The 72,089-nt window shown below is 39.7% G+C and overlaps 1 protein-coding gene and 2 long non-coding RNA genes across 7 annotated transcripts; 2 read left to right on the forward strand and 1 right to left on the reverse strand.

Annotated features, from left to right (window-relative positions):
- Positions 1 to 2,201: 2,201 nt before the first annotated feature.
- GRAMD2B (GRAM domain containing 2B) lies at positions 2,202 to 35,656 on the reverse strand. Of its 5 annotated transcripts, none has more exons than XM_042873835.1 (14): positions 35,522 to 35,656; positions 20,363 to 20,485; positions 18,665 to 18,752; positions 18,307 to 18,373; positions 17,533 to 17,636; positions 13,416 to 13,511; positions 12,246 to 12,317; positions 12,045 to 12,125; positions 10,501 to 10,612; positions 9,254 to 9,376; positions 8,977 to 9,064; positions 8,473 to 8,574; positions 6,621 to 6,714; positions 2,202 to 3,419 (listed from the first exon to the last, which is right to left on the reverse strand). In XM_042873835.1, the coding sequence occupies exons 1-14, from the start codon at positions 35,611 to 35,613 to the stop codon at positions 3,378 to 3,380; spliced, it is 1,284 nt and encodes a 427-aa protein (XP_042729769.1). In that variant the 5' UTR covers positions 35,614 to 35,656; the 3' UTR covers positions 2,202 to 3,377. The 5 variants fall into 5 exon arrangements, with proteins under 5 accessions (XP_042729769.1, XP_042729760.1, XP_042729775.1 ...); XM_042873826.1 differs by having other exon boundaries at positions 8,977 to 9,067; XM_042873841.1 differs by having other exon boundaries at positions 2,202 to 3,732; positions 8,977 to 9,067.
- A 102-nt stretch (positions 35,657 to 35,758) lies between these two features.
- On the forward strand, positions 35,759 to 42,475 carry LOC122181388. Its single transcript, XR_006179413.1, has 3 exons — positions 35,759 to 37,577; positions 40,130 to 41,380; positions 42,275 to 42,475. It is a non-coding gene; the product is annotated as an uncharacterized LOC122181388 (long non-coding RNA).
- A 922-nt stretch (positions 42,476 to 43,397) lies between these two features.
- On the forward strand, positions 43,398 to 45,028 carry LOC122181394. Its single transcript, XR_006179415.1, has 3 exons — positions 43,398 to 43,569; positions 44,249 to 44,317; positions 44,994 to 45,028. It is a non-coding gene; the product is annotated as an uncharacterized LOC122181394 (long non-coding RNA).
- Positions 45,029 to 72,089: the final 27,061 nt, after the last annotated feature.

A 72,089-nucleotide genomic window follows, 5' to 3' on the forward strand; every position in this document is an offset into this window, starting at 1 on the left:
GTTCCGCTGAGAAGGGCAACATTTGTTTTTCTTGGAGAGCAAACTTCACATGAGCAGTAGCATACATGTGATATCCCTCAGTCCTAGCAGTTCAGGCAAGTAACGTGGCAGAAAATGAATTCTACAACCCCTCAACCACCCAGCCTCTCCAAACGCACACTACTTCACTTTCCCATTCCTATTCCTTTCTGCGAAAATGAACAATAGCTGGGAGTATGGCAGAGGGAATAAAGGAAAGACTCTTCCTCTTGGCAGCAGTCTGCAGTTAGATGAATTCAGAAATACCAAAAGACCATGTTGATAACATATTCCATTCCTCAGTTATTTGGTCCAAGTCCATACCCGTAAAGTGGAGAAAACCATGCTGCAAGGGCTTTTATTTGCTGGATATTGCCAGAATGAACCGTGGAAAAGTCAGGTCTTGTCTAGCTCTCCCACCCACAATCACCGAAGTGCTTTGGCACTTTCTTCAAACACCATTTCTGAGAAAGAAAGCAATGTTTTTTTCCCCCCTTACAGTAAGAACTCACAAGAACTGAAGCAGGTTGGGCTGGGACTAGTAGGGAAAAATAATTGGCTCAGCAACTACAAGTAGGAAATACTAATGCACCCTTGTTGCCTTCCACACATCTCCAGTTTCCTAGCAGCTTGACAGAGCCCAGCACTACCTATAACTACACGCCTCACAGCTACTGGGACTTTGTCCTCATTTTTTTCTGCCTCTAAGTTGTGAATTATTTCATAATTGAAATAACAAGAAAAAAGAAAGTAGGAAGGAAGATAAAAAGGATGATTTTTTAAAATCAACCTATTTATTATCGCCATTAACAATCCGTGCTGAATATTTATTGATTTCTGACTTTCCCCAGCAAGCTCATTTCCTGCTTATTTCTGCACAACCAGTACATCCTATTTGCAGACCAGCATGAAATCCTTGAGGCATCCTCATCCTACCTCTGGAAAAATAAGGAGTGAGGTTACAAACCGAAGAGCTGAGGGAAGGCTACCACATATAAAGACCTGCTGAGCTGAAGTGACCACAGTCAAAAACTCTAACTGCTGCTTCTTCCCCCTATGAGAAAATGCTGCACACCTCTGTCCAGACTCACCTCCCCTGGCATGCAGCCATACAGGCTAAAGGACACCCTCTACCCTGGATTACTCTTTCACCTCTACAGTTATTCCGTTTGCTTATGGCTGGTGATAAGCCTGCCTACAGGTTTAGCCTGTCTGCTTTATGTAATACTCTCCCTTGTTTTTATATAGCAAAGCACATCTTTGCTGATCTAAAGGAGTAATAAACTAATTCAGACCAGCTGATGGATATAATTAAACTACCCAGATGCTCCTTTGACAAAAGTAACTTGTGACCTCAATTTTAAAGCATCACAAATAGAACTACAGCCTTTATACTGAAACAGACAGAAAAGGTAAGTAAATAGAAAAGTGAAAATGTGAGGAAAGAGCACAAAACTGCATAAACAATGGAACTGTGGAAGAAGAGGAAAGTAGGGAAAAGGAAGGATGGAAGGATAGAAAAAATAGCTTTTTCAACAGTTTTCTTGCAAAAACAGGTTTTCCAATAATCCTGTGCTGGCTGAGAAAGGAAAGATAGGGATTGTAATAGGGAGACAGTCGATCTCACAGATTTCTAACCAAACACACTTAGATGAAAACTTGTGCTAAGCAGCCATCTTACAAAGCATGAATGTATCTCTCAGCTGCCTCAACATCCCTTATCCCTCAAGGAGGAAACATCTGAGAAAAGATGGCCAAATGGAGGCCAAAAAGATGAAATTTGATTGCATTGTTTTGCCTTTCTCCTCTGAGTATTAATGAGCAAGTGGAAACACACAGGCAGGATGCAGTTCCTTTGCACTGTGTAGAATAAGCCTATTCAAGATCATGAGTATCATGTTTGATTAAAATCGATGGATGGGAGCAGGATGATCCAAATCATAGAATCACAGAATCATGGGATCATAGAATGGCCTGGGTTGAAAAGAACCACAATGATCACCCAGTTTCAACCTCCCTGCTATGTGCAGGTCACCAACCACCAGACCAGGCTGCCCAAAGCCACATCCAGCCTGGCCTTGAATGCCTGCAGGGATGGGGCATCCACAGCCTCGTTGGGCAACCTGTTCCAGTGCCTCACCACCCTCCAAGTGAAAAACTTCCTCATAAATCATAGCACTGAGTTGCTTGTTTCAAAAAAGTTTATTTAAACAAAGTAAGGTGCATTTCACAGAAATGGTTATAAAATGCAGAGCATATATAAACAGTAATATTGCATACACAAGTTGTCATTATCCTAAATATTGCTTTTTCAGATGAACCAGTCTGCTCTGTGAATCAGAAAGCTAAAAAAAATCCAAAACAGTTATCCTACTAGGTAAGGTGAAAAAATATTGTGATGTAACAAAGCAGATGTCCACCTTTTCTTTCAGTTAAGAACGTGGCAATAAAAATAATTTCAGTAATTTGTCAGTTTCTATTATTTGGAAATATCTGTTCCATATCAGGACTAGACTTATATAAATTGGAATATGAAATGTACTTGCTTGGCTAACCAAGGCTCTATGCAGCTCTAAGGAAAGCTAGCTGAGATCTTCACACTGATGAATTAACTTAAAGGACAGAGACAGAGCAGATAGAAAAAACGGTTTTCCAGACAGACATGTCATACCCATAATGCTATTCACAAGCAATTTAATGGTGAGTTGGCAAGTTCACACATATTTCAAGCTCGACTTTGACGTAAAATGAATCCCCAGTAGAAATGGACTTCATGCTCAGCAGTGATCCAGTGCCACAGAATATGGAATCGAGACTTTTTACAGCACCTGAGAGCTTAAGCACACATTAAACATTCAGTACTCCACAGAATCAAACACAGAGGTGTTTGGTTTTAATCTTTGGGATGATAGGACAGAAAGTAAAAAGCACAGCCCTGATCCATAGCCACAGCTGTGAGACACACACCAGCTCATTCACACAACATGTCAGCATATGAATCGTGTCTGAAATGCTTACTTACAAGTACATGAAGAGAGGCAGAAAAGGAAGGCTGAGGTAAAAGGAGTTGCTTCAGGTTTGCACTGGTGTAAGGAAAGCTAAAATCAAACAAACTGTAAAATCCATTAACTACTTCACACACCATAAAGAAGGAAAAAAAAAAACCTTATTTTCAAAACATGCAGACAAACACAGTTAAACAATAACATGACTTTCTGAGTTGTGACATGAGCATCACCAGTTTAACCTTGGCTTGGACTGAAAATAAAGAAGCTTGAACTCCGTCCAGCAGAGCTCCTTTGAATCTGTTTGTCAAGCAAGATGAATGAAGTCTGAAGCAGTCCAAGAACATAAACATTTCATTCACCATCTTCAAGCAGTTCCTGTAAGTTATTCTGTATCTTAGAAAAAGAGATAAAAATGATTGGGAAACAGAAAGTGTTGTACTACATTTTTAAGAAAATCAAGACATTCTTCAATATATTCTCTGTGTGCTTCTTAATTCTGTCACAGCTATTTATACCAGTGGTATTCGTACTAAGTGAGAGTATTCACATTAAATGACAAGAGTCAAAGAAGCATCCAGATATGATCAGTCAGCAGAATGCTTAGCTGAGCAACTGAAACCAAGCCGATATCGCTTACAGGTGTCTCCTGCAACCTCCCATGGGTTCTTTTCTTCATCAGATAGGAGACAGGAGAACGAAACTAGAGCTAGAAAGAAATTTTCAATAAATCCAAAATTTGTAACTCAATCAAAACAAAATACAAGCTCTGGACGTAAAAGTCACAGCTCCTAGGTTTCAGTAATTCAAATAGTTTTAGAACAGCTTCAACTACAGAGGCTTCTGATGTATGCAGCAAAATAAGCTCATCTAACCACAAGCAGGTATGTGTCCCTATGCCCATGTATTGATTATATTACTGTATACTGTAATTCCTGCTCAGGGACATCACCTCTCAAACCCTCCTCACTGAATTGCTGTCCCGGATGTCTTTTTCAAGAACAGTGAAAAACAGTTTTGTAAGACCCTTACACATGTGTTTCCATTTAACAAGCTACGTTAGAATAAAGAAATGAGTAAAATCAGGCCACAATTTTTTTCAGCCACTTGTAACACTTTGTCTTAATACACAGTGCGTTCTGATGGCATGTTAAAAATATTTAAAAGCCAAAGCACAATTCTGCTAGGTCATGGGAATTTCTGGACTCCAAGTATGAAGTAGGTCACTTGAAAAATCATGGCAGAATACTTCTGCGCTAAACATTTACTAACTGAAGAGTAATTTTCCATTTTTAACCTAGACAGTTTCTGTGAAGCAGTTTATAGCGCTGCAGCCTCACAAGAAGGGAGGAAGAGATGACAGTTTGCACTGAAACTTCTGCATTAGTTTTGCTGTTGAAGCCAGCTGAAGTCAATTACTAGCACTTTTCACTAAGACATATAAAGCAGTTAAACAACTGCAGTAACTTGAGCATATAACTTATAGATTTCTGCCAATTTTGCAGCAGTCAAACAACGTTCTAACTACTGGTTGTGGCAGCTACATGCAGTTCTCATTTAACTTGAGAAGCAGCTGACAGAGTTGTGACTGTTTTGCAATGACAAGTGTTCAATTCTGTAGACGCTAAATGAGAGAAGTACATGACTTAAGACTCTAATTCAGAACCAAGGGTCACTTCTTGGGAACAGCTCCAACATCCAGCTGCCTTTTACTGTATTTCTTGGCAGAGACAATGAAAGACACTGTGCCTGCCTAGTCCTGTTGTTTTGCAGGTTTCCCACTGAAACAAAGTGAGGTCTTCCAATCTTGCCATTTGAAGACCCCAGACAGCTGGAAGGTAATAACTTCTTAGATGGACTAATTTGGCTAAAGATTGTAACTTAGTAATCATCTGGTAAGATTTCTTCTCTGGTGTTCATATGTTATCATCAAGAGCATGCAGAGGCAAGTACTGAGGGAAATATTTTTGGAAGAGACTCTCTTGATCCGGTGTCACATGGGTAACAGTAATATTACATAACCTTCATGCCAATTGAGAAACCTACTTTGAGGGGATAGAAAAAGTCACTGAATAACCTTGGCAAAAAAGCCAGTTTTAGAAACAGGCAAAAAACCCCATCTGATTTAATCACACAGGAATGTCAGTAACTCCTGTTTTCACTCCACTAATTTATTTATTTATTTATTTTCCCCATGCTTAGCCAGTTGATTCTGACATCTCCCCAACACACCCGTTCCATTTGCTTAGTAGCAGGTAGAGGTGTCAAAGATTTGGTGGTGGGGTGGGCTGTGAGCTGATGCTGGGGCTGCCCAGTGCCAAGCACAGCTTGTTCCAGCAGGCTTCAATGGATCCACCTCATACACAGCAGAGCCCAGCAGCCATGGCAGTGGCACATCTGGGAAGGTGCACTAAATACAAAGCAAAAACATCAGATGGAGAGAGATGAGAAAAACAGAAACTGCATAGGGAACATCAAGGCCAAGGAGGAGACAGGAGAAGAGGAGGGGTGAAGGTGTGCCATGGAGGCTACGGAGAGGCCATGCATGCCAGAACAGGTGGAGGTTTCCTGAAGTACTTCTGCCTTTGCAGGAGCCCACATCAGTGCAGGATAAAATGCAACTGGAGCAGAAGAGAAATGAAAGGAAGCAGTGGCAGATTGAAAACTGATATTTAGTGACAATAATCCTTACACTGAACCCCAAGAGAATAGCTTGGTGCCAGGAAAGGAAAAGTCAGGAGAGAAGATGAGCCTGGGAGAAAGGCAAGGAAAAGTGTTGTTCTAACATTTGTCTTTGTTTCTCATCACCAAATAAAAATATACTGATTTTTCCCAAGCTGAGTCTGTTTTGCTTCTAATAGTAACTGATAAGCAATTTCTTTGCATTTATCTTGATCCACAGTCCTTTTCATCCTATTTTCTTCCCCTGTTCTGCTGAGCTGGTAGGTCTGACTGTAGGCCAAGGCAAACTCACCACAGTTCATAAAGTGGAAATCAGTTCCCCCCATCCGCTCACGTTCTGCACAGATTTCCTATTCCAGCAAGTGCATTTAGGCTTGCAATTATTGGATAGTGAAGAGCAAAGACATAGGTAAAGCTCAGGTACAGTGACTTAGACAGCTGGTGCAGCAGCAGCATTTGTGTTACAGAAGAGAGATGGATTCCAGACATTTTGTATGAAGAGGATGACTCCATATGAATGCCAGCACAGCTTTTCTTAACCAGAAAACCAAAACCCAAACAAAGGCCCCAGACAAGGAATTCCTGCTAAGGAAATTTCCTGTTAACTTTAGAATCCTTAACTCTGATGGACAGAATTAAAAAAAAATCAAGATAATTAAATATAATTATCACCTCTGGCCTGATTGGTCTAGTAATATTTTTGGTGTTGAGCTCAAGGCAAAGCAGCTACACAGACCAATGCTTATGCACTGGCTAACTTACAGCCCAAGAAAACAGTGCATCCTCTAGTAAAACATGCTAGTTTGTACCATGAAATCTGTGAGTGCCTTCGTACCTTCAAAAAAACAGACCAAAGAAATTCAAGAAGAACCTAATGAGCGTTACTGGCATGTGCATCATATCATACAAAGTTACCTTTTCCAATTTCATAAGATTAGTGGTTAACTCATCGCAGAAGGCATCAGCATTAACTTGCAAGTGAGATTCCAAACGTTGGGGCGCTGGATGTCTGTCAAACAGAATGAAGAAATTCGTGTGATGGGAATGAGAAAATGGAAAGCAGAGCTGAAAGCCACATTCTGATATGAATTATTTGAATGGCAGCATTGTGAACTGTACTTGTTTACAGAAACAAAGCCCTAAGTCACTTCTGTACTTCTGACTACATTCCTTACGTTATTTCACTCTCCAGATGTAGAGTAGAAATAGCTGTGAAGTTTTCCATCTAGAAATAAGCTGGAGAGCTGCATAAGTTCTGCGTCTTGTGACTTGGAGAAAACCAAAAAGCACAGCCCCTTGGCACAGTACAAGTGCACATAAGGCCATCCTGTACCCATGCTTTAGTATCAGAACAACAGAAAATAGGACCTTTCTGTGTAAGAGTGCTTCAGATGATCCTGTTAGTCAAAATATGCAAAAAGTGGGAAAATGGCTTTCCATATTGCCTACTACTATGTAAGTTTACGCTTCTTCCCATACTACTGATAAAACATAAATGCAAGCCTGTTTAAGATAAATCACCATTTCCTTCCTCTTAAGAACCTAGCTTTGTCATATACGCAACTCAGCTTTCAGCTGTGCTCTGTGGATCCTAAGCAGCACAGCCATTGTTCAGAATGACAATATGACTAAGTCTGAAACACTTTGCAGAAAGCTCCATTCCACCTGGGTACAGCTGTCTGGAATTTTGTTTTCTCCTGTTTTTCAGGTGGTGCTTCTTTAGCTGCCAGGATTGCTAACTGCACCATGTCACAGCAGACTTTGCAGTGAGGTTTAGAAATGACTGAGTCACGTTTTTCAGAGAAGCTCAGAAAAATTAAGTCGTGAGAGGGAGAGAAGAGTTAATGCAAAATTTGATACTAAATAAAGTCATCGTATTTTCAGTATCCAGCTGAACTCCCTTCTGTCCTAAGTTCACTGAGGATGCCCATATGACACACTGCTGCATCTCCCTTTGAATTTGCAGATTTTCTGTTCATGCAACAGAGGGACTGAAAAAAAGGAGGGGAAGATCATATCCATGACTTAAGCTCTTCCACAGTTATAGAATGAAACTACTAAATAATTGCTAGGAGACTTAAAAGATCTGCAGTCCTACACCTCTTCACTGGACTTGACACAAACTAATGGCATGTTTTCTAATTTTATATAGTTTGAATACTCCGTAAGTGCAACCAGGAAATATGACTCCATAACAGTATATAACTCCATACTGAGAGCAGTCATAGACACCTTTTCTTATGATGCATTTTTTGCCAGTTCTCTTCAAAGACATGAAGAACTAGTTGTAGTTTCTATTTTGTTGTTGTTGTTATTATTTATTTTTGCAAGACATGATGTCAGTCTCTAAAGATGAGTTGGGCAGCTCGAGGCTCTTAAAAACATCCTTAAAGTAAGTCAGGTGCATTAGCCTAAAGATTACAAAATACTTTCTGTCATGGCAGGTTAATCAATTGACACTAAGACGGAAGGCATGACTTTTTTCACAGAATCATTATCTGGAAAGAAGCTCATTTCAGCAGTTTACACTACCATTATTTACAGTTATCTGAAACATCCTGAAAGCAATACTACATCATGCCATTTGCTTGCATTAAAAGTCTTGAAAGGGAAACCATGAGATGAGGCTTGTGCAGACACAAGAACTACATTAAGTTTCATGAGGGCACAACAGTAACACAGGAGTTTCTGAAAAAACTGGATTAGCATGAGATACTGGAGAAGTATTTTTTATTTTTAATTGAAATAGTTATAGAGTTCATCTTACTCCTTAAAATGTGAATCAAAAGATGCAATGGAGATAAGACGTTCTTCCAGGACATTGATTTTGTATCTCATGTAGAAGGTAGAAAATATTAAAACACAGACACTGTAAGAGAAAAAAGTAAGATATATCAGTTATGTTTATATGGACATGGGAATGTCAGAGACATCTCACAAATGCAACATTAAAAGAAATTTAAATCAGTATTTGCACATGCTGTACAGGTACTGGTAGCATTCAGATAGTTTTGAAAGTCTGAACCTTGAGTATGGCTCTGCTAAGTGCAAGTAGTTTAAACTCTCCAACAATTCCTGAGCCAAAAAATCCTTGGCTTTTAGAAGTAAAAGGCCTGTTAAATAGGTCTATCCTGGCATTTCTAGTTCTGAAAAGATATAAAGGCCAAAGTTTTCATCAATTTCCTCTTTTTCAAGCAAAGCTGAGATAATATTAATCTACATTAAAAAGAACAGAGTTGCTCAACAATCTTGATATCAATTGTTTACTTACAGAACTGCATAAAATATAAGTATGTGGTTCAGAGATAAGAGCTTCTGTAACTTATCCTTGTGAAAGAATCTGAAAGGTTCAGAATGACCTGCTAGGGAAAGAACACATGTTGTTTTGATCAGGAAACACCAAAGACACAATGGTGTTTTAAAGCATGCAACAGATAATACAAACAGAGAGATGAACAGGAAGAAATCTTACATATTACATGAACTGACGTAACTACATGAGTTGGACTCAACTAACTTCAGCTGAGGATTTGCCCTTAATTTCCTACCATTTCGAAGGCAGTTCCTGGCTTTTCCTTCAGATGCCCATTTACTGCGTGCATCAGAACGGACAGACTTTGTTTCAGTCTTTGAAACTTTCAAGTGAGTCTGTGTCTCAACAACGCGATAATCTGTCAAAAGCAAGATTTTTAATAGAGCTGAAATATGAGGTCAAAGGAAACCATTTGTAGCTTAAGTTAGCCAAGGAATATGGTAACAGAAGGGTTTTAAGAGACGTACTTTGAACATAGATAGAAAGCAGCTGTTATTTTACAGGACTTAAAATAATCCATGTAATAACTGCACATAATGACAAAGGAGAAGAAAAGCATGTGGAATGAAAGGGATTGTGTATGGTACGTTTATACTTCCAGGTTATTCAAGAGAAGGCAACCCATTCAAGTTCCACAGATTATCACTGAATTTCCAGACTGAAGATTAAACAGACAAAAAAGCAATCTCTCAAAAGGACTGAATATGCTACAGAGATGATGGGGCCCTGGGCAGCCTGGTCTAGTACTAAATGGGGAGGCTGGTGGCCCTGCTCACCTCCCTGCTGGTGGCAGGGAAGTTGGAGATTCATGATCCTCGACATCCCTTCCAACCCAGGCCATTCTGTGATTCTGTGACACCTACACAGCATTCTTGCTAACAAGGTGAAAAACTTGAAGTAAGAATGAACAATGGATGATATCTTCGGGAGCTTCGATGACCACAAAGAACAGAATTAAGGTTCATAAAACAGAAACATAAAATCATACGAAATAGTTTTGATTACTAAAATCTACCACAGTACATAATATTTATTTGCACTGATTAGAAGACAGTTTTTTATAACTTCAGCTATTTTATAATAGTTTTTTTAAATTAAAAATGAAAAAGAAAGGGGAAAGTGTCAAGGAAAGAGAAAGAGAAAAAGAGAGAGAAAGAGGAAGAGAAAGGAAGCATGAATGTTTGCTAAGCTATATCTGTGACAGCATAATTGATAAGGGGCATATGAAACAGATGGTGAATGCAATTGGAGTCAGTAGTGATAAATCAAGCCTGATGGTGATGAAGTCATTATTTAATTCTGGATTACAAAGCGCAACATAACAGGGAAAATTCAGCTCTCGCAACCTGGAGGAAGACTGTACCTAACTAGTCTGCAGGCCTGTGGAGAACACAGATCCACTTCTACATCAGAAGGAATTACAGAAGCAAAACCTAGATCTAATCTGTTCCCATCTTCTTGGAGCTTCATGATCCTACTCACCTTGGAAGCGTTCCAGCTCCGGGGTCTGTGAGCCTGTGCTGCTGGACTCCTCCATCTCTTGTCTCTGCTCCTGTACTATTCCATCCAGATCAGAATAGTCTTCATTGAAATCCTGGTGGGGAAACAGTCATAGCAAGTCTAATTAACCTTATTTCCTCTGACTTCCATGTAGAAACTGAACTAACAATTACATATTTAAAACTGCCTGAACAGAAGTAATTTTTGATAACACAAGATGTTGAAATCTGGTTAGCAAAATAAGCAGACCTCTTATAACCACCAGAATTTAACCATCATTCCCTGCCGTAGTTCAACTGAGAAGATTAAGTATGCCTGCAAAAGAAAGATTGCTAGATGAACAAGTCCAGAGCAGGCATTTCTAGAGTCAGAATCCGGTCTTCACATGTGGAGACACAGCTCTTTCAGCTTTCTGAACTGGCTCACAATGGAAGGACTGTAAAAGAAATACTCTGAAAATAGCCAATGTCAGAGGAAGCAGCGACTGTTAAGTAAGTACACAGAGCAGTGATATCTGACAGCAAGAGAAATATGTAGGGCATACACACCCTGTAATATTTCTAAGACATACACACAGAATCACACAGAATCACACAGAATCACACAGAATCACACAGAATCACACAGAATCACACAGAATCACACAGAATCAGAATCACACAGAATCACACAGAATCACCCGGGTTGGAAGGGACCCCAAGGATCATGTAGTTCCAACCCCCCTGCCTAGCAGGGCCACCAAACATAGACATTCAGATCAGGTTGCCCAGGACCCCGTCCAACCTGGCCTTAAACACGTCCAAGGACGGGGCATCCACAACCTCCCTGGGCAGCCCGTTCCAGGGCCTAACCACTCTCCTAGTAAAGAATTTCCCCCTAACATCCAACCTAAATCTTCCCTCCTTCAACTTCAAACCATTTCCCCTAGTCCTGCTGTTATCAGCCCTTTTGAAGAGTTTACTCCCCTCCTGGGTGTAGGTTCCCTTCAGGTATTGATAGGCTGCAATGAGGTCACCCCGCAGCCTTCTCTTCTCCAGGCTGAACAAGCCCAACTCCCTCAGCCTGTCCTCATAGGGGAGGTGCTCCAGCCCCCTGATCATCTTAGTCGCCCTCCTCTGGACCCTTTCCAAAATCTCTATGTCTTTCTTGTACTGAGGGCTCCACACCTGGACACAGTACTCCAGACGGGGCCTCACAAGAGCAGAGTAGAGAGGGACAATCACCTCCCTGTCCCTGCTGACCACCCCTCTCCTGATGGAGCCCAGGATCCCATTTGCCTTTCGAGCTGCCAGAGCGCACTGCTGGCTCATATTCAGTCTCTCGTCCATCATATGATGAGGCATACACAATATATATCTAATTAATCAAGCTAGACCTATGCTATCACTGCTTCTTAATGTTAAAAAGTTTATGGAATTTTTACAAACACATGTCATAATTTTCTTTGCTCTCCTTCCTTCAGACATTACAAGGATTTGCAATGAACAGAGCAGTGCGACTAAAGAACAAACATCGAAGCCATTTACCAGGGACAGAGTTGTAGGACGATCAGCCCTGAAGCTATTTTCAACAGAAGATGGACTGGGACTGTTGCCCATACTCGTATCCTGAAAAAAAAGGCAGCAGCTTTAACAAGAAACACTCCTAGCAATTGCCCAGCAGTTAAAAGTGGTAAAGCAGTAATAACAAACATAAATCTGCATTTCTTCATTCCCTTTAGTACTTACCTCAAGATGTCTACATATAGATTTTAATAGCTTGTAGGTTGTATCTCTGGAGAGTAAGGAGACAAACATATACTGAAAAACAAAAGTTCCAAAATCATTTGAGAAAAGACACACAGCACAAGCTTCCTTTCATCTTACTTAAACTGACAGCTATCTAATCAGCAAAACCACCTATTTTCAAGAACCTTCATGAAGCAAGGAAAACCTCCACTCCTTCTGAGATTAAGAACTGATGTTAATCGCAGGGAACACAGAACAGGCACATAAAATTTGCCATGTTCTACTGCAGAAAACAGCAAAGTCCAGATCTATAATTTTAATTTCTTGGTTTGTTTGTCTTAAAAACTTTGCATGCTATGTTTTCATAGAATCCTAGAATGGTCTGGGTTGAAAAGGACTACAATGATCATCTGGTTTCAGCCCCCCTGCTGTGTGCAGGGTCACCAATCACCAGACCAGGCTGCCCAGAGCCACATCCAGCCTGGCCTTGAATGCCTCCAGGAATGGAGTATCTACAACCTCCTTGGACAACCTGTTCCAGTGCCTCACCACCCTCTGAGTGGAAAAAAAAAAAATTTCCTACTCTTAAAAAAAAATGCCCAAGTTCAAAAACATTTCTGCAGAGAAAATGGTTTTGTTTTTGTTTTTTCTTAGGATAATCACATTTTCTACTAATTGATGCAATTACTACTGAGATTGTAGGGAGAAACTGCATTTTGCTGCATCTAAGGTATCGCTGATCGGATGAGAGACCCAAAAAAAATGCCTGAACATTGTGAAGAGCTGCCAGCAAGGCAGAGAACACTCCCTGCACACACTTCCTGGGGTGTCACTGCACAGAAGTCTTGGAGAACGAGGAATGATAGCTTACAGGCAACAGCTGACAACAAGAGGTTGCATTTCTTATTTTCTCATCAAGTTCTACATAGCCCTTGTCTGACACTTGAGGAGGCAGAAGTAGCTCAAATTATCTGCTAAGAAACCAGACCCAGTGGGATTCTAAATCTAAATGACTACACGTGACCAATTTCTCTACCTGCTTAAATGACCAGCTGGCACCTTCAAGAATCTCTCATGATATGAGTGCCAGTAAGTAGAGAGGACAAAAGATGTTGAGAAATGAAAAGGAGAACAGGCAGGGTACAATAGCATTGTCCTCTATGTACTTACTCTGTCTGTGACTGTTGCTATGATCAGAGCATTTGGCACAAGAAGGGCAGTCTTGGTTTTCTTCAGAAGTGTCACTGAGAGCACAGGTATGCTGATCTACAACAAGACCATTGCAGTATTAGTCTCAGTACATGCATACAAACCTGCATGCTGTTCCACAAGTAGCCAGCCTACCAACTGTGATAAGCCAGACTTTCAATGCCCTCCACGTAAGGATTTCTCCTCTATGTCCTTGATTACTAACAATTCATGTGGAACAGGTGTGGTTTCAGATTAATATTATTTCTTAAATATTTTTAGTTCTATTTTCAACAGATGCTCTTAAAAGACTGGAAGCTTTGTTCACTGTAGATCTCCAGAAGCAAGTAGTCTTAAAGCTAGGTGTTTTGCTGAGGAACAAAACAAATCAGACAACAGGGTATCGAAGAATAAACAGATAGCTCTTTTCACAACTTACAGATCCTTTCATTTGCACTTAACAGCTGAGTAAACAGCTTGTCCATGAGTACCACTGAAAGATCCAGTAACCACACGCCCTCTGACTTATTTATACCCATTCCTGTGTGCCACCCAAACTGGCTACATTTACACTGAAACGTTCCCAAATTTCCCTCCTGCTTATTGTTTTTATCCAACCCCTTCAGTAATATGCGTGGTGCTATATTTCAGAGTATTTCAGTTAAAATGTTATGCGTGGGTTCTTTCTGTAAACCTTGTATTACAAAGGACTGAATAGCTGGTTTGACTTGCAGTTGAAAAGCTTTGGGCTTAGAAAGTTAGGCAAATAAAATAATCCAAGATAAACATGGATAGGCTACAGCTACTGTTGAGAACACCTGCCTCAATAGTTTGAGAAATTTCAAACTAAGATTAAAAGTGTCCAGAGATTGAGCACCGAGCGATCAGAGCACAGAATTAAAAACACATTAATGCAGGAGAACAAGGTTTCTCTGTGCAATTTCATAAACCTTCATTAACTTTTGTTCAGAGCAATAAGTGCAAAGTAACACCAAGCCATTAAAAATATATATATTTTTTGGAACTAACAAGAAGTGTGCTTCATCTGGATGCAAGATAACCAGCCACTGCTTAAGCATGGCTAGCTATTCCTCTGTCATCTGCAGGCTAGAAAGTCATTTGTTCATTCATTCATTCAGTACTCAGTTTTATTAAAAATATGTGAAAGAAGAAAAAAAAAAAAAAAAAAGGAAAGAAAAAGAAGAAAGAAAAAAGAAAAGAGAAAAAAGCACAACCACAACAACAGCCAATGCCTGTAACTATATACTATTGTTAGGCCTATGCCTGAGTCTAAGAATCTCTAAGTCTGAACACAATTTTTAATCTGGACACTGATTATTCTATCTAATTCTATTTTATATCAATTATTTATCTTATCTAAACACGCCAATTCTATTTGTTGGCTTCAGACACCAAGTCTTCTGCAAACAGGCTAATTAAATAGATTCTCCATTATATTTTTCCTGAACTGAATGTTTTCTTGATCCAAAAAGATTCTGCAACACTTCTGTTCAAAAAAGGCTGTTTCTGGAGTGGAAAGAAGGGAGTAGATATGATGCTTGTTTGACAGGAAGACAGAACAGAATTGTCATGTAGTCAGAATACAGTTTGTGTTGCTGAAAAAAACCAACAACAACCATAACAACCACCACCACCGAGAAAATAAATGAAACCTACCACTCCCAAAGATTTACCAGCAGAAAATCTGCAAATAGCAGTGATAAAAAAAACGCAGCTTAGAAGTTCTCTAGTTGGTTCAGTCCACCTCAAGGCACTTTAAGTAAGAGATGTTAATGGCATTCTGCTGCATGCAATTTTGATGGATAACATTACTGTAATCAAGACTAAAGAATACTTAAGTGGGATTAAGTACTTGCTTATTGCATTCTTACTTAAGCATTAGATTAAAATGGGAAAATCACTGCTAGTATTTTATTTCTATCTGGAGTAATAATTATTTCTGGAAACAAGTTTACGTGCAGGCATCTTGAAAAGCAACTAGGATGATGCTTAGCTCCAGAGAAGACTGGAGGTCAATACATACAGCCAAAACAGAAGAACCTGGAAAGACAGCAAAGTCTTTCAAAGCCTGTTAAATCCTGCAGAAGGATTCTTTTATTTCTGAACACACAAAGTGTTTACATTGCAGGTTCAAATCTCCTTATTTTCATGACTATTTCACCCACCAAAGATTTTAAAAGTAGAAAACCTGTAGGTAGAAGAACTTGTCCTGATAAATGTAATAGAACATGTAGACCTGCTACTTCTCTCAGCAGATGGGTTACGGCTAAGTTTAAACTGTTTCAAGCAATAGAGGTTTTGCATCTTGGCAACTCTGTCAATATATGTGGCATCTATGAAAACGGTTCTTCTTGTCAAGCCTGATTTCCTCCTCCCTTACTACACGATTCTTCATTATACGGCCAATTTCCCTGTTGTTTTGTTGATGATATGTCTAAAAATCTATGCCTGCTATATGTGACTGAATCAAGTGTGTGTGTTGTGGAGGCAGGGAAGACAACTGGAACTACATGACCAGGCCTCTCTCTTTTTTCATTCTCATTTTCGTTTTTCTCCCCTCTCAATGTTTTCTAAAACAGGGACCCAGGACTGATTGCTTGGAATATCACTACAGACACATTCTGAAAACTTATCTACTTTATCTCCTGTTTCCCTTTGCATCATTTATATGAATATATACATACACTCACACTGCTGACATTTTACTAATATCATTTGCCAGTTCTAAATGATTATCATTTAGCAGCTTTTATTCCACGTCTTTCTCTTCAACTTGACAGGTTTTTTATTAGATTTTAATCATGTATTAATCATGTAAAATTCAAGCTAAGCTTGAATTTTAGAAAGCTGCCCCACAGTTTGGAGTAGGTCAAGGCACATTCATTTGTGCTGTGCAGGACACAGACAGCAACTTCAATTTTAATGAAACTACCTGACAAGATAGATGCTATGACCTTAAGTGATGGCATCCAATCCTTCATTAATTTTGATTTCTTTGTCTGGCTTTCAGTGACATGCACACCAACATCATACATATTAACATATTACTTACACTTAATTAATATAATGCATCAACTAGGAAACAATTGTCCAGTTTCTTGGCCCAAGCAATAACATGTATTAAGTTATTAAGAAACATATTCTACCTTCTTAAAGTCCCTGTCAAAGATATACTGTGTTCCAGCACAACAGCTGACAGAACAGAAATAATATATTGTGAACTCCCTAAACTGGTGTCAGCACCACTGAGAAAGGGTCTTGATGTAAAAAGCAAGTAATTCAATGAAGTACTTGTGAAAGAAAGAAGCCAAAAAAATCCTTACTGCAAATAATGCTTCTTCCCAATAAAAGATCAAAGACAGAGAAGAGTTTATTTTAACAAAGACCCCAAAACTTCCAAATCAACAAAACAGAACATGCATATTTTTGGGTGCAGTGTAATTTTAACTATATGCATAATGTTCATCAAAGGGGGATAAAACGTTATGCAGGTCATATCTGTACTGAGAAAAGAGTAATTAAGATCGTCCCAGCTGTTCAAGTCTGTTCTGCTCTTTACACTAGGCTCACAAGTAAAAGTGAAGTGCCTACTAGACTTTCTCTGTTCACGTAGAACAGAAGGAACAGGTAGAAGAATCCCCTCAGGCCTTTGCAAGTTCACTCTGGAGCCAGTTTTAGTGTTATTTTTTTTTTAATTTATTTAACTGTTAATGAGTGTGCTTGATCCTTCCCACCATTTCCCCAACTAGCCCTTATACTTTGCACCCTGCCTCCTCCTTCTCTTTTCCAAAGTTAACCCAAGAGAGCCAATTTCGTACAATTACAGCTGTGTGAGTTTGGCAGCCTTTGTAATTCCATGTCAAGTTATTTTCTTATGTATTTTTTCAGACAGGAAATCCTTAAAGCGATGACTGGTTCTTTAATAGTAATAGTACTCCTGTTTTAAAGAGACTTTTGGGCATAGTCATTCTTTTCAGTAACACTTGAAGGTATTAGAAGTTTTCTAGCCTTGCATAATAAAGCAAATTTCAAGTGATGACAAGATTTCTAAGGAACTGTACTACCATTTAGTACTAACCTTAGTGTCTTTACCAAAAACCTTGGAATGGAAGCAAATCCAGTTTTCAGAAAGGAACAGCTTTCCTTGATAAAGAATTTCTTTCTGGAGAGCACAGGTAAAACCTAAAGTATAAAGATATTCTGTAACTTTTAGTGTACACACAACACACACTGGCTTTTTTTTTTGCTCTTTTTTATTTATTTTATTTTTTTTACCCGTTACCTGTTTGGGTTTATATCTTTTAACAAACAATGTCAAACCATCCCTGATCATTGCAGGGGATTTGAACTAGGCAATCTTTGAAGGCCTCTCCCAACTCAAACGATTCTGTCACTCTAAACCCTGATACACTGAAAAAGTTTTACAAGTATAGAAAAGCTCAGAAGATTTCACAAGCTTTACTTTAATTCAAAATAGATGAAGAATAAAGATTGAAATGTGTAATATGCAACAGGCTCTCAGATGCCAAGACACTTTTTTGACAGAGTACCACCTAGATTCCTACAAAGCTTTAGACCAGTTTTCAAAACATTGCTCAAGGTTACTCTGTTAAGAAGTACAAAGTGAGCTACAACACCAAAAGATGCTAAACACACGAAGAACAAAGAAATATACATTTTACAAGACTGTAACTGAAACACCCCTGCATGCAAATGAAGCCTTGCAGCTCCAGGCAGCTGGAGTTAAAAGTTTTTTAAAACTGGGGTAGTGGTTTTTTTTATGTCACCAGAGTTGGCAGATATTAACAGTATTTTGATCCACAGCCAGCAATATAAGGGTCTTAATACTCACTTTGTTTTAGTGGCTCATCAATGGAAACATCCAGAAACAGCTTATGAAAGTGTGCATTTGCCTTCAGCTAAAAAACAAAAAGGCCCACCACGAAAGACACATGCCTTATTAGATATTCTTACAATTAAGTGACTCATATCACTTCCTATACTCCCATTTTCTTCTCCTTCTGCCTATTTGTTTTACAGCAAATCATCATTTTTGCTATATGCCTATTAACTTGTTCTGATCTAAGATGAAAAAAGGGACCTACATCCTTACACAATCAGGAAATAGAACACTATAAAACAAGGGTGCTCTTCCAGTTCTGTATTTGCTCTTACCAGTTATCAACAAAAAAAGTCCATCTTCTCCCTACCTGATTTGAGATATGTTTTTTCCTTTCAATTTTGGAATCATTCTTGCTTTCCACTGTCAGGAGTGGACTTTCTGTACTGCTCTTTGTCCTGAAAATAATAATTAAAAAAAAAGCATGCCATGTAAGATTATTGACCTCATTTAATTTGCCTTTTAAGTTATCAACAGGACATTTTTTTTTTCTGTGAGACACATTAATCTTTCAACTGCTACAACCTGATTTTTGAAGTAGTACATAGCAATGTATAGAGTCTGTCTTAATCTTGAATTAGGCCAGTCCTCCAAGAGGTCTATTTTTAACTTAGAAGGAATATTTTAGACCACTAGTTGTAAGGAAAAAAAATGTTCAAAGCATTTTTATAGGTTTAATGGATGATCATTGTGCCTTGCTCCATGTTTGTTTCCAAGCAACATAAGAAACATTAAGCAATTCACTTGGTAATGTAATAAAAGTCAAACCTTAGTAGCAGGGAGTTCAAGCTAGTGCAGTCGAAGCTATGAAGTTATACTAGAAGAAGGGAGGTTGTTTGGAAAGTGCAACAGAGAAAACAAGGATGTACATTCAGAGAATGGCTACAAACACCAGTGTATGGAAATCAATGAGACAACCAGCAATTCTGGAAGTAAAGTTTCCAATAAATCAAAAAGGACTATAAATGCTCTTTTTATAGGAAGCTGTTGTACCTGTACACCCTTAGCAATTCATACTGAAAGAAAAAAGCAACAACAACATAAAAAAGCCAAACAGCTCAGAAGTAGAAAGAGCACAGAGGAAAATCTCTGAGGATGACAGGAAAATAAATTCTGCTTATTTCAGGGCTAAGAGTGAGAGGAACCTTAAATTAGGGGTATAAATAAATTTAGGAAAGAGATTATACAGCTGGGGGACTGGCTGTGTTTCTCAGGTGGTCCCTCACAGAAGAAGCCTCCAATATACATCTGTAGGCATATTCACGTTTCTGTGCAATGTACCAGTCAAACTGAATAGCTAGCTTTGCCTTATGCCAATCCTTCCATATAGCATAGAGTCAAACTGTATGAGAGGGATTAAACTGGAAAGAAGTTTTACATAAAAAATTATCACGTATTTCTCTCAAAGATGCTTCAAAAATTTAAGTGCTGCTTTGTAACTACCTGCCCTGTGACCACAACCACTCTGTCAGGTTGACCACTGACTTCTGCATTAGCTGCCCAGTTGAAAGTGAAAGGAATGCAAAATTTGCCCTTCAGAAGTTGTTTGTTTTTTTTTTTTTTTTAAAAATTATTACTTCAGTTTCTTTAAGAGAGACTGCAGTCATCTGATACAATATAAAGTGCAGAGTCCAAAAATATTTTTTTTTTGTTATAGCTTTATAGTGGATAAGCACACTACCAAGAAAGTATTCTACGAATAACCCAGGACTCAAACTGCAGCTCAGTTAGACTGTGTCAACCTGGCTGTGAACAGGACGTAACCAGCAGTGGTTACAGTGCAGTGCATTCTTCCCTACAAGAGGAAAGCTAATCCAACCCAAGAGTTCATACTACCACTCTTCTGACTGCTGCTGCCATGGCAGCCTCAGGATGTAGGCTCCCTGCTTACCTGCTTAGGGTGCAAGCTAACCCACAAATGGGGTATCTGATAAATCTCATTTCTCAGCTCAGCTTCCCATTCTGATTTTTTAATTAGCAGAAACCTGACAATATTCCTGACCATTACCTAGCAAAATCAACTTTCTTTCCATCATCAAAATGTTCCACTTCACTGGTAGGAGTTTGCAGCGAAACAGGAGGTGATTTTCCTGGCTTTCTTCTTTCACTCGTTCCATTTTCTACATCAGAACTGCAGGGGGGAAAAAAAAAAAAAGCAATGTGTATTGCAGGATTCATACCAATGCCAAATGCCACTTTGCCATATTGTCACTATTGAACAAAATGAAAAACAAAATTATGACATCCTTTGCACTGATGTCCTGAAAAGTCTGCATCTATTAACTTGTCAGTATTACATCAGGACTTTATATTCATTAGAAAGATGTTGAAGTGTTCAGAAGCACAAGTAGTGTTCTCCTGGTTCTTCTTGACTGGAGACTGGGACCCAGGCAGAAAAAGAGCAACAGACCAGTAGAAGAAACTGGATATATGGATGATGTAGCACTCAGGAAGAGCGAGGAAAAGTAACTGTTCCCCTCCACTCTGCCATTTTAAGGCCCCATCTGGAGTAGTGCATCCAGGCTGAGGCCCCAGCACAAGAAAGATATGGAGCTGTTGGAGCATGTACAGAGAAGAGCCATGAAGACCACAGAACTGGAGCACCTCTCTTATGACAATTGAGGGAGCTGTGCTTGTTTAGCCTGAAGAAGAGGTTTCAGTGAGGCCTAATTGTGGCATTCCAGTCCTTGAAGGGAGCTTACAAGCAGGAGGGGGATAGACTTTTTACGTGATCTGATAGTGACAGGACAAGGGACAACGGCTTTAAACTAAAAGAGAGGAGATTTAGCTTAGATCATAGGAAAAAATGTTTTACTCAGAGAATGGTCAAGCCCTGGAATAGGCTGCCCAGAGAAGTTGTGGACGCCCCATCCATGGAAGCATTCAAAGCCAGGTTGGACGGATGCTCCAGGCAGCACATCTAGTTGGATGATAACACTACTCATGGCAAGGGGGTTGAAATAGGTGGTTTTAAGGTCCCTTCCAACCTAAGCCATTCTATGATTTTATGATTATACATCTCAACAGTTAAGAGTGTTGGAATTTCAGTAATGAGGAGAGGTAAACTGCAATCTTGCCACAGATGTTACAGTGCTTATGACATTTGCAGCTCTGGTTTCCTTTCCAAATGTAAAGTCTCATTTTGGAAAAATGCATTTCACTTTTAGCACTTAGATATGATGACTAACGGAAGTTACTTTGATTGGCAGGTTGAGAGATAAACATTATGCATGGTAACACCTAACTCTTAACAGAGTATTTGTTGCTCACTGTTGCATGAGGACATTGGATTGTATTTTGCCTCACTTACCTTTTCCACAAGACTTGATCTGCACAAAACTAACAAATGAAGGGCCCACTCCATGCGTCGAAAGTGCTATTTCTTTCTGCAGAACTGTCACAGTGCACTGTCCTTTCATAGCACATAGCACTGTTTCAGAAATGCACACTGAGGAATCAGCAATAAGCGATATGTTAAAGCCCTTCCCTCATCATCTTCTCACCTCAGAAAACTTAGAGGAAAATGCCATTACAAATAGCAAGGTCTGAAGAATGTTAATGCTTTAAAATAAGACATGACAAGTAGATACAACATATAAACACACCCTTTTATGGAAGACTAAAGTTGCCACATGAAAGAAAAACAAATTATGCTGCCTGTAATCTAAATGCCTGAACACAGATGAGAGTATTTACAGAAATTTTTCTTTACGATGTTTAATTTTTACAATTCTATGATGACAACTTAGCCACTGCCATCAAGTGAGACTTTTGTATCAATAGGAAGTTTATTTTTCCTACTAAGGTAACAGCTCTGCTGACAGAGATTCCCAGACTAATCCCACTTGCTTTTAGTAAGAGCATAATATTTTCAGCTTTGATTATGCTTTGGTAAATAAGATCAGAAGATACAGCTCACAATGTCTTACTGAAGATATAATGAATTTAATAGTGTTCTAATTCACAGCTAAATTAGGGTTAAAGCCATGAAGTTTTGCCTTGCTGATTCTGAGATTTGTTCTCAAAAAGTCTTATGTTTCCATACGGCAATTATCCCCCTTTGTAATTCTTCCCCATCACTTAACAGTCTTCACCACAGGGGCACTGAGTTGACACTTGCTAAATCAGTTCACACTTTGCATGAAAGGGTCACAGCACTAAAGAAGTTTATAAGGAAAAAATAAATTGTTTCCGAGTTGTTTTGTTCTTGGACTGGCTCTGCCTGACCACAAGGCTCTGGCTTTTACTTTCGGCCTACATACATTAGAATGAAATGATCTGATTTAGCTGGAGCTCAATCTTTTGAATGAAAAACCCAAATAAGCAATTTTATATTGTTAAACATTTTATGAGGACAGAACTGTCAAACTAAGGTGCTCCCCACAGTTACAGGAGCGCCTTTATTCTCAAAGCCTGCAAATCCTGCAAGTATGAAGCTGGACAGCCTGCTTATTCTGACAAGGCAATACTACTGGCAGATCAAAGCAGCCCGAGTCAACAACCACACTTACTACAAAAAGCTTGTTGTGAAAAAGAACATATCCCCTGGGGTTTAGTATTCCCTTATGCTCACAAGTATAGTAAGAGTATAAGAGTAAGAGTAAGAGTATAAGTAGTAAGAGTAAGAGTATAGTGTTTTGTTACTCCTGAACACATTATTACTTACCACTCATACTCCCTTTTCCCCACCCATAAATTATTCCCTGTTCCTTTCCCTGGTTGCCTCTCCAAAGAGGGGTTGGATGGGACTTCAGGGGATCATCAAGTACAAGCTTCCCTTGCTAATGCATGCTACCTACAGCAGGTTGCACAGGAAAGTATCCAGGCTGGTGCTGAATATCCATGATTGTCTCCTTCAGTTGAGAACAGAAGGGATGTGCCTAGGCAATAACTGGTTTCAAAACATCTCGAGAGAGGAAATGTCCTCATAAGCGTGTCCTACTGAAAGCAGTGATAGGGTATGCTCCTCCCAGCCACCACAGTCTTGCTTACTTACACCCCCTTCACATTGACCTTTCACATAATTAAACACTACACAAGAATTTGTCCTTGTACTTCTGGTATTTGTAGCTCTGTATAGTGGCTAATTTCCTAATAATTATCTTCAAAATGTCAGAAGGAATCTTATTTTAGTTGACCTTCCAGAGAAGGAAAGATCATGGCATGACCTAAAAACAGCATTTATCAGGTCAAAAGTAAATTAAAGTGCTCCTTACATTTTCAAGTCTAAGTCAGGATTCATAAATACTTTGTAAAAAGATCACAAGACTCAGCAACCCATGCAAAACAAACAAAAGATCAAGAGCATCACAGAAACAATATTATCCTTACTACTGCTGTTAACAACAGTTGCATTTAAATGAATGATGTTTGCAAGCATTAGAGCAAAGAATGTAAACTTTGAAACAGCACCTTGTTGATTGGAAAATAAACATTTTTTACACTGAACATAGTGCACTTGGTACTATTACTAAGCTGATATAAAATAACCGCTAAGAGAAAAAAAAAGTCTCTAAAATCCATGAATAAATAAACCGTAGTTACAAGCAGTATAGGTAAAACTTCTTGTAAAAATGTTTGTTTTTAAAATATGCACAAATAACAAGATGTGAGTACTGTAAGATTAAATCACAGAAAAGGAAAAACGAAAGGAATACATTAATAACAGCAAATAGACAAAGTTTCACTGTAATGAAGAATTCAGAGTTGTATTATCAGTATATCAAAAGTCAGAGGAACTTCATCTCTTCTGATTTGAATGGTTTCTGTGACATAAATGCTTTCTGACAGACACCTTTGTTGAGCTGCTTGTATGGCACAAAGCTTTTGGACTTTCAACAGTTTTCCTGTTCGAAGCTAATCTTCTGCAGCACCTGGAAAATGCAGACTGCCTGTGAAAATAAGTTGTGTCCTACTAACTCAGTGGGATCCTTTCATAGAAAAAAGCATTCTAAAACGTATATTTTTTTCCCAGTTCCCTTCCAAACTTGTTTGAATGAGAAACGCTGAACAAAAGTAATATACCAGAGATGTGCTAACAGGCCACAGTTTATAAACAAGCCATGAAGAATGGCCAGCTTGTAATAGATACAGTCTTGCAGACACAAACACGTCTCAGATAAGAACTTCAGAACCAGGCAAGGTTTGCTGTCTTCCGACAGCACACACAGACTTTCCTACAAAGCTTCGTAAAGACATTCAAAGGAAACCCAGGCTACTTGTTCTGTGTCAGTAATCAAAGGTGCTAGTTGCAACTTTAGCTGTTTGCCAAGCACAGTGAAAATAAAATTTTCTTAGGGTTTAACAGGGGTCAGCATTGCTATAACATACCCTTTGTGGACAAAGGATTATTGTGTTATATTAGAAGTCCTGCAGCCCTGCTTTATCACTTCTATCCAACAAGGATTAATTTTGCAGCTGCAGTTAGAAAGATTCTTTATTGGAAAAGATCAACCAAAGTAGTGAGGAATATCACAGGAACAGGATGGCCTAGGTTGGAAAGCATCTTAAAGACCATCAAGTTTCAAGCCCCCTGCTGGGGACTGGTTGCCAACCACAAGGTCAGATTGCCTGGGCCCCATCCAACCTGGCCTTGAATGTCTTCAGCGATGGGGCACCTACAACTTCTCCAGGCAAGCTGTTCCAGTGCCTCACCACCCTGTGAGTAAAGAATTTCTTCTTAACATCTCACCTAAATCTCCCTTTTTATTTTAAAAGACATTCTCCCTTGTCCTATCACTATCAGACTGTGTAAAAAGTCACCTCCACTCCTACTGAAGTATTGGAATGCTGCAGTGAGGTTTTCCTGAAATCTCTCTTCTCCAGCCCAGTAACTTCTTTACTGTCCTCAAGTGGGCTTGGTACAACTTATATGGACGTATTTATCACAAATATAATAACATCTTGTATCTTTCAGCTCATTTATTGCATTTACTTGACAGCTACAAGCAGACCAAAGGGATTTGTCAAAGAAACTGAACCTGTGCACAAGGCCAAAACATTAGTAGATCGTGTTAGTTAAGCTATTCTTACTTGCAGATGAGAATAAATTCAGATGAACTGTTTATTCTTTCAAAAGCTAAAAATGAAAGGGAGAGGCTCAAAAAGTAGCAGAGACAGCCTTCAGGCAAAGATGACTGCAAGGCTGTATGATGAAATATGCTAATGTTTGAAAGGACACTGCAAAGTGTGCTGCAGTCAGGGGCTACTTCCTTAGCACAGATATCCCTTGACTTACCATTCCCCTATGGAACAATCTTCTCAGCATTCCTTTCACTCGGCCTAAACTTGCTTGAGCTGTAAATCTTCTTTCAGAAGGTATGTCCTGTCATTCCATTAAAACTCTTTTCTACCCCAAGCCAGCCTGAACAAACCTTTTTTGGTCATGTAACTGCACTCTGAAGTATTTCATCTCATAGGTTTGCATTCATACCTTATATAGTTGAATTATTTCTCCCAAGGACTGAATAAAATACTTTCTTTTCTTTGTAAACTATCCTACTGTCCTCTTCATAGCAAATTAAAGCAGTACTGGATAAATCATCAACAGTGCTCAAGGATTTTAGAGCTGTATGTTTCTACACAGATTGGTCACTTGAGGGCAAAATGCCCACAGACTCTAGTATCTGTACAGTCACAGCAGTGCCATGTGGCACAAGCACTGCTAATGGGGGAAAGTGCATCCCCTAAAGAAATATGCCACTGAATACTGTTATAGAATCATAGAATCACTCTGGTTGGAAAACACCTTAAAGATCATCAAGTCCAACCACTATCTAACTATACTACCCTAACTCTAAATGTTATGTTCTTACCTATTTCTAAGACCAAGTACTTCTACTGTGCAACTGGAAAGATAAGCATTGATTGTCTTTGAGACTCCTGAACTATCAAAAAAGACAGAAAATGAATGTGAGTCCCCCTAATCACAAAGCAACAACGAATTCATTAACAGCTGCTATATTAAGAACAGACATAATGTATCCCAGCAGAACGTATTCGATATTTGCGTGTTTTGACATACTCAGCAAGTATCCCACACTTAAAGCAGAAAAGTAAATGGGTAAAGCCACGGGTGTCCAACCTTTCGGCTTGTCTGGGCTGTGTTGAGTCAATAGAAATTGTCTTGGGCTGCATATATGTAGGGAGTTCTGAAAGAAATGCCTCCTATTTACTACCTGTTTATTACCATGGAAACCATAACCACAGAGACACATGACCAATTTTTCTTTGAGTTGAACACCTGACTGCAACTCAGTACATTCCATATCAGCAGGTAATTTATTTATGTTGGCTGAAAATAGAGTTGCAAATTGTCAAAAAAGATAATTTTTTTTTGTTTGTTTATCTTGAAACTAGTTCTCAACTTCCTTTATCAGAAAATAAAGAAAGGATGCATGTTCTTCCCTATTCACAGGACTGTGTTTAGGCAACGTATGAATGCACGTGACTATATGCCATAACTTTATTAAGCACTGCACCCTTCCTGTGTCCTAGTTTCAGGACAGACAGTGCAAACTGCACACTAATGTGTCCTTGTTGGTGTGCAATGGGTGCATGCACAGGGCTGGGCTGAACTGCTCAGTGGGGAAGGGCTTTGCCATGATGGTGTGGGGTAGGGGATGGCCACAGCACAGATTCAGCTGGGCCAGGTGCAGCCTGCAGGCCATGGGTTGGACGTGCTTGGTGTAAACCCAGCTGAGTTCCAACTATTTCAAGTTGTTCAAGGAGCAGACTAATTGTATTCTTAATAAACTATAGTCAAATATGGAATAACAGAGACAACATTATATAGTGGTATGCTAACTGAATATCATACAGACATTGATGGGTGCATAATAACATATGACACATGTTATACTCTAGGCATGTCTTTGATGTAATACATCTGTAGGCATACGTGGGAACCTGCTATCAGTTAAAACCGATTATTAGTAGTCGAAGACATTTTTATAGTGTTCTATATGTCAAGCTATTTCATTTCAGATTTATTTAATGTGCTGTATTTCACAGCTATCTCTAGGAACACAACTACATGTGTTTCAAGTGTCCGTATTTCTGTGTATTTATTAAAAGGATGAATGAAATTTGTGAGTTAGTCTTGAAAAGAAACCCCTCCAACTTTGTTAACAAAGAGCAGGAGTCAGTTTTTTTCTCACCTGAACAGACATTTCACATAATAACCAGATCAACTTTCACACTTGGACATCAGAAAGATCACTGTGACACCGCAGACGTCATCAGCAAGTATGTAAATTCTCTGCTCCAAATACCATCTATTATTAACTGGCAGTATTCTCTGTCTAATCAAAACCAGACTGCTATCAAGTTCCATGGGGGGGAAAAAAAAAAAAAAAAAAAAAAAAGAAACAACACAGAAGAATTCCCAGTGCTCTGAAACGTGAAACACTATAACAAGATATTTTATTAGGTTAACATTAGAACAGGAACATAAGCCATTTAGCTTTCTTGTCTTGTCAAGAGTTTCCATTTCAGATATGGACTTCAAAAAGAAAAAGCCTTCTTGCACATGTGTTTGCTCAACTCCACAAGATTTTTGAGATGCAATTTTCAAAGAAGTCACAGCAGGGTGCCCACCAACTATTCATCTGAATACAGAGATGGCCAAGACCAACACATGACACAGATCTCACTGATAGGCATATTTATGAGGAAAAAAAAAAAAAGAAAAATGCAGAAGCCCTTGAGGCAGGCATGCAACTTGCGGACAAGCACCACAGATACAACGTGTCCAAATTAAACAAAAACAGGGTTTAATCATTACCAGTTCCAGGAGCTTCTTAAGTATGTGCCAGCATTTGAAGATTAAAAATGGCTCACAGATTTAGCATTTCTGGTGGATTTGGCTACTCTTTTTTGTGAATCAAACATGCATCTTCAAAGTGAAAGTCAACTTTGCTGTACCACACTTCAAACCACAACATTGTTTGAAGTAAAATTACGGAAAGCTTACAGTACAGCAAAAAATTTTATGCATTTTGACGTGCTGGCTAAACACAGACCTGCGTATTTAGTGAGAAATATGCAGCCTTGCTTTCCATTTTGATAAAGGAATTTGAGAATAACTTTGAAGATTGTCAAAAAAATTCATCAATTTTTTTGGTATATTTGTGTCTCCATTTTCAGTTGACATAAATATATTATCATCAAAACTTCAAATTGAATGTAAAGAGTTGCAATCAGACATCCAACTGAAGGAAAAAATTGATCATGTCTCTTTAATGGACTTTCACATGACCTATCTTATGAGAAAAAAGTATTCCTTGTGTCACAATTACATTTTATTCATGTCATCGCTTTTTGGACATATGTACATTTGTGAACAACTGTTTTCAAGGATGATGCACAGGAAGAGTAAAATTTAATCAAAAACCTCTGATGAACACTTGAGAACTTAAAAGAAGCACAACCACTTCTACTAAACCAAACAGTGATGCACTAGTTTCACAAATATATGGCCACACGCTGGTTTTATCTTTTTGTTGCTATTTTTTGTTTTATTAAAAATATCTGTATTAGAAAAACATTTTGTTACTTATATATTTTAATTATATTGTATATTATATGCAGCCCAAGACAATTCCTCTTCACTCAGTGCTGCCCAGACAAGCAGAAAGGTTGGCCACTCATGCCTTAGGGAAAGATGTTCCTTCATATTTGGACTGGAGCATGCATTCTTTTCCTTCCCCACTTGGCTGGCAGCCTTAAGGTGGGAAGTTTTTTCTGATTACTAGCTCTGCCCTACCTAGCACAAGAGAGAATCCTAGAATCATAGTTTCTATTGAAGAAAAAGTATGCAGCCTTAGATTATGCCACATTGTTATCCTTAGCTTCCAGAGGTCATAGGAAGAAGGGATCAGAAAGTAGAATTTTTTTACCTATGATTTGTTCAGGATGTAGAAAACAGGATAAAGGCGCTTACGTGTCTACCAGTTCAATCTGCTGTATAATTCAGGCAGAAACAGCATAAATTTCTCTCTAGAACAGCACGAACATCCTTATAAATGAGACATGATCACCAGAGCAGAAGTGCAAAGGTTTGGCCTCACTCTCCGAAGCTACATCTTTGCCTTGGAGAAAAAGCACAAACATGCCTCTACACGATATGAGACTTGGCTGCCAGCATTAACCATGTTTTTGGAAAAAGAAAATGTCTACAGTTATATCAGACTGCATCAGGATTTAAATAAACAAATAGTCAAGCAAACAAAACCCAAGGCATAAGCAACTATATTAGTGACTGCTATTAAGAAGGCAAAAGTGTAATGGATTGCATAAGTTTGGAAGCAAACCTACGTATACCTTATTTCCTTCCCCTGTCCTCACAGGTATAAACAAAGGCTGCCAGGAATCACTTGATCACTTCTGGTTCTTCACTCTTTTTACATAATAACGCTATATGCTGCACACAAACTACTTTAATAAATGCAAAGCCAAAAAAAAAAAAAAAAAAACAAAAAACCAACCAAAAATAATTGGTTCTTTGGTTTTTCAATCAGGATATTCACAAATAGAAGTATGATGGGGGTTTATCATGTAGCAGTTTCTTTGATTGCTGGTGTTGACAGCAGGTAATCTACAAGCATTAACGAGGTTTCTCTGCACAAAAGGCAACTAGTTGTGCACAAAAAACTTAAAGGAGTTACTTAAAGGAGTGTCCAACTACAACATCTGGTTTTGTAGGTTTTCCAACAAGAAATGTACACAACAAAGACTAATGTCCAATTGAAATGAAAATAATTATCTAATTGTGTCCATGTACCCTGTTTTATCATACTTTACATTAAGGATGGAAACTGATTAAAGTGAAGTAACTACTGGAGGCTCCCCGCTCTCCAAGGGTCTAACAATGTATATTTTCTCATAATTATCTCTGCAATCTATAATTCATGTATTCACAGAAAAGGACAATATAAATTTATCTAATACAAAAGTCACTGTTTCTTAGTAGGAAATACTGTTAACAATGGTTCTACCCAGCATTAATCACAGCAGCAACTTTGACTGTAACACAGCATATAAAGAATCATTTTTCTTTCACAGTCTTGAAAAATATATTATTAGAATCAAATGTAACAAATAGCGACCAGATCTCTGTTGTGCTAGGCTGTCTTTCTATTTTCTGCATCACAGGACACTGAGTCTGTAAATCTTCATTTTACTGAGCTTTTTCATGGTCTACATGCCATTCTGGAGGGCAATAATCAGTCCTTCCTATGCTGGGCTTAGCAAATTTACATGGACTCAAAGATTTCTGAAGATCTAAAGGACAAATATAAAATTTCATTACACTTTAGACTTTTGTACTATAACATTGCTTCTTGTCCAGAAGAAAGCCAAACAAAACTTCAACTAGTGCAGAATAAGTTGTAATTACAAAATTGTCCTCAAGAACTACAGGTGGTCTGTTTAATAGATAGGCTAAACTAAAAAAAAAAATAACGAGAAGTAAGGCAAAAGAATGTATTAGTAAACTAGGAAGGAGGAAGGAAGCAGAAACTAGGCCTCTAAACAAGTCTAATGAGGCACGCATTAATGGCTTGCAAGATTTCCTTTCCAATTGTGTTAAAAATCACACTTTAAGGAAAAAGGGTGCCAGAGCAGCTTTCCCAAGAAGAGACTATGTGGGTTTACCAAGGTATAACTGTACCAATTTGTCTGCCAATATTTGCACCAGTTGTCTCAAACTTAGCATTTCTTCCATGCCAAGATTGCCAGACAGCTCAATCACTGAACTGCCCATAGGAATGGATGTCTACAGTATACCTAGGAAGGACTGACTCTTGGGGGTTATCAGGAACTACTGTTTCACAGTGAAATATCCAGACATTTTCTACCTGAGAGGAGGAACGCTTCATTCTATCTGTACATCCTCTGTCCTGCTGAGTTTCCCTGCTGCCCACCTGTAACTTCCACATTATTTCCTGCTAGTTTTTCTGGAAGCTTACTAACCGTCCTCACCTTAGCATGTTATTTTTCAAGGACAGAGGCTGAAGAACGTCTGTTCCAGGTAAAATTTTACTTGAGGGCTGAAGGTTTTATCATCTGCTTCAAGACACAGTGAAAACACAGAACTAGCTCTAACACTGCAAGTTTACTTCTTTTATCCCAGTCTAGTTGAGATGATGTGGGTATAAGTTTTCCAGTTAACCAGTGTAGTATACAGTTGTGGCAACTACCATGTACAGAACATGAAGACTATTGGTCCCAGCAGTGGTATCAGTAAGCATGGTATCACCTGTCAAACACCAGCAATCAATCCCAGTGCCTAATGCTTATCTGCAAAGAGTATTAAGTGGCCAAGAAGCAGTTCTCATAGACCACAAATAAAGAGTAAAGGGCAGCACATTTGGGAGCATTTCAGGCTGATCAGTGATGCACTTTGGTACAAAGAAAACATCAGTTCAGATTCATGAGATACTTAAACATGCACACAAGTTAAATGCACTTAAACATGGCACTTGTTTGTTGTTTGTTTGTTTTTTTAAAGAAAAGTTGCCTTGTAACTTTAGCATGTATATACATGAACAAAATAATAATAGGGAAAAAAAAAGGACCAATTAAAAACAATTATGAACAAAAAAATAATGTCCAGACCAGAAAACTCTATTATGTCACATCTGAAATTGAAATGTTTCCCTTTACAGTCGTAACCTTATTTTCAGGTCATACAATGCAAATGATAGTACAAAGAATAAGAAAGAACTAACAGGGAAGAATTAAAAAAATAAGATGCATTGTGCCATTTAGTGTAGAACATGTATGTAGGCACACACCTACAGTGCCCTGCAGTCCTTGAAAAACAAACAACCAATAATAATAATAAAAAGACCACATGTAACAAACACATAGTAGGAGTTTAACTGCTGGAAAGGATCTGGATCAGAGCTTACAACTTCTAATGAGTACTGAACAATCATCACTTACCTCTGTCCTTTTTATACTTGAAGTAATGTAGTTAAAGGTTAATGAGTTGTGTTTATGCACAGGTCAACCAATAAAAAAACTTTTCACTTATCAGTTGGTAAGTAGTTTTGAGCTAACATCTGTTATTGCAGCACAATACAGAGAAAAGCACCATAAAAATCACATTCTCTCTTTTCTGAGAAGTACATAATTTGAGTATAAGCATTTTCCACTGCTTTCAGTAGTACATGTTCCTCAGGACCCTATTCTGTTCAAAGAAAAAAAAAAAGGAAAAGTTTCCAAATCTTTCAGTGTTGTAAGTCTCAGCTCCTCATTTGCTTAAGTTATACTCAGTAGCCGGATGCCACCTTGTGCCTGCAACATCGCTCCATTTAACGTTAGCAACACCTTACCATTCAGTAATTCAGTGCACTGCCTTAAGTGCAGACAGATTTAATGGTCTCAGGATAAATACTGCTTGTGGAATCCAAAAATTTCTGTCCTGACACAACATAAACAAATACATGTGAAAAAACAAAGATGCTGACACTGAATATGCACCACATGTCAGTACATCGCTGCCATTTCTCCGTCATGCATGGCCCCGTTTCCTGTGACACAACTTCTGTTTCAACAGCAGTCCATGCAGTGAGGCTTCCAGCCTCTTAGAGCAACATCACAAGTGTCCCAAGAATACACCCCACCTGCAAGTCAGAGAAACAAACCTCTATCCTATACAATGCAACAGTTAATTCCTTTCTGGTGCTGGACCACACACCAGCTATCCATGTTAGGATACAACAGGTACTGGTGACTGCTTGGAAGTGTTTTCTGCCCAGCAACTTACAGTTCACTTGCAAAGATTTCCACTTAACAACAAAGTTTTGGCACAACACTACTCTGTGTGTGAATAACAGCACACATCTTCTGTCCAGTGAAACCACTGGGGTATTTTATCCGGCAAGTGTCATGCAAGCTTTGTAGAGACTATGAGCCTATTTCTAGATATGCCAGAGAATCCCATTTCCTAAATCAGTTGAAACATGTTCAAATTTTCCTGTGCAAGTTTCCTGAATCATGGAGCAGATTAATATAATCTCAGATTAAATCTTTAAATCAATTAACTACAATAAAAACTTCTACAGCTTCAATCCAACAGGAGTACCCGGGAAACCACTAAGGCTGCAGAAGCATTTTGAGCTATAAAGTCCATCTCTAAACAGAACAATATTTCAAGCATATCTTCAGGAAGTACAGGAATCCATGCACATAAATCTCTTGTGCTTTGGAAAATGTTAAGATTCCGTGGTCCTCAGCCACTCCAATGGAATTTTTTTCAAGAAGCCAGCACAAGCCCTGCTGGTAGTACACTGTTCCCTGGCTTTACATGAAGTGAAAGAACACTCCCTCCATCCCAACATGCATGTGCTTATTTTTGGTGTTTTTTTTGTTGTTGTTTGTTTTTTTAAAGAAACAAACCTTCAGCAATTCAATTTTCTGCTAGCTCACCTCTGAGAGAATCAAGACCAAGATTCTGTCTTTGTTCTTCAGCTGAACAATTGCCTCATAGTTGCACTTCAGTCAAACCAATGTTACTTTGCTTTTGACATTAACTCAGAGCCAAACTAACACAGCACTTCTTTGGGGATTCACTTATCAGTTAAAATAGGATTGGTAAATACATTCCAACTTTGATTCCAGTCACTACATACTAACACAATTTTCTAATTTAGTATTTCAACATTTTCTGCTACCTCAATACTTTCATTCTCCTGTTGCCCAGGCCAGCATTACTCAACATTCTGTAGCCTGCAGAACAAAAAACAAAGATGCTACTTTCTAGGTGTAGGTACAAAAACTGATGGCTAGGAATCACAGAATTTCAGGGGTTGGAAGGGACCTCAAGAGATCACTGAATCCAACCTCCCTGCTAAAGCAGGTTCCCTACAATAGGTTGCACAGGAGCTTCAGAGAGCTCTTAAATATCTCCATAGAAGGAGACTCCACAACCTCTCTGGGCAGCCCGTTCCAGTGCTCTGTCACCCTTACTGTAAAAAAAGCTCCTCTGCACGTTAGTATGGAAAACCCTATGTTCAAGTTTTAGGCCATTGTTCCTCCTCCTATTGCTGGGGACCACAGAGAAGAGCCTGACCTTATCCAATTGCCTCTGGCCTCCCTTTAGATATTTATAAACATCAATCAGATCCTCTCTTTTTTTTTCCCCAGAACCATATCCAGGTTACTCGATCTTTCCTCATACCAGAGATGTTAAACAGGAGTTTTCAACATTTATCACGCTGGTTAAGACTTACCTCTAAAACTACACTAGATTCACCTCTCAAAGATGGGACAAAACAGAGCATCGTGTAGCAGCTCTGACATTACCTTTTTTTCTATGCTGTCTGGTGCACCTGGCCCTAAGTGCAGAATCAGACACAAATTTTGAACGCCTGAATAACTTCATGAGGTTGCCATATTTCCATGTGGGGATAAGGACACAAGACTGGAAGTCAAAAGGTTCTAGAGGCCATGGAGCTACACCTCCCATGTGAAGTCACTAATGTGGCCACACAGGACATTGGACACTTAGAATAAGCTTTGAATATTGCTGCTCTCTGACAGGCAAGTTATTTTTTGCAACTGCGATAGAAACTTTGGGAATACAACTACTCAAAGAGTGGGGATACAGCTGCCAACAAAAAAAAAAACACAGAACTTTGCAGACTTTCCCTCTAGAAAGGGAACTTGTTGCTAGTAGTTTGTTCTCCTTTTTCTTTCTTTTTTTTCTTTTTTCTTTATTTTTTTTCCAGGAGATTACAACTGTTTGAAGAAAAATACTTAGGGGGGAAGAATATTAGGAGCAAGTAATGATTTCTTCCCTCATTCTCTCACTCTTCCTCTTGAAAAAGCTTCCTCTTTTACGAAAAAGCTACGGCCCCTGGACTCCCCGCCTCGCGCTGCTCGGTGCCCTTTGACAGCCAGCCCGTTCTCCCTCCCCCCGGAGCACTTTTACTGGGTTCAAGCCCGGCCCCGCTCGCCACGAGCACTTTTTGGCACAGTTGAAGGCTTCCGGAGGAGCGGAGCACAACTCCGCGATCTGCCGGAAACCGCCGCGGATAGCGGCCGCGCTTCGGCGCGACGCTCTTCACCACTTTCCCCTCAACTTCGCACCACAGCCAACGCGCACGGACCCCCAGCCCCCCGGCCGCCCCTCCGGGTCCGCGCGCCTGGCCCTACTCACAGATGCAGAGCGCTCCTGTGCTCCCGGCGGCCGGCCTGCCGCCCAGCCTTCCACTCCTCCGCATCGCAGCGCTGCTCCGGCATGAGCACCATCGGCACCGCACTGCGCGACCCTCCGCCGCCGCGGCGGGACGGGACGGACCGCGCCGCTGCTGCTCCCGCCCCGGGGCGGGCCCCGCCGCCGTGGAGCCGGAGCGCGGAGCCGGGGGCGGAGCGCGAAGGAAGCTTTGCTTAAAACGGTTCCCCCTGCGCCTAGTGGTGAAGCTGGTCGCGGAGCCTCTGTGGCCTCGGTTTTGCGGCGGGACGCTGCAGCGCGAGGTGCTGTTCGGGCAAAAGAGCGCCTTTATGCGAGGGCAGCAGAGAAGCGTCTTTGCACGCAGCGGAGGTTGGAAGCTCTCGTACGTGGGCTCTGTCATCCACTTGCCATCCCCGCCACCCCAATGGGGGCTTCGCTGGCCGTGAGCCCCGTCCACCTTTCCGGGGCTTTGGAGGATTTTCTGCTCTCTTTCTCTTCTGCACCACCCCGGGCTGGTTGGTCGTCAGTGGGAAAGTGGGCTACAATAGAAGAAATCTAACGTGTTCCTGCACTCGGTGCTTGCCAGGTTGTAAGGGAATATTTGCACAGACACAGCTGCCAACTGGCAGCATTTTGGTGCAAAATACTTTGCATGACGAGCACAAAACATGAGTGTACATATAAGGGAAATGCTCTCATTACGTGATGAACGGTTGGGTGGCTGTTCAATGTGGGGGGATGCTAGTCTCATGAAACATCATCACGCAGAAAGAGCCTGTGGTTTTAGGAAAGTGACCTCAGAAAGGCCAAAGTAGCATCTCTAAGCTAGGGTCAGTATTCATGACTTAACATCTTAGAATATATCCTTGAGTTAATAATCACTACGAAGTTTTCTTTGTAGCTACCAGACTTCACTGGAATTTATGGGCAAAATATATATGTGGCAGTGTTCTCTGTGGATATTAGGATGGGATATAGATGCAAATACGTGTTTCAGTGGCACTACTAAGATTTGTGCATTGCTTGATGCTTGCACAGCATAAAAGAGGAGGAGCTCAGTATTAAGAAATGTTGCACTATATTTGGGAACTCACTAAGAGGAAACAACAGTTAAAGGTTAAAAGGCTCAAGAGTGCTGCAATTGATTGGGTGCACAGAGCCTGCAGAAAATGGGATTGAACGGTCTTAGCTAGATTGGATGTGTTTTATCTCCAGTCTAATCAGCTGTAAAGAATACGTGACAAGTGTGCAGAAAGGAAGGAACTTAAAATAGGTTATTTTCTGGGATAAATCATTAACTAATATTTTTGCATTATGCAGTGTAAAAATCAAGGCCTATGTGGAAAACAATGACCTGTATGTTGTAGAGAACATCATCCACACCTGTTACGTCCTGTACCTGTGAAACTGCCTCATGCTGTCCTACTCAGTACCTGAGCAAACTTAGCACTGCCTGCAGAGCTTTGCAGAGCTGAGTCCCATTCATGGAAAGGATGACAGAGTAGGTCTCACTTCAGCCATTTGGGCAACAAATAGAGCAGGAACTTACTTATAAATAGGGTTGTCTTCCCACATCTGCTAGAACCCAAGATCCTTTGCTTGGGTTCAGCAGCCTGCGTGAGGCCTTGAGTTCCCTAGTGCTACCATGGTGTACACGGTATGTCTGGAATCATTAGGAAAAGTGACTGCCTGCCCTCTGTCTTGTTTTTGAAGGCTTTTCATTACTGGGATGCTCTAAAAATGCATCAGTTGCTATTTTAGTCCTCTTGTGTTGTTCTGCTCCCTCCAGCAGTATAATGCTGATTTACACTGTTGTGAGAATCTGACATCCAAATATTTGAATAAAAAGAAATCAGTCACCTTCTGAGTGCTTTGATTTTCAATCTCTGACAGATTTAGCTGCGTGAGAGAAATGCTACTGCTGCCTGTTTTGCTCATTCCAGAGACTAATTCCTCAACATGGTGACATAAGAAAAGGAAGAAATCTCTTGTCTCCTGGAGCTTTGTCTCTGCTCTAGTTTTGACCGGCTCTGTTACTGAGGTATGCAAAGCATTCTGTATTGAATAGCCAAGGTATTTGCTGTGAAAAGAAAGTTACATTGAAATAAATAGATGCGTGCTGCCTAGGCATTAGAAATGAATAATACTTGGTGGCACATAATGATATCTTTACTCTTGTCAGAGCCTTGGTTCTGGCATAGTTTCAATTCTTTAGTGTCTCTTTCCTATTACCTTCTGTTAATGTCAGTGGAAGTAATAAGGGCTGCTCTAGCTTGTTCTTTTTTGAGGGTTTGAAAAAGTGGCCAAGCTTCATCAAAATGTGCATGGTGCAGCAACTCCAGAACAAAATAATGCATTCCAGTGTAACAAGATTCTGAATGTGTTATATTAAACAATACTGAATAGTGTGCAGCTCTTTATGTGGGTGGAATATGATCAAGAACGTTGTTTTTATTTAGTAAGGCACAGTGAATCTTACATATGCAAAAAAAAAAAAAAAACAAAACTGTGAAGGATCTTTTACTGTTCCTGCCCTGAAAAGTCTATATTAAAGGGTGAAATAATGAAGATGAAAAGGGCGAAACAATAAAGGATGAAAAAGTAGAGTTGAAGTAGTATGAAAAGCTGTTATTGTACAAAAATAACTTAAGTTACATACAAAATCACAGAGAAACAAAATTTCTGGATCACCATTCACTCTCCCAATTGCAATGTTTTGACCACCTGACCACTCTGTTCCCTACCTGGATTAGTATTTTAGCAATTTATTCATTTTTAGAAGTGGGAGATTGCTTTATAGAGACCTAAACCAGATGATAGGTTTCACCTTATCTTTTTGCTAGAATTCCGTCTACTTATCAGTTTCTGTTGTTGTTGAAAGGAGCCTGGCTTACTGCAGAGGTTGTATTACCCTTTCGACATAGAGGTGGATGTATAAGGCATGTAAAGTAGACTGGATTCAGAGATGGAGAATTTCTCATCACAAACTGTGTGAGGAGTGCTGAGGCTGTTGTGACTGAATTCTGAGGCAAATGAATGCAACAGACTACACTGCGATTATACACTGTAGCATCCAGAAAGAAAAGGAGAGAGATTCTCTCACAAAATTTATGGAGTGTTAATGATGTGGTGCCAGCCTCCCTCATAGTGAATATGTGACACATTTTACATGTACTCCATCAACACATTTACTTCCATTGTGATTCCCATGCCCTTCATACAACAGACTGTGAAGAGCTGCAGGATATACACTGCATACTTACACAATGCAAGAAAGGAAAGTGCATTAAGTGTATTAATGCACCATCATGGAGGTGACTCTTCCCCAGTTAGCAGCCTGGCCTGACCCCAGGCATGCACCCACTGCTCAGAAACTGTCACATCAGTGTGTGATTGGTATGGCCTGAAATCAGGACATGGGGATGGTGCAATGCAACAATAAATTTATGGCAACTGTGCATTCTGATAATTGCCTAAATACAGCCCTGTAAACAGGGGAGAGTATTCGGTCTTGCTTTCTGTTTAGACAAAGGAGTTTGAAAATAAGCTTTAAGACTGCTGTATATATGTATGTAGTATACTTGTCAACATAAATAGTCAACATTTTTAGTCAACATAAATATCTTACCTGTGAATTTTCAAATGGAATGCAAAGAATTGGTATCAGATATTCAACTCAAGAATTGATCATGTGTCTTCACCAAATCTTTGTAAGACCTCTCTTAGAGAAGAGTAATATTCCTCACTTAACAATCACAACTTATTCATGCCATTGCTTTTTGGCAGTATGTATACTTGTGAACAATAGTTCTCAAGGATGAAGTACCGGAAGAGTAAAATTTCATCAAAAATCTTTACTTGTGCCTTGAGAACCTACTCAGAATTGCAATCATTGATGTTAAATGAGACATTGATGCATTATTTCAAAAGAATCAAGCTCATATATAACATTGTTGAAAAATAATGTTTTGTAGGCAAGAATTTGTTCTATCAAGTAGCATTATTGTGCTCTTTGTATCTGTCGTAGTTTCCATGCACTTAAATAGGAGGCATTACTGCCTCCTGAATGTCATCCAAGTGGCTCTGGGCATAGATCACGGGGACAACATTTTCAAACAAAGTGCACCAAACAGTTTTCAATCTGAGGCACCAATTTATGTGTCCAATGAATAATCTGATTACATGTATACAACTGAATCAGCGTGTTGTAAAGATATATACACTGATACCTCTTTGAAGGGATATAGATGCGTTTACACATTCATCATTTATGATGTATGCATTTTATGTTGCAAGCTGTTAAACATTTTTTTTCTTATTCTGCAATAGGCAAGTTATTAATGCCCAATCACAGCCAGCAAACACGAGGACAGTGTTTAATTGATTTAATAAGACAACCTACCAGGAGCAATGTTGAGGACATTTTTTGACATCCATTTCCATCACTGTGCCCTTAGAAAACTTAGCTTCTCCATGCAATACTTTTTTTTCTTATTTTTCAACGTTGCTGCTCACTAATGCTCACAGAACTTTTTGTCTGTAGTTCTGATAAAACTGATTCTGATTTCCTCATGTTTGATGTGTTTTTTTCAGGGTCATTCTGAAGATTGGTCAGCACTACAAGACTGAAAGTTTTTAAAAAAATTTAGAAGATCTGATGCAGGATAGTGGCTTGCACTATAGAGATGGGTTGCAGTGGTTGAGATTTCTTTTTTCTTTCCTTTTTTTGTTCAATGTTTTGTCCTAGAATACTGGGAAGTTTTTTGTTCAGATGTCAGAACAACTCAGTACATTCATAGTGATAAAATGCTTCATATGTGTGTTCAAATCTCTAAACAATTATGCGTGGGTGACACCTCAGCTACAGCTCCAGAGTCTTAATTTGCTTCTGAAATCAGTTCCTCTCAGTGTCAGAAATAACATGCTGCCATGGTGATAAGCTGTGAGCTTCCCTGTCTGAAATGTTAATAACTTCCTGAATTCAGACAAATTCATGTTCATCTGCATGGTGCCAATTACAGTGAAGTGAAAAGAGAAGTGTATAAAAACCTAGGTATATAGTCAGTTTGGGGCCTCAGGCATGAATAATTAGGATGAAAAGGAGCAATCATTAATACAGAAAATAGTCTCTGTGAATACATCTTAGTTTTGGGAAATATCTCCTCAGTGAGTAGGATTGTATTGAAAATATCAACTGAAAACCCAAATTTCTTTTTCTGAAGAGTAGTTTCCCTGATTTTTCATGCACCCTGTCTTGGATAAGCAAATTGTGACTGTGACAAGCACATGAAATGCAAGTTCAGTGAGAACAGTAGAGCTGTTGAACTCACAGTGTACAATCATGCATGTTTCTTATTAGACAGACTTGTATTTACATCCTGTTATTCTGTATTCGCTACTGTTGGAGGTATTGTTTCACACCAGATCCCAACGATTCCTTCTTACTGGAGCAGCGATTGAATAAACTGGATATCTAGGTCTTAATCCTGCCACTTTCTACTTGGAAGACAGCTTGATTACTGAGAAACAGAAGTAAAAGGACTCTGCTCTTTTTATGGATTCATCACATTGTTATCCGAGTACTTATAGCTTTGTATGTTATCTAATGATAAATAAAAAGTGGGTAAGTGTCTGCTTGGCGTTCCATGCTGGAGAGAGGAAAGAGTATAAAATTCTTATTGCCTGAATTGCAAACAGTTTAATAGCACCAACTTGTGTTGATCTCTCCCTCCAGCACTGCGTGTACTTATGTTTGATGCCGAATTGCAAGATGAATCTGGAGAGGCATACGAAGAGCCATGTGGATGTTTTTTCAAAAAGCAGGCTTTAAGTAATTACTTCTGGGTAAGAGCTCTCACGACATCCAATTAACTGAATTTCTGGTTACTTACTCTTTGTTCAGACTGATGGGCAGTTAGGTTGGAAAGAAAGACATACAGATACAGTCTTAAAAAGCTGCCAAAACATTTCACACGATGAAAAAACGAGGCCAACAGACTTATTTTTACTTGTTAGCTAATTAGTAATATGATCCATGACCCTGCTACAAAGAAATATGATTTAATCACACAGACAATGTCTAGAGGTGATCCCTGCAAATCACATAGGTATGCGCTAGTAATGCTTTGAAACTACATTTCCACACTTATCCATGCTGTCAGAAAATATGCATGATTTGTCCAGAAATCTTCCAAGAAATCTTCCTGCCTTACCAAGGGCAGCTGTAAGTCCACAATCAAGCAGCTCCACACTTCAAAGAAAAGAGATTTCATCTTGAAACTTTTTTTTTGTGATTTTTCTATCATAAAACCCTGTAGCAATCTCACCTTGTGTGAGCTATAGGCCAAAACACACATGAAAACATTTTCTCAATTTGTGTCCTAGCCTAGACTCTGCAGAGGTCATTTTAAGACTTGTGTGTATTAGTGTACTGTACACATTCAAAGCCCTAAATGAGTGTAATAGTTACACAAAGAGAAAACAACACTGTTCTGTCTTTTCTTACAAATCTCCCATTTATACTCACTATTACTCTCATTTTTCAGCAATGCCAAGTTGTATGATCATCTCTGCATGCATTGCCTTCAAAAATTAACAGGCATTTTAGCCATTGTGTTTGTCTCTTTGTGCCGGTGCCCCACTGTGCTGCTGCACTCTCCATCCCAGCATCTAGTATGCATAGAGCAGTCAAAAATCTCTGAATTTACCTTAGAAATACTGATCCAGAACTCTCCGTAGGGCTGGCTGGAGGGCTGCTGCTTGACTTTCCGAAGCTGCTCTGCATTTCAAAAATGGAATCATCTGGAGAATTCCCTTCTCTCATCATTTTAATGGAGCTAACTGCAGAGTCAGGCAACTTCTGGTTGGTATGTAGTGATCCTTCAAATGCACAGCCTTTCACTGAAGTGGGAAATGCACTTCTGGTCTGATTACAGCTCTGGCTGGAGTTTAAAATCAGTTAATAAGTGACAAATTCATGTGACATGATAAGCTAGTTTTCTCTTTTATCTGGAGCACTTCATAAGTTTATTTTGTAATAAATCTCATCTAGTCTGGGTGTAGCATGTCAGCATTAATAGCAATAAATTGTTTTGATGAGTTAATAAAAAGAATATAAAACAATTTCTGATTCAGATGATGGCTCATTGACAGACTTTTACCAAAAGTGTTAACATTGTCTCAGGAATTCTGCTCTGTCCCTTATTATCCAAGTTTAAGCAATATAACAGTATATATTTAAAAGTGACTATATCCACCTGTTCTGACATGACAAAATTATTAGATTGCACTCCTGCAGTAATTTATTTTTGCAAATGCCTGCATGTAGCTGCCATAAAATAAAGCCAATGCCGTTAATCTGAAATACAGATAAGCTTTTAAACTTCAATGCATGAAACACCTACTGGACAAAACCAGATTGCTCAATATTTTTTTAATTGGCAAATATTAATTGCAAATTTGCATGGATTGCTGTTTGTTGAAGATGATGATAAGGTTAATAAGTGATAAGGTTAGTTGAAGAAACAATAAGCACAGTATAATATTGAGTTAACATTGCAAGGATTCCAGAACTTCTGCTAATCTTCATTTCAGCTATGCATGGTAATAAGCATCTGCAGTGAGACTGAACAAACACATGGAATGTAGCTCTGTTCTCAGCCCTCTCTTTCTTTTCTCAGCATCTATAAAGAAATGGTGAAGCAGTATGTTTGCGTTTGGAATGTTCTCATGTTTTATTGGTGAGCTGAAGGAAATCTTGTCAAACTCTGATGTCAACCTGGATATTTCTCTCTGTTTTTTTTTTTTTTGTTTGTTTGTTTGTTTGTTTTTGTTTTTTTTTTCCCACTATTAAAAACTGCAGTCTTTTTTTTAGTATAAATTTTATCTTGTGATCATTACTAAACAAATCATAATGATATCTACAAATGGCAGAAACAAGAGAAACACTGACTGTTCAAACTCAGAAATATCATTAGAGTCAAGAAGCACACATAAACATGAAACAGCGATCTTCTCCAAAGTGAACATTTCAAGTAAGTGATTTTCTTTTCTTGAAAGAAAAAAAGGAAAGAAAAGAATTAAATATGTACTCTTGATCCTTTTAGATGTCTTCTGTGAGATGGAACAAATCAAGCCTCTTGTATTTAGGAGCAGTGCTCAAGCTGCTTAAAATTTTACTGAATTAAATTTTCAGAATGTCTACCTTTTTCAGTAGCTGTGCTGTATGTATTTGGGTCCTGCCATCTGGGCCTTTTTGTGATTCAGGTTTACCTGATGCTGCTTGATTACAGATTATAGATGCAGAGCTGGTGAACAACGTAATATTTCTCAATTTATTCCTGTGTATTCCTACTCTGTTATAAACTTCAACAAATATATCAAAGGAAACTCTTTTCCTCTTCTAGGAAGGAGAGAATCAGCCTTGGCTCCATTGTTTTGCTGACATCCTCCCACTTGTGATAACAAGTCCTTTTAAAAGAAACAAACATCATTATAACTGATTAGAAAGCCAAAGTGATATAGTGAATTTGTGAATCATTAATGAGAAATATTTATATTTGAAAACTAACTATTTAAATGTGAAAGTGTAATGAAACCCTTTCATAAAAAGTCAGCAAGACAACTGTGCTCCCCCTGGCCATTAGGAGGCAAGTACAGAAAAAGGGCAATTGATTTTTTCTAGGACTAGATAACTGCAGGATTTTTTTTCAGCAAGGAGCCACTGTGGCTTTATTCCAGTTCCTTGAAGTTTACGCACCCACACTGCTGTCCACAGAACAGGTAACTTCTCTTACTGAGCACCCTGACTCTTTCAAAACCACTGTTTTCTGTCATGTTGCTACCATAGGGTAGGTGTGTGCTTTTCAGCCTTCAATAACATGACCATGTTGAATATGCTTACAGAATTACATTTGGGTAAGAAAAGATGTTAAAGCCTGTTTACTTCCAACCCCCTGCCATGAGCAGGGTTGCCACCATCAGACACCACCATGCTGCCCAAGGTGTCATCCAACCTTGCCTTGAACACCTTCAGGGATCCTGCAGGGCATCCACAGCTTCTCTGAGCTGTTCCAGATCCTCACCATCCCTCCTGTAAAGAAGGTGGATTGCAGTTCGGAGTTTACAAGGCTATGTATGAGATGAAACCTGAATTCATGCAATTTTTATTGGAAGACATTCTCAACAGCAAGGTCAGCAGGCAGAATGCCCTGCTGTGATACATGTATGTCATGTACTGTACTTCGTAAGCATGGTGCCACTTCTTGCAGCAGCTGCTCTCATTCTGTGGGGGAGTTTTAGGTTGCTACACACTTTACACTTGCAAGAGCTACTCTGAAAATAATACCTCCTATATTATTATGTTGGTCCACGATGTCACAGGCGGATATTGGTAGTATGGCAGTAGAGGGTGAACCTTCCCACCAGTATTTTATTACATTTTCTTGCTGTGCAACAGGTGGCAGCAGAGGAGCAGTGTGACAGAATGGCATCTGACATGGAAGTGCGTATGAAGCAAAGGTGCGGAGCTGAATTCCTCCATGTGAAAAAAATGGCACCCACTGAAATTCTCTGACGCTTTTTGAGCAATTATTGAGACCAAACAAGGATGTCAGCACAGTGAGGGGGTGGGTAGTATCTCTCAGCAGCAGAAGCTGTGACACTGAGTCACCTGCACTGGAGCGGATTTTTACACGTGGCATTCAGGATCTTGCTCTGGCAAAAGTATAGAGCTAATGGTGATGACTGTGTTGGAAAATAGTGTTTTGTAACTAAGAATTTGATCTATCAAGTAGTATTATTGTATTCTTTGTATCTGCTGTAATTTCCATGCTAAGACTCATTACTTACAACCTACATATATGGACATGTGGCAGAGACAGTGCTTTGCTGAGCTCTTTCAGATCTCTTAGCAGTAGTTAATGGACACAGATTTTGTCAGTGTATCTTTCCTTGTTCTGCAGCAATGGATTAGGTGTAATGAGAAGTTTATACTCCTGGTGGTGTAGCTATCTGCTGTGCATTCATTTCTTCCCAGAGAATTGTTTTCCATGTTCTCAAGAGATTGGTAGCTCAGTGGTGTGTAAGCTTGAATACATTGTTTTTTTTTTCTTCAAGGCCTACTTCACAAAAACTATTTTTCTCTCTTTATTGTTTTTCTTCTTCTAATCTACTTTTTCAACACTTTACTTTGCCAAGCAGATGTATATTTTCCTCACTCATTGAACAACGTCCTTTAATTCTGACCTTTGCCACTTGGTACTGCTCTCCTACTAGACTGTATATTGTGGAGTCTAGTGCTGTTGCAATTGCTTCTGATAGGTAGGCAGGAAAAAAATAAGTCACTTGTGCCTTTGAACCTCATACAGTTTTATTCCATCTGTGCAGACACGACTGAAAGGTTACTATTTCTCCTGAAAATTTTACAACTCTCTTTTATTTTCTATCCTCTTATGGTGGGAATTTTTTTCAGAGAAAGTTAATCCAGTAATAGCAATGGTGGTTTACTTTTGTTTTCTCAGTTCTACAAGTATTTACTCTGAGCAAAGACATACCATGAAATACATGAGCAACTGTAATTGTGTTACATTTATTCTAAGTCACTGTGTGATGATGAAATAATCTCACGTTATCAGATAGGAGGAAAAAAAGTGGTGAAATCTGGGTATTCTGAGTGAGAACTTTGTTTATGCTGAGAAGGAAATAATTGCCTAAAAACTACAGGTTAAAGTGATGGTAAAAGAAGATTTCATTAGACAAACAAAAGGAGATGTCTGAAATTCCATTCTGAAGAAAAGCCTGAATTTTACTACTATCCCAGAATAAATTTGAACAAGAAACCAGCTGCTGTATTCATGGCAGGATGTCATACTAGTGATTTGGCATAGTAGCAAGTGCTTTTATGTACAACTTTAAGATAGTTTGTGTATTGGTTGGAGTGTGGAAACAAAACTTTATAGATTTTACAAAAAAGAGCAGAAGAATTGATGAGGGGGTGTCTTATCAGCTTGCCCTAGATTGTAATTTGTGGGCCCTAAATGTGTGGGCCCTAAAATGAATATCCTTGTGCATAATTAATCTGTTTTGATCCCTAGAATCATGGGGGTCAGCAGAAAGGTGCACAGAGCTACAGTTACCTAATGGCAATTCGCTTTGGCTGAAGCTGTGCAAAGCTAGCCATTTTTCTTTGATTTTTACATTAAAAAGTGCACCTTTCTTTTTATTCTTTGTATGGTGACTGTGAGGATTATAGCCTGCAGTAAAATGCTGCTGAGAATTGAGAAGAGGCTTTATCTCACCGGGCTGGCAACTGCTGAGGTGAATGACATAGGTTCAATGAAATGCTGAAAATTTCATCCTACCCATAGGGTTGTAATCATATCTAAGGTATAAGCATAGCTTATGCTGGCTATCATCCATTTAGACTCTCCTTTATGGAACACTGCTATTTATAAATGAGGTACTGGTCTGCACGGTGTGCAGTGCTGTCACTGGCTGTGCACTGGCACCCTCTTTTGAGGGCTATATGAATCAACATAGGTGATTGACAAGTGAATAAAATATTAAAATTCCAGCAGTGTTTATCCAGTGTGTGCATGAGCCAATAACAACATATGAGACACATAATGAGATAACAGCTGTTAATACAGCTTTCAGAAAAACAGCAACAAGATTAGAACAGGAATAAAACTCTAGCAAGGCCAGCCCTAGAATGTCAGTAAAGCAAATTGCTAAAATAAGATGAGATTTTGAGGCATTTCATAGAATTCCACTGAGGTAAACAAAAACTTTGCATGTTTCATCAGTCAGACCATTGTCAGATAATCCTCTGATGCAACAGTAAGCCTAATAGGAGGAATGGAAAAAACTCAACTGATAGGCAATTTCCCACAGTTTGAATGAATCATAGATTTGATTGCTTTGACTTTCTCAGAAAATGATTAGACTGGTCCACTAGAAAAATAAATATACGGGAAATTTAGACCTGTCTTTCTGCTCTATCAGATGGCAGCTTACTACTCTGATGGCTGGCTGTCCTGTCATAATATGAGCCCCACTGTTAGATTTCCATACAACCTCTACTGTGTGTTTTTATTATGCCTAACACAAAAAAGAATTAGGGAGACTGACTTAATCTTATATGATTATACAGCAGACTGTCTCCTAAATGTGAAATAAAGTTACATTTGAAAAACAATAAAAAACATTTTCCTTTGAGCATCTTTTCAGAAATAAATTTCAGCCCCTGCATATGAGAAGATCAACTTTAATCTGCTATCTTTCCTTGTGCAATTCTGTTAAAGGCAACACATTTTTTCTTTTTCTAAACTGTCATTAGAAGATAACTTACTGGAGCAGAAGAGGAAGCAAGATGGAGGTATGGCTCTTTTCCCTTGAAGATTTTATTATATTTAGCTATGTACAGGATTTAAATTACTTAAGCCCATTCTTGGGAAAAAGATACTTAAGCATCCTTCTTGAGAGCAAGGATAACCTTAGAAAGTGTACTGTCCTTAAGAGAACTATTTCAGAAGCAAACATTTTATTGGATACAGGATTTTTGTTTTGTTTTGTTTTGTTTTGTTTTGAGTAGACTGCATATTCAGATCTCTGGGGCCACTTTCATTCCATTATGTGGGGAAGGCAGCACTGTATCTGTGGAGGGTTCTGCTGGAAGGAGTGGGTTGAGGGGCTGGAGCCCATCACACTGTCGGCAGAGCCCCCTGGCCAGCAGCTCAGGCTGCGTGATGAGGCTGTACTCTGCAGCACTCTGCTGCTGGTGAGTGAGATGTTTACCAGCTCTGTTTAGATTTTCTATTTTTTTTTTTTTTTTTTCCCAGCATAATGGCAAGAATTTCTATGACACCCACTTTTTATCATTTAGAAGAATTTGACCCATTTCGGCTACATGTAATGCAGATGGATTTGTGCAGTGATAGGTAATAGCAATAGTCCCTCATTAGTCAAAAATACCTCTGTGGATGTTCTAATGAGAAGCTTAAAACACTGTACAAACACAAGGTAATGAAGTTAACACCACGTTTGAGAATTGAATAACAGTACCCTGTTGTTACAATTACACTAAGTGAAATTTGAAGATGTGAAGGTATTTGCCAAAGGCTAAGGGAACTCAGCTGATTTTATCTAGTCTCTGTTACCAATTAATGCTGAGTGTTTGAGAAGCCTGTTCAAACTGCATATGTCTCTCACTTAAGCAAGGTAGAGGAGGTCTTAGAATTTCTTCTCTTCAGTTTGTCCAATAGTGCACACTGTTACTCTGTATTTGGAAAAATGCCCACTATAGCGCATGAAACACTAGCTAGCTATTTAGAAAGCTAACAGCATAAGAAATGCTATAAGAAGCCTACACTCCCCTGATCAAGGGGAGACTGCTGACGAGGCTTTCTTGCTTCAGATGCAGGAGGCATCATGCTCGCAGGCTCTTGTGAGCCTATCACAGTGCTGGTGGGGGACTTCAACCATCTGGATATCTCTTGCAAAGACCTCACAGCGAGCTGCAAGAGGTCCAGGAGGCTCCTGGAATCCACTGATGATAACTTTCTGGTTCAGGTATTGGACAGACTGACCAAGGTGAAGCGCTGCTGGACCTGCTGCTCACCAATGCGGAGGAGATCATTAAAGGTGTTAAGGTTGGAGGCAGCCTGGGCTGCAATGACCATGCTCTGGTCGAGTTCGTGATCTTGAGGAATGTGCGCCTGGCAAAGAGTGGGGTCAGAACCTCGAACTGCAGAAGAGTGAACTTTAAGCTGTTCAATGGATTCTTGGCCAAGATCCCCTGGGATGATGTCCTTAAAGACAAAGACATGGAGGAGAGCTGGCTACTCTTCAAGGACGACTTCCTGAGAGCACAAGAGCTCTCCAACCCTTAGAGGAGGTAGGAAGCCAGCACAGCTTGGCAAGGACCTGCTGGGCAACACTGAGAGCAAAGAAAGGTGCATATAAGCTCTGGAAACAAGGGCATGTCACCTGGGAAGAATACAGGGATACCATCCAGACTTGCAGACATGGGATCAGGAAAGTCAAGGCACAGGCAGAACTGAACTTGGCAAGGGATGTGAAAAACAATATGAAGACATTCTATGGGTACGTTGGCCGGAAGAGACAGGCCAAAACAAGTGTACCTCCTCTGGTAAATGTAAAAGGAGAACTGGCTTCAATGGACAAAGAGAAGGCTGAGGTACTGAATGAGCTCTTTGCCTTGGTCTTCACTGGCAGCCAGGATTCCAGTATTTTTCATGTCCCTGAGCCCTGCATCCCTAAACCTCTAGGTGGGGACTGAGGCAGTAAATCCCCCCTACTGTAAGGGCAGAGCAAGTCCGAGACCGCCTCATGAGACTGAATGTGTACAGGTCTATGGGGCGGGATGGTGTGCATGCCAGGGTTCTGAAGGAGCTGGCTGAGGGGGTTGCTGAGCTGCTCTCCACTATATTTGAACAGTCAAGGTGGTCAGGTGAGGTCCTGGATGACTGGAGGAAGGGTCACATCACTCCCATTTATAAGAAAGGGAGCAAGGAGGACCCAGGGAACTGCAGGCTGGTGAGTCTCACCTCTGTGCCTGGGAAGATCGTGGAACGGATCCTCCTGGACGTCATGCTTGACTGCATGAGGAATGAGCTGTGATCCGAGTCAGCCAGCACGGCTTCACCAGGGGAAGGTCATGCTTGACCCATCTGGTGGCCTTCTATGATGGAGTGACAGCATGGGTGGACAAGGGAAAGTGACCAATGTCATTTACCTGGACTTGAGCAAGGCCTTTGACACGGTCCCCCACCACATCGTTATCTCCAAATTGGAGGGATGTGGATTTGATGGGTGGACCACTCGATGGATAAGAAATTGGTTGAAAGGCCGCAGACAAAGGCTGGTGATTAGTGGTTCTGTGTCAGGTGGAGGCTGGTAATGAGTGGTGTCCCCCAGGGTCTGTCTTGGGACCAGTGCTCTGTAACATCTTTATCAGTGACAACGATGGTGGAATTGAGTGCACCCTCAGCAAGTTTGCTGGTGAGTTGTGTGGTTGAAGTGGTGAGTGGTGTGGTTGACACAGTTGAACGAAGGGATGCCATTCAGAGGGGCCTCAGCAGACTAGAAAAGTTGGTCTGGAAGAATCTAATGAGGTTCAACACGGCAAAGTGTGAGGTTTTGCACTTGGGCTGGAGGAATCCCAGGCTATACAGACTAGGGGGAGCGGCCCTTGAGAGCAGCACTGCAGAGAAAGATCTGGGGGTCCTGATAGATGAAAAACTTACCATGAGCCAGCAGTGTGCTCTTGCAGCTCAGAAAGCAAATGGTATCCTGGGCTCCATCAGCAGAGGGGTGGCCAGCAGGGACAGGGAGGTGATTGTCCCCCTCTACTCTGCTCTTGGGAGGCCCTATTTTGAGTACTGTGTCCAGGTCTGGAGCCCCAGATACAAGAAAGACAGAGAGCTGTTGGAGAGGGTCCAGAGGAGAGCCACAAAAATGATCAGGGGACTGGAGCACCTCCCCTACGAGGACAGGCTGAGGAGCTGGGCTTGTTCAGCCTGGAGAAAAGAAGGCTGCGGGGGGACCTCATTGCAGTGCCTAAAGGGAGCCTGCAAACAGGAGGGATTCAACTCTTGGAAATGGTAGATAACAGCAGGACAAGGGGAAATGGTTTTAAGTTGAGGGAGGGAAGATTAGGTTGGATGTCAGGGAGAGTTTCTTTACAGAGAGAGTGGTGAGGTGCTGGAACAGCTGCCCAGAGAGGCTGTGGACGTCCCATCCATAGAGATGTTTATGGCCAGGTTGGATGGGGCCCTGGGCAACCTGGTCTAGTATAAAAGATGGAGTTTGGTGGCCCTGCATGTGGCAGGAGGCTTGGAGATTCATGATCCTTGAGGTCCCTTCCAACCCGGGCCATTCTTGATACTGTGACTGTGAAGCATATCCTATTCTTAAAAGTATGGTTTACGTTTTCTATTATATACAAGCATTTTAAATTGTGATTGTAACTTTACACGTGTAAGCTTCCTTCAGCAGATTGTTTTCTGATTTCAGAAAAGCACTAGAACTGTTCTTCACTTAATATTGTCCTAGTTTCAGCTGGTACAGAGTTGTTTTTGTTCATCGTGTCCAGTATGATGCTATGTCTCAGCTTTAGGAAAAAAAAAACAAACAACAACACAGTGCTGATGAAATACCTATGTTTTAGTTGTTGCTAAACAGTGCTGTACAGAGCCAAGGACATTTCAGTTTTCTCAGCTTCCCGTTCTGTCCTGCCAGAGATAGACCTGGGGTACACAAGGAGCTGGGAGGAGGCAGACCCAGGACAGCTGACCTGAACTGGCCAAAGGGATGTTTCATAATATATTACACCACGCCACATCAAAAGCTATTAAACTATCGGGAGTTGGCTGGGTTGGAGACAGCTGCTGCTTGGGGACTGGCTGGGCATTGGTCGGCTGGTGGTGAAAAGCTGCTCTGTGCATTACTTATTTAGTAAATATATATATATTATTATCATTACTGTTATTTCTGTTTTCTGACTCAGTAAATAGTTATCTAAGCCTACAGATTCTGCTTTTATTTTTCTGATTCTCTCCCCCATCCCACCAGCCTAGATGGGAGGGACCCTCTAAATTTGTGGTGTTTAGATGCTTAGGATTAATCTTTGTTTCTGAGCTTTCTGTTAGAAACATTTAAGTCTAATGGGGCCCAATGGGATTCATTCTAGGGCACCTGAGGAGCTGGCTGATAATATCACAGGACCTCTCTGTGGTTTTCAACAATCTTGGGAATCTGGAGAGGTCCCAGTTGACTGGCAGCTGTTTAACTAATTTAATCTCCTTTTATGACAGGGTTATCCATCCAGTTAGTAAGGGCCAGTCGATGCAATCCTCTTGGATTTTGAAAAACTTTCAATACTGTTTCTGACAGTATCCTTCTGGACAAAATTTCCAGCCTACAGCTAAACAAGAACATGATGTAATGGGTGAACAGTTGGCTAACTGTTCAGACTGAAAGGGTTATATCAGGCAACCAGCCTGATATAATGGAATACTGCAAGGCTCCATTCTATGAACAGTTCTCTATAATGCTTTCAACAATGACTTTGACACTAGACTTGAAGGTTTACTGAATAACTTCATGGGCATCATGAAATTAAGCTGGTCAGAGAGGCCTTGCAGAGAGATCTTGAAAAATTGGAGAGCTGGGCAGTCATCATCAACATGAAGTTTAACGAGAGCAGGTGCCAGGCTAGGGTAGCTATAGATACATGTACAGACTGGGGGATGAGAGGCTGGAGAGCAGCTCCACAGGAAGGGATCTGGAGGTTCTGTTTGATTGCACGCTGAAGCTGAGTCAGCAGTGTGCCCTGGCAGCCAAAGAGCCTGTTGTACCCTGGGGTGCACAGACCCAGTACTGCCAGTGAGAGAGGGACTGTCCCTGTACTGCTGCGGCCTCACCTCAGGCACTGTGTGTGGCTTTGGGCACCATGATATAAGAAGGATGCAAAGCTATTGGGGAATGCCAAAGGAGGGCTACAAAGATGGGGAAGGATCTGGAGAGGAAGATGTATGAGGAGAAGCTGAGGTCCCTTGGTTTGTTCAGCCCAGAGAGGAGACTGAGGGGAGGCCTCATGGCAACCTGCAGCTTCTTCACAGGGAGTGAAGGGGCAGTGCTGGGCTCTGCTCTCCATGACAGCAACTGGACACTTTTCTCCCCATTACCGTTCAGAAAACTTACCCACTATACCTCATAGTCCCATATGTGTTCAACTTTTTCTTATGTACAAAACTACTAACTAGCATTTACACCATTTTTTTTTCTGAAAATGCTATAATTTATTATAATTTTTTTTTATTCTTCTGTTTTCTCCATCTGGCCAAGACATCATCTTACCTTTCTGATTAGCAACTCTTTTCCCTTCTAGTATTCCCTCAAGATTTATGGACAACATAGACTATTAATTTGAAGTACAGACAAAATACAGTAGGATATCTTAAAAAAAAAAAAAAAAAAAAAAAAAAAAAAAGTCTTTCTAGTGAAGCTGTGGCATTTATCAATGTATAAATCGACAGAAATGCAGGAAACAAAAAGTCAATTTCTGATACCAACTGTATAGTTTGTTTGTTTGTTTGTTTTTACTTACAAGAAAGTTATTATTTTCCACGTAAACTGTTTTCAAATGTTTCTTTGAGTTAATAAAAGTAAGCATACTTCCTAATGGGATAACATAAGATTCGATTGGATATTAGAAATTATCACTAGAGTAATTTAAGGCATTAATTATTTTAGAGAAGAACCTTTAAAAATGAACTTAAAAAACCTTGATTTCCTAAATAGTAGGATTCTTACCCCATTTTCTCAAGCAAAGATGTGATACAGCCACCGTCACAGAGGTTATCAGGTGGCTGCTGATACAACTTCCCTGTGCAGCTTTATCCTCTTTTCTTGACAGTGAAAATTAAAATAACAAAAACAAAAACTTCCTCAAACCCTTAGCAAATGTTTTTCCAGTTCGTCGGTTTTTGTTGTAGTTGTTTTTTCCCTCTCACCCCCAGCAGAAGCCCAAATTCCTGGATTTCTGATAGAACAGCACCACCTGGCGGACCTTGGCATGCTTGGGACTGGAGGCGGCCGTTCCCTTACTATAGATTGTAGCTAATAACGATGACTGACTGTAGGTTCCGAGTCAGGTTGGCATAACAGTGATTATTACTATTTTTTGTTACTGCTTAGGGAGAATTTAGCGCACTTACTATTCCATTTATTGTTGTAGAACTATAACATTGGCATTTCAATTAAAAAGCATCCTTTACAAATGTTGTCCATATGTCAACATGGTGATGATCTAGGAGGAACCCTTTGGTTACTGCTACAGTGCACTTAGCAAAAGCTAGTCTGGCTCCTCAGCAGTAATCTAAGTCATTTATTTTCCAGTATGATTAGTCCTTCTGATTTTCACAAAAATGAAATTTAACTACAGTTTGTTTTTGCAAGAAGAAAAATTAAAGTTTTTTTTTTAAGAGATTGAGCTGAGAATGCTGGAACACATGAGGAAGCTGTGATCTGAAAGTACACAGCAAATCCTTACTGTGACATATTTGCTGTTTTTAATGGAAAATGACAGAACAAAAGGCACTTACAAATTGAAGTCAGATATATTTTCTCTATGTAAGAGCATGTGTTGCTTTTAATTCAGCACTGTCTGCACTCTGATGTAGTATTGCATTTTTACACCTAAGATTACTGAATAATAGATTTGGACTTGTCCATGTTATATAAGTACTAGTGAGGTCCTACTGCCTCAGCCATGGCTCATCTGTGATGTGGATGTATGGGTTACTTTGGGAATTAACTTGATGTGAAGAACTGTGATAGGGATATAAGTAATCTGTTCTGTTTGTCATGCACTTCAGGCCTTTAAAGGCCTATCTGGAATTTCTGGATTGCACACTGCCTAAGCTTTAACAAAAAATTAATTTTCTGTCTGGGATTTTCTAAATTTAATTGGAAAAAAAGGAAAAGGATATGTACCAAAATCATGCACAAAACTTACTTTGACAGTGTGTTACAAGTCCCTGAGGAAAAAGAAATATTTAGATGTCATATCAAAAAAGCTTGAACAGCTTTCATTATTGTAAGTGTTTAGGTATTTTGTTTGTTTGTTTCTTTGTTTTGTTTTGGCTTTCTTTTTTCTTCAATTTTTATTTTTTGTCTGGGCGAGACCCAATGGACATGCTGTTGCAGTTTAGGAGAATAATATCTAGTGCCTTTTAATTCTTCTCTTGAGGAAAGCAGTTCTTCAGATATTTCTAGTTGCAAATCAAATCTCATTCCCTGCATCTTTTTTTGCTGTTGACAACTGGATGAGCTGGTACATGATAAGATAGATTCAAGGTGTTTGGTTTCATAGTGTTCTTGATTTTATTATGCAAAGTCACTGTGCACAGGAAAGAAGAAAAGTGTCAGTACACTTCCTCAACAACAAACACCATTAGCAAGAAAGTACATTAGATTTGGTAATGCCTCCCGTATCACATATTGAATGAACTTTATTCTAATAAATTTATTGAATGCACTTTAATAAATATAAAACTCTTCCCTCAGCTAGCTGTTCAACAAAATGCAGGCATTTGCTTCCTATTAGAAAACTGGTCTTTCTTCTCATCCCAACCCAAAGAAAGTAATCCAAAGCATGCAGGTGATGATATGTCATTTCTAAGGCCTGTCATAAATTCGGATAAAGGTACATGAGCATATCTGTGTTTATTTCTTCCCAAAGGAACTTCAGTTGGCTGTTAAATTCTCAGTGCTTTGTTTTCCTTCCAGGGTTCAGGGTGCCCAGTGCATAAAAGTGAAAGAGGTTGTTGATGAAATGTGTAAAGATTGCAGCCACTGAAGGAAATATTATTCTGACCTGCAGTACTGTTACTGAAGGTACACAGTGAAGGTTGTGTTGGGTCCTGTGTGCTGCTTCTGGGGGCTGTAGCACTGAAATGCATGCTTTCCACATGTGCCTTCAGCTTTTGTTGCTAACAGCTGGTTCAGATATACAATCTCTTTAGGCTCCTTTAATGAAAAAGTTGTGTTCTTGCTGCATTTCTCAGATTAATCATCTTTGCCGAGGATAGCTTCAAATGACATTCTAAAGATAAAAAACTAAGCAAGCAGTGATGAATTGAGAACTATTTGGAGCTTCTTTCACACAAGAATGCAAAATGTCAAACAAAATAAAACGGAAGTCTGTCATATGAACAGACAACGATTTTATTAGAACCTTTAAAATCGTCTGCGCATTTTATAGGCAATGATATCAGCTCAGTCTCTGGGTGCAGTGCCAGGGTCTCTTTGCATCATACAAGTTTCTGTTATGCTCAGCTGTTAAGCCTCTGAGGACACAGAATAAGGCTGAGCAAGTTATTTGGGTAATTGGGTGCAGCTAATATTTATTGAGATGAAAACAGAGTAATGCCCACATGAAGCAATTTCTGGACACTGCTAAGGAATTGGTTTACCTGTCTCATTCGGTCTGAAAACAGTGAGAACTCTTTGTCACAATATAATGTGGTCCATGGCAAAAGACAGAGGCAGAATGAATTAGTACATGGAATGTGGGCCATTTTTTTCCATCTGGGGTTATTTGTCTCTGTCTACCTTTCCTGCATCTTGACCCATTGTGAAGAGTCCTTGGAACTGTCACAGGCTGGGGAGTTGGTTGTTGATAATGATAACACAAGTACTTTACTATGCATGAAAATGATTATTCAGTGCTGGCATTTAATACATTGATCCCTTCAGAAGTATTATCTGCTGTTTACTTCCATGGAAACTACAACAGATATTAAGAGCACAGTAACACTACTTGATAGTTGGAGCAACGAGTGTCTGTGTGGAGAAATAGTATTTCATAGCTGAGAATTTTCTCCATCAAGTAGTGTAGTTGTGCTCTTTGTATCTGCTGTAGTTTCCATTGAAATAAATAAGAGGAATTACTTTTGAAGCAGCCTATGTTTTTCTCACGATTGAATTGCCTGCAACAACACTGTTAGGATTAGGTTAATAAGGATATTTTAGAGTTTGGCAGTGAGGAAAATTTGGCACAGAAAAAGATGAGTCTGCTCCCAGTGCTGAAAGCAACATCTGGAGCAGGTAGCCTACGTGCTAGACACATGAATGGAAAAGTGAGAAATCCTTCCAGGAAAATATGCTTTAGTACAACTGGCATAAAGTGGTATGGTGAAATAGCAGATGCAGTATAAAAAGCCTCCTGGTTTCTGGGTGCGATTTGGCCTCTGTACTGCAGTACAAGTAATGGGATGAGAGGAATTTAAATTCTTCCTGTTTCCTGCTACAACAGGGTCTGAAAGTGGCAAAGTTGCATGTGAAGATGTACAGGCTCTTCAGATTTGAACAGTTGATTTAGCATGCTGCTTGGTAGCTGTGGACATCCTATGTACAGATGTCAGCATGTCCCGAGGAGCAGCTGCCAAGGGACTGTCTTTCTTGGTAGAAACCATTCTGCATGTGAGTTGAACGTATAGGTTGTTTCAGGTGCTTTTCCTTTAAATCTGACTTTAGTGCCAATGCAGCTGGTGCTCAGTTTGTTTAGACCAGGTCTTTGTTTGCACTCAAAGCAGATGGGGAATCTGAAGAAGGGTTAGCTGCCATCATTTCAAGAAGAAAAAAGACACGGTAATGTGATAACAAAGAATTTGAATCACACACAACAAACAGGAGTGTTAGAGAAGATTCCCAGGATCCTTTTAAACTTGAAGTTTAGTTTACAATGTAGGGTTACTCTGTAAAACCCGTGCTTGTGGTTCCAAGCTGTTGTCTTACTTAAGTGTCTGCTACCTTACAATCAGTATGAGAGACACATCTTTACCTATAGGGTAGAAAAATCTTACATCAGCATGCTCATTTGCAAACCTCCGTAGGATTTTCCTAGCCCGAAGAAGTGTCATGGACTGCAGTGTAACTGTCATAAGGTCTTTTTGTAAGTGTAGCAGACCATTCCTGAAAAATGTGCAGTGTTGCACAATGCATCTGAACCTAGCGTGAATGGTATGATGTGGTGCTTTCGGTTTGGTTGCTTTAATCAGCTGTAAATCGTTTAGTGCTCTGAAAGAAGAGAACAATACTGAGGGATGCCTTATTCCTCTGATGAAGAAGAGAAGTTTACTTGATTCAGAAAACAATTTTGTAGCTTGTGAGGTAAGCTACAAGATTAAAACCTAGAGCAAAAGTATGTGTGCTTTTGCTGAGCACTTGACACACTGTGATTCTTTGCTACTGATCTGTTATACAAGATTCACACCTCTGGTCAATAAAACTCATGCTCTTTTTCAGTTATCTTTGCTATGACACATAGTATTATTGTCTGTACAATACTAGCTCTGTGGAAGTGTGAGGGCTTTTTATTAAGATGGCAGAGTGCAATGTCAGGGTTATTTCACTGGTAGCATTTAACATCATGAGTTTCTGGAGAAGTTACTCTATTTCTCAAGAACATGATATCAAACAATCATCATGGGATTTCTGTACTTCAATATTTGCAGCAAAGTTAATTGTTTTAAAACATCAGAACTTGCTGAAGCTCTTACTCCTACTTGTAGCTCTTATTCCTACTATATAAAACTATAACCAAGTATGCATTTTCTCTGAAATGTGTGTACAAATCATACTAGAAATTTGGGTCTTCGGTGAATATCTGCAGAATTTTGTCCCACTGTGCTGACTTTTTATTAAATTGTAAAATGATCCGTGCAATTGCAAATGAAAGTCTTTCCATTAGAATAATAATTAAAATCCAAAATCAGTATTCTCATCAGTGCTGGACAATTTCTTCTCTTAAAGTCTAATAAAGATCATCTGCTCTCGTTGGCACAGAGCCTTGAGTCCCATTCAGAAAGGATGACATTTACTACCTGTACATGTATACATGAATGTGTATTTGTCTGTTCTGCTATCACCTGAGCGTATTATAGCATTTATATGGGTCTTTAATTTAGGTTAGATTTTGATCCTGAGCACAATCATGCTTATGTGCAGTATGATACCCATCTGTAGTTGAACTAAACAAGTTTACTTGTCTGTGACAAACTGGGTACATGTCAATACTTGGAGTATTAGTGCCTTAATGTTCTGTGCAACACTGTTCTAGTTCAGTAGAACTCACCTGTGTGTGACAGAGTTTGCACTTGAAATAAGTCTGAACTGAATGAGTTTGGAGTAATTTGCTGATGCTCTGGAAGTAGCAGAAGTTTCTGGACAAACCCTTGGTGGGAAAAAGGTTTTTTCTTCTAGAAATGTCTATTTTGGTGTCTCTTTTTGAAAACAAAAAAATTTTATGACATTTTCATCCAGGTTAGATTTAGTAGACTGCTTAGGAACCTCTTGATCTAGGGACGTTTTAATTGTGCATGCTAATACTTCCGGATCATAGATATTCAGACTCTAATGGTAAGGGTACCTTAGTTATATTTAAGTTGGTGCTGATAAGACCGCAGTGGCCCCAGAGCAGTACTGGCTAAACTATTGCTTCCTCTTGTAAGAGTTTAATCTGTGTGCCCTCAGACTATTTCTAATCTCTGCGCTTTACCTTAAGGAACTTCCCTGGGTTCTGATATCTCAGTGAACATTAGATGTATTTCTTTTGCTAAATAATACTGTCAGTTTAGAGTTACATGTCTTTTTTTTTTTTCTTTTTTCTTTTTTTTTTTCCTCCTGTGAAGTTAAGAGACAATGCAGCAAATGAGCTTTTCCTTCTATACTTTTTATAGAACACAGAACAGAAGGACAGAAAAGGAATACTGATTTTTGTGTTGCTTGCTACATGAAAAGCCTGGACAAACTGTAGCAAGCATTGATTATAATCATGTTTCTTCAGGTGTTTGCATGAAATGCTGCATATTTAATGCTCCTCCACCCTTCTCCCTTCCATGATTTCTTAATTATTAAATCGTTTTGCCTCTCTTCCTGGCCATTCTCCAATGAGATGCTAACATCCTCTTTGCTTTCTATGCACAAGAATAAAGAGAGCCCTCTAATGACTGCTGTAATGACTAGCTCAATCATAAACAGTTTGTTTTACCTAAGATGAGGAAGGATACTCTTACTCACTGTTGAGCAGTATTAAAATTCTGATGTAAAACATAGAATCATAGAATCACATAATATCTTGAGAGAAAAGGTAATTAATACTGTGATACAATATGCAGATGAGGTTATGTCATTATTTCTAATTTACACCTGTATCTTCAGCTGTATCTTCAGGTCCTTTGTGGCAAAACAACAACAACAACAACAAAACAAACAAAACAAAACAAAACCAAACCCTGGAACTTTCTAAGATTCTCTGTAAACTTTAAGAAAAGGAAGTTTGGGCAAGAGCAATGTTGTTTCCTTTATGATTAGAGGCGTCAAAAACAAAGGTAAAAAGTGGTAAAAAGCATGCTTTCTCAGACATGTTTTTCTCACAGTTTCTGATGCCAGAAATGTGAGACATAGAAAAATATACTTTGACAGAGCAATAGTTCTTATTTAAGGAATGCCTTCACTGTTCCAAAGAAAATCACCTTTTCTTTGGCCTTGTTATAAACTATACTTCCCCATGGATGCCTCAGTAGTCTGATTTGTCATAAAGACTTTAGCATCCAGCAGGACAAAGTAAAATGCTAGGAGTTGCTGGATACGTAGCTCTGAAATCTGACCACAGCTGAAAATGGATACCTAACAAATACAGCCTTTCAATTACACATGATGCCTACAGCTATGTTTGCAGAGCAAGTGCCTAACTCTTCTGAAAATTCCACCAGCATCTCCAGTTTAAAATAAGAGATGTGAATCTGTTGAAATAAGAGAATGTGAATGTTTTACGGTACACATTTTTATTATAGCCTTCGTATAACTCATTATTCTTATTTGATTTTTGTAGCTTCTCTAATGTTTATTTTTTAATCAAAACTTTTTCTCTAAATATCACGGAGACAAGCAAATTAATGTCTTCCTATGACCATGTTGTAAATGAAGAACATTCATTTAACGTAATTCCTTTCTACCTACTGGAAACCCTGTAGGTATCACAGAAGGAAATGATGTTATACTCTCTTAATGTATTTGTGATCTTGTGTTATTTCTGTTATTGATATCAAGGTATATCCTGAGAATGGTACTTGCATTTGGCCCTAAAAAGATTGTCATCATTGCAGCACAATACTAGCTTTGCACAGGACATAATTTTTTGTCACAGTAAAACACAACCCACTCTAACATAAAAGCCCAATGATGGCCTTTTTTTTTTTTTTATTACCTTTACAAAAATCAACAAGAAAACTTCATAATGTTTCCAGCAATCATGATGCTTCTTTCTATGATTACATTTAGTTAAAAGGCAGTCACTGGTAGATATGCACTCATTTGAATGGATGCAGCGTTTCTATTGGGATGAAACATATATAAAATGACAAATGCAGGTCACTTGTGAATGTAGCAAATATAGCATATTCCTGGGTGACTGGATGTCTTAAAATTGTTAGGAAGTGTTAATCATTATTTAGCAGTGAGGAATTTTAAACAGAACTTTCTTTTGCTGATTCTTTTTGTGGCATATATAACTCGGTCATGAAGAAGTACAACTGATGTTAAATTAAAGCTATGGTACATATGAGATATATAGGTCCATAGAGACCTAAACAGGCTTCAGCAGTGGGCCCAGGAGAACCTTGTGAGACTCAAGAAACTCAAGTGAAAGTACCTGGGTAATGACAACTCCCACTACCAGTACAAGATGGTGGCTGAAATGATTGAGCGCAGCTCTGGCAAAAAGAGCAGGGGGATACTGGTGGATGGCAAGCTGGGAATGACACAGCAACGTGCCCTGGTAGCTCAGAAAGCCAATCATATCCTGGGCTGCATCAAAATTGCCAGCAGGTCAAGGGAGGTGATCCTGCCCCTCTACTCTGCACTGGTGAGACCTCACCCAGAGTACTGAGTCCAGATGAGGAGACCTCAGTACAGAAGAGACATGGAGCTGCTGGAGCGCGTCCGGAGGAGAGCCACAAAAATTATCCCAGGGATGGAACACCTCTCCTATGAGGACAGGCTGAAAGCTGGGGATATGCAGCATGGAGAAGAGAAGGCTCCAAGGTGACCTGAGAGCAGCCTTTCAGTATCTAAAGAAGGGTTATAACAAAGGAGGAGAAGATAGAATTTTTAGCATAATCTGTTGTGATAACACAAGGGGAAAAGGTTTCAGCTGAGAACAGGGAAGATTTAGAATGGATATAAGGAAAATGTTTTTTACAATAAGGGTAGTGAGGCATTGGAACAGTTTGCTTCAGAGAGTTGGTGGATGGCATGTGTTTGGAGACACTCAAGGTCAAAGTGGATGTGGCTCTGAACACCTGAGTGAGCCTTAGGTATCCCTGCTCATTGCAGGGAAGTTGTACTAAATGAGCTTTAAGGGTCACTTTCAACTCAAGTGATTGTATGTGTCAACGGTTTAAGGGCTGGTTTGGCCCGGTTCCGTGACGAGCGGGGCGGAGGGATCTGCAGATCCGCGCCTCCAGAAAAAAAGAAACAGGGGACCCCAAAATAATTAAAACAGTGGCACCGATCTGGGGAGAAACAAACTAATTTACTAAGTATATTATCGGAATGCAAGATAACACACTATAATACAATATAATCAGAACTGAAGCTAATAAATCAAATATGAGAGAGAGAATGTCCGAAAGGTGGATAGGCCTCACCACAATGCTGAGGTGAGATGCACAGTCCACGACGAAGGGCAGGCGAGAAAGAGCACATCAGGTGACCTTGCCAGGAGTTAAACCTCCTCTCCCTGACTGCAAGGTCCCCTGGGGAATGTAGTTCTTCTTCTCTTCAGGGCAGGTACCCAGGACTTGAGCATTGACAGTTAAAGTCCCAGTGCCCCACATGATGTTATGATGTGGAATACCGAAAGACAAAAATCACAAAACCATGACAGTATGATTCTGTGATTCTGTGTTTGTTGTGTGTGCACCAAGGCTGGTTTGAAATCTTTTGGAGACCTGAATGATAGAAAAAAACCTGTCATGGTTGTTGTTTTTTTTTTTTTTTGTCAGAGATTAGGCTATTTTCTGTCATGATTGTGTTTTTTCCAACTAGAAGATATTACTTTGGCAATGAAATCCATTCACAACATCCATTCATGATGAAACAACAGGGAAATAAATAGTTGGTTGTGAAAATGAGTTAACAAAAGAGAAGAAGCCACTCAACAAATTCACCCAAGGGGTAATTATACCAGCTCTGACTCTAGATCTTTTACACTAATGAATTAAATGGAATCAGTAGGGAAACATCTGTATTGCTCCTGCTTTAATAGCATAGTATTATATATATATATATATAATAGCATAGTCAGCATAGTATTCTTTGTTTTTAGCAGGAAGGTGCATTAAAAGAAAATAAGTTTTTAGAAAACATGTCTGTATGACATTCATGACTCCAATGTATTGCATTAAGGTCCTGCTATAATAGAAAATTCATTTCGGATGAGCTTGTTCCTTAATTCATAGTCACTCTGCCTTTCTAATGCCTCCTGAACTCAGGTATTAAAGGAAAGGTGATGCCTCTATTACATCTCAGTTTTCCAGACTTAACCTTCAAAGCAACAGGAAAACTTCCAAGCCATACAGGTAAAAATCATGAATAGAAAAGATTCAGTGAACTTTTTAAATTAAGTTATTAGGCCCCGGTGTATGTGTTCAAAAATTTAGCAGGCATATCATTATAAAATTCTTCATTAACTTATGAGCCTTGTGTTTGCAATTGAATATTTAGCTAAACAGTTAATACTAAAATCATATTAGTAACACTGAGAAGTTAACCAAGTTAAGAAAATATGATTTTCTATTAGGAGGTCTTGAGAAATGAAAGCCACAAAGTAACTTAGTTGTATATATTTTTTTGCTGTTTCATGGTTGCTGCTACTGCCAAAGTAATTGTAAACAGAGTTAGTCAATAAAGGAAATGTTCTAACATTAGTATGCAGTTCAAATTCTTAAAGTGTGCTTGATGAATTGCTGAGCTGAGCCTAACTGGGAAAGAGTGGCAAAAGCACCCCATTGTGGTTGGCCTGGAGTTTCTGTGTGCCCTTGGTTGAGATTATCGGTAGAGGGTACTTCAAAGACCCAGAAGGGTACGAGTTGGCTTTTGGTATAGTGACCTTGGAGATGGAGGACATTAAGGAGTTGTCTACCTTGCCTGGTCACTCAGAGGACCTTCTACACAGGACTGCTAGGAGCAGAACAGTAGGTACTGACTGCTACTACAGTGGTGCACCAGCCAAAACATCACATCAACTGAGATTCTGAAATTCCCATCCATAAATGGACTTGTCAACTGTAAAGCCAAGTAGTAAAAAGCAAGACTCATTCACCCTTCAGCAGTCCCATATGGCCAGAGTGAAAGTTCAATAGAGAGTGGAGGCTAATGGTGGACTTCATGGACGTAATGAAGTCACATCACTGCTACGTGCTGGTGTGTCAGACATGCTAGAACTGCAGTATGAACTAGAGTCAAAGGCGGACTGTGCCACAAGTAGCATAACTAGTGTGTTTCTCTAAATCCCTCTAGCAGAAGAGCGCAGGCCACAGTTTGCTTTTACTTGGAGGGTGTCCTGGTTTTGTCAGCATTTCATATCATGACATCATGTAGCAGGTTAATGTGTGTAGAGGCAAAGTGCACTGTGGAGCTATACTTCCTAGTCCTGTGTTCTCTAGCAGTTTCATGTGAATTCCAACTCTCCAAGAAGAACTTCTATTCCCAAAAGCCTCCGATGTTCCATTTGTGATCTCTGATTCTGGGTGATGCAGTCAAGGTCTTCTGGGTTTTTGCAGCACAGTGAGCAGTACAGTTGTATCCACCCTGCCTCTCGCACTGAGAATGGACTGCAGGAGAAGCTCCTGAGAACCTGCAATACACTGATGCATAATTGCATGGGATAACACAGCAAAGGTTTTTGATTAAGGGAAGAAAATAATTCAAAGCCTCGTAAAAGTCAGTTTTGCCATAAAGAAAGGTAAGGTCAAGGGACCTGCATAGGATGTCCAGTTCTTAAGAATAAAATGGCAAAAGAACATCATGGAAGTGATCAAGGAAATAACTGCTATGTTTCCACCAATTAGCAAAAAGGAAATACAAGCTTTCTTATATGTTGTGGGTTTCTGGAGAGCACGTATTCTGGATTATTGTTTGTAAACTATCAAGTGACTCAGAAGAAAAATGACTTCACATGGGGCCCTGAGCAACAACAAACCTCTGAACAAACTAAACAGGACGCAGTTCACGCAGTAGGTCTTGGGCCAGTCTTGGCAGGACCAGATGTAAAATTCTTGTACTCCTCTGCAACTGGGGAGAATGGCTGCACCTGGAGCTTCTGCCAGAAATGCCCAGGGGAGTGTCGAAATCGAGCCCTAGGTTTTTGGAGTGGAGGATACAGAGGATTTGAGGCACCTTATACTTTTAATGAAAGTGAGATACTGGCAGCATATGAAAGGGTCTGAGCTGCTTCAGAAGTGGTTGGTACTGAAGCACAGCTTTTTTTTGGCACCCTGACTACCTGTGCTGGGCTGGGTGTTCAGAGAGAGGGTCCCCTCCACATATCGTGCAACTGATGCTACGTGGAGTAAGTGGATTGCACTGATCACCTAGCAGGCTCAAACAGGAAATAGCATTTGTCCAGGATCTTGGAAGTGAATAAAAACTGTCCTGAAGGCAAAGATTTAGGAATATTGCAAGAAGAGGACGTGGCTTGTGCTGAAGAGGCTTCACTGTACAACAAACTGCCAGAAAATGAGAATTATGTCTCATTCACTGGTGGGCCCTGTTGCATTGCGGGGTAGCATTGGAAATGGAAGCCTGCTGTATGGAGTCCTACATGACAAGCTGCAGAAGCTGCTGAAGGAAAGGGTGAATTGAACCAATTTGCAGAAGTTAAGGCCATCCTGCTGTCTTTAGGCATTGCTGGATGAGAGAAGGCATCAGTACTCTACCTCCACCTGACTGCTGGATGGTGGAAGGAATCACAGGATGGCTGGAAACATATCCCTTGTCCCATTCCACCATCCAAAACACTATCCTGGTCTTGAAAAGCAAATCTTATGGTGACACGACACCCCAGAAAGAATTGTGTCAGACAATGGGTCTCAGTTTTGAAATAACCTCATAAACACCTAGGTGAAAGAGCATGGTAGTGAGTAGGTGTGTCACATCCCTATCAGACACCAGCCTCCAGGAAAGTCTGATGACGCAATGTGGGATACTGTTAAAAACTGCACTGAGAGCAGTGAGCTGGAACATTCAAACATTGGGGCACACATTTAGCAAAAGCCACCTGGTCAGTCAACCAGTGCCAGATGCATACAAGTCTATGAGGCTGGATGGCATGCATCCAGGGCTCTGAAGGAGCTGGCTGTGGGTGCTGAGCTGCTATCCACCATATTTGAAAAGTCAAGGCTGTCAGGTGAGGTCCCGGATGACTGGAGGAAAGGTCACATCACTCCCATTTATAAGAAAGGGAGCAAGGAGGACCCAGGGAACTGCAGGCTGGTGAGTCTCACCTCTGTGCCTGGGAAGATCATGGAACAGATCCTCCTGGACGTCATGCTTGATCACATGAGGAATGAGCTGTGATCCGAGACAGCCAGCATGGCTTCACCAGGAGAAGCTCATGCTTAACCTATCTGGTGGCTTCTATGATGGAATGACGGCACTGGTGGACAAGGGAAAGTGACCAATGTCATTTACCTGGACTTGAGCAAGGCCTTTGACACGGTCCCCCACCACATCGTTATCTCCAAATTGGAGGAATGTAGATTTGATGGGTGGACGACCCGATGGATAAGAAATTGGTTGAAAGGCCACAGACAAAGGCTGGTGATTAGTGGTTCTATGACAGGTGGAGGCTGGTAATGAGCAGCGTCCCCCAGGGGTCTGTCTTGGGACCGGTGCTCTTTAGCATCTTTATCAGTGACATTAGTGGTAGAATTGCTTGCACCCTCAGCAAGTTTGCTGATGGGCCTCAGCAGACTAGAAAAGCGGGCCTGGAAGAATCTAATGAGGTTCAACACAGCAAAGTGTGAGGTTTTGCACTTGGGCTGGAGGAATTCCATACAGACTAGGAGGAGCTGCCCTTGAGAGCAGCACTGCAGAGAAAGATCTGGGGGTCCTGATGGATGAAAAACTTACCATGAGCCAGCAGTGTGCTCTTGCAGCTCAGAAAATAAATGGTATCCTGAGCTCCATGAGCGGAGGGGTGGCCAGCAGGGACAGGGAGGTGATTGTCCCCCTCTACTCTGCTCTTGGGAGGCCCTATTTTGAGTACTGTGTCCAGGTCTGGAGCCCCAGATACAAGAAAGACAGAGAGCTGTTGGAGAGGGTCCAGAGGAGAGCCACAAAGATGATCAGAGGGCTCCAGCACCTGCCCTACCAAGACAAGCTGAGGGAGCTGGGCTTGTTCAGCCTGGAGAAAAGAAGGCTGTGGGGTGACCTCATTGCAGCCTTTCAGTACCTAAAAGGAGCCTGCAAACAGGAGGGGAATCAACTCTTTGAAAGGGTAGATAACTGCAGGACAAGGGGAAATGGTTTTAAGTTGAGGGAGGGAAGATTTAGGTTGGATGTCAGGGGGAAGTTCTTCACTGTGAGAGTGGTGAGGTGCTGGAACAGCTGCCCAGAGAGGTTGTGGATGTCCCATCCGTAGAGATGTTTATGGCCAGGTTGGATGGGGCCCTGGGCAACCTGGTCTAGTATTAAATGTGGAGTTTGGTGGCTCTGCATGTGGCAGGGGGGTTGGAGTGAACAAATGACTGTGAGGTGCTCAGGTACCTGTCACGTTAAATCACAGCAGTATGACAGTTTTTTTCTTAGCTGAAAATTGAGATGAAACCTCACTCTTTTTGTTTTAATTGTATTATCATTCTGCTAAAGAGGAGTAATTGAATGGAAAAAAATTATGTCTGACATAGCTTCTTGGCAATGAAAGATGTTTGTGGAAAGGCAAGGAGCTGAACCTAGCTTTCCTGACTAATAACTTAGTGGCCTTGCTGATTGAAAGAGATGTGGTTTAATATAGCTTATTAATTCAGTTGAATGGATCAAGATGCTTCTGTTCTATTGGATGTACTAGTGCAGTGCTACCATTCTTTTAATTACGCCATGGTTTTTGAATCATTTGTTGTGCACTATGGACCAGTAGTCTGGCTGCGTAGATGATACCTGAGGAGCAAGGTCAGCAGTAGCTTTGGTACATTCTGGGCTGCTGTTGTGAGTGTAAAATACAGTGAAATAAATCTAAATCTTAGTATTTTTTGTAGTGCTCTGATTTTTGGAGTGTTATGCTGACAAGAAAAATTCATTAAATCTTACATTTTCCTCTTCCCATGCAAACAATTCCAATGGCTCAAAGGGATTTGTAGTTGGGGTGCAACTAACCTCCCTGAGAAAAGAACACCACCAGTGTGCAGTGGTTACATCCACTCAGACAAGCCAGCATCCTATCTCTCATTCTCACTTGATTGTATCTTACCGTTACTTCTCTTCTGAAGTATGATTAAAAATATCTCTGCTCTCAGATCAGAAAAACCATGCTATGGTGGAATATTAGATCTTTTCTTCTTTTCTTCCTACTATGTATCAAAGATTATCTGAATGAACAGTTTAAACAAGCTGCACGAAGTTAAAAGAAAATGGTTTATCCTTGCTTCTTGTTCAATACAATGAAGTAGCAGGACCCTTTTTCTTGCAACAAAAAACAAAGTAGCAACAAGGAATGTCTATATTTAATAAATCTTGAAGAGATATCTTCAATTCTGACTGTGATACCTGGATTGCCTGTAAGTCGGGCTTTTCTGATTCATCTTTGCCTTACTGAAGGCACATTTAAGGTCAACAGCCACTAAATATGCTGTTACATATTGATTTAACAATTTGAATTAATGCAATTTTCACCTGTTCCTCCCTACTTAATGTACAACAGCACTTCAGTGACTCCATCAATGAAATCAATAGCACTTGTGAAGTTCAGGCTATGCCTATCACTGACTTGCTCTGCCCTTAACCTTGCACTACTTACCCAGGGTCAGACAGGTTTCAGCTAATGCACAGTCTGTGTTCCTGCTAGCAGGCTGTGGGACTTCTGTAGCTAGAAGTACTCTGTGCATACCAATTATTTCTGAAGTAGACTGTTTTGTGCCTCATACTGGTTTGGTTTTTTTGGTTCATTTGTTTTGTCATGTTGTTTCTCCTTTTACAAGAGGAGATATATAGCAATGAAGGCATCTTTTATGCTTTGTTTTTAACTTTCTGTAAGACCCTACAGAAAAGTTAAAGACTCTTTGTATAAGAAAAAGTGAACAGCTGGTAAAGTTGTAAATATCAAGTCCTTCTTGATAATGCTTGCAAACCAGTGTGTCAGTGTATGAATTGCAACAAGATCTTTGAAGTCTTTGAAACACTAAGATTGACTTCTAGATGTTGTGCAGGCATGGGCGCGTGGGGAGAAACCTTCTTTCACATCTCCAAACTGCAGAACTGAAATGCCAATATGGAAGATATGTGTGTCTGTCCAAATTAGGCATGTGCCTTAAGTATTTGGTTAAATATACAGGCTTTGTGTACTAACAGTTTGGAGAACTGTGCCTTAATAGGACTGAAAACAGCCGGGGAACCTAACATTAAACACTGAGTCAAAATAACAATGAAAATACAATCAGCTTGAGTATTAGATAGATAAGTACATGTGGTTGCTCTTATATCATGAATGTACCATCCGTGTAAAGAAAGAAGTCATAACTGGCCTGGTGGTAAACAATAGAAAAGTGTAGATTTTTGTGTATATGCCTGTGAAAAGTCTTCAGTAGAGGAGAGAGCACCTACTTTCTTGACCTGTGTCTCTTCTAAACCAGAAGTACAGCTGTGCATAAGCAGATAGAAAGTCTGTCTGAAAAAAACTACAGATACTTAGAACTAAGGATTTTGACTAATTTTGAGAACCATAGAGATTATGTATTAAGCAAGATACTGATGTTTGTATTTTCATTTAACAAGAGAATGAGAGCAAATCTTATAACTTTGATAAAATAATGATTGTCTTTAGTATGGTTTGGCAATCTCCCTCATATACACACTCTTCTGATTTTCTTATTTGGTTATATAGGTCCAAGTCATGATTACCTTGTGCTGTCACATGCCTTCCTTATGCTCCTTCTCCAGTGCAGTGTTGTTCTTTACCCACTCACATACACCTGTGAAAGAAGTGTCCTAGGATGTCCTGCACTCAAATCACCAGAGGTAAGGCATGATAATGGCAAAGTAACAAAGAGCAAGCAGGAATTAAGTGATGGTGGAAGCCCTGGAGGAACAAGCATGGATAAGGAGAATCAAGCTTTTTTTACACATATGAAGGTATGGAATCAATAATGAAGTGTGCAAACTTTTTTGCACTGACTGATTCTTAATGAAGTTATACTTTGAGAAAATGACTCTTGATGGCTTTCCTTATGTATTTTCTTGTGGATCTGTTTCCTCAAATCTGCATCTGGCAAATCCATTCAGAGGACATTGGGGTGAAAGATGAAAGAATAAAATGTCCTAGGAAAATAAAATCTGAGAAAAAGAACTGGTTAAGTAAACTTAACTTGTAGATACATGGCAGGAGATGCTAGCTTGGCAACTACTTATACATTCTGATTGATTGACAGGACAAAGATCATCCCCTCCCCTCCTCTCCTCTCCTCTTTAAGAAAATAGCAATCACCTTCTTCTATAAATAGTATTTTTATTTCTTTTTCCCAATGTTTCCTCCATTCTTCACTGCTCTGTAAGCTGACCAAGAGACTTAATGATTAAAAATTCTCATCATGCCCATCTCCCTGTGAGCTCTGTTCTTCATCGTTTGTCAGCTGAGTCTCAAAGCAGTATCACCAATGTTCTTTGAAAGCTAAGCAGGTTGGACATGCAATTTAGAGGAAAAACAATTACAGTGTGTTAGTTTGCTTTTGGCAAGAGTATTAGGGCTCATCCTGGATACAGGAAACAAAGGCAGCACTTCATCTTCATAAATTTTAAACAAGGCAAAGTGTGTGTGTGTGTGTGTGTGAGAGAGAGAGAGAGATGTCTAGCAGAAGTTTTCCCACATTATCTTTTTCTAAATAGCTATTTTCTCTCTAGAACATGTCCAAGTCCATGTTACTGGCAGTGGGCTGAAATAATGTGTATTTCCCTCAAATGTACATAGTGTGAACAACTGTCTCACAGAAATTTTTTTTCCTTTCGCCTTTTTAACCATTAGAAACAAAAGGCTGTGCATATCTGCAAGGCACTAAAATAGTGGAAACGTCGTATTACCTTATTTTGAAACAACTTTTTTTTAAAAATCACGATGTCTGTGTGGAGCTTATGTTTTTTCATTTTTTTTTTTCCCCCCAAACACCTGAGTAAATAACGTGATCTTTCACTGGTTTCTAAAGTTCTCCAGGGTAAAAGAAGAAGTGTATGATGGACAGCTCTAACTGTGGAGAAGTTGCCTTTTTAGGGAGCATACAAGTACAAGTTCGTTGCTAAGCATATATTTTAAATGTGTTTAATTTATTAAAAAAAACTCTGTTTTCTGGATGGGACAATAATGTGTCCTGCAAGTTCTGAACTATGTCAAAAAGATTATCTTCCTTAAGAAAGCTCTGAACTGTAGAACTAATGATAAAGAAATTCTTATCACATTATATTAACCACTTGACTAAAACAAAGGTTGAACTACAGCTTGACAATATTGTGCTGCAAATGTTTAACAAAGGCAATATATAAGCATTAAAATAAACATAGAACATTCGTCTACCCTCTTTCTTTTTTCTTTTTTTTTTTTTTTGCTTCTTCAGTAAGTAAAGTGCTTAATTTGATGTCACTATTACAATTTTTTTTTTCTTTTTTAAGATATCCTCTTCAGTAGACTTCAGTAGAATTGGATTCTAAGAAATTCTTAATAATATTTTTCTAATTTCTATCTTGGTTGTGTGAGATATAACCG

This window comes from Lagopus leucura, unplaced genomic scaffold, assembly GCF_019238085.1.
Source record: "Lagopus leucura isolate 7727_CA_CO unplaced genomic scaffold, USGS_WTPT01 Super-Scaffold_54, whole genome shotgun sequence".
Classification (NCBI taxonomy): Eukaryota; Metazoa; Chordata; class Aves; order Galliformes; family Phasianidae; genus Lagopus; species Lagopus leucura.

Bases quoted from the DNA above. Each gene is read 5' to 3' on its own strand.
- GRAMD2B (XM_042873812.1), bottom strand. From the start codon at position 35,613: ATGGTGCTCATGCCGGAGCAGCGCTGCGATGCGGAGGAGTGGAAGGCT. The intron at 18,374-18,664 runs GTAGGGAGAAGA...TTTGTTTTTTAG, and splicing joins AAAAACATATCTCAAATCAG to CTGAAGGCAAATGCACACTT. The intron at 12,318-13,415 runs GTAAGTACATAG...TTTGTTTTTCAG, and splicing joins TAGCAACAGTCACAGACAGA to TATATGTTTGTCTCCTTACT.